The sequence below is a fragment of the Nothobranchius furzeri genome, chromosome 6 (assembly GCF_043380555.1).
Source record: "Nothobranchius furzeri strain GRZ-AD chromosome 6, NfurGRZ-RIMD1, whole genome shotgun sequence".
Taxonomy (NCBI): Eukaryota; Metazoa; Chordata; class Actinopteri; order Cyprinodontiformes; family Nothobranchiidae; genus Nothobranchius; species Nothobranchius furzeri.
This window is the reverse complement of record NC_091746.1, coordinates 64,000,903-64,072,991: the sequence shown is the minus strand read 5'-3', so window position 1 is coordinate 64,072,991 and position 72,089 is coordinate 64,000,903. Positions and strand designations below refer to the sequence as shown.

At 40.6% G+C, this 72,089-nt stretch overlaps 2 protein-coding genes across 4 annotated transcripts; both read left to right on the top strand.

The window, feature by feature from the left end:
• Window positions 1-27,283: 27,283 nt before the first annotated feature.
• Window positions 27,284-47,127, top strand: tbca (tubulin cofactor a). Its single transcript, XM_015943122.3, has 4 exons — window positions 27,284-27,444; window positions 35,527-35,632; window positions 43,572-43,658; window positions 46,509-47,127. Exons 1-4 carry the CDS (start codon window positions 27,392-27,394, stop codon window positions 46,590-46,592), a joined length of 330 nt encoding a protein of 109 aa, XP_015798608.1. The 5' UTR covers window positions 27,284-27,391; the 3' UTR covers window positions 46,593-47,127.
• Window positions 47,128-52,426: 5,299 nt separating this feature from the next.
• Window positions 52,427-56,569, top strand: otpa (orthopedia homeobox a). 3 transcript variants are annotated; one of them, XM_015943121.3, is made up of 3 exons: window positions 52,427-52,603; window positions 53,043-53,458; window positions 55,204-56,569. In XM_015943121.3, the coding sequence occupies exons 1-3, from the start codon at window positions 52,567-52,569 to the stop codon at window positions 55,723-55,725; spliced, it is 975 nt and encodes a 324-aa protein (XP_015798607.1). In that variant the 5' UTR covers window positions 52,427-52,566; the 3' UTR covers window positions 55,726-56,569. The 3 variants fall into 3 exon arrangements, with proteins under 3 accessions (XP_015798607.1, XP_015798605.1, XP_054600503.1); XM_015943119.3 differs by having other exon boundaries at window positions 52,427-52,642; XM_054744528.2 differs by lacking the exon at window positions 52,427-52,603 and adding an exon at window positions 52,838-52,958.
• Window positions 56,570-72,089: the final 15,520 nt, after the last annotated feature.

Below are 72,089 nucleotides of genomic sequence, written 5' to 3'. Positions count from 1 at the left end.
AAATGGGCCGGTGGGCAGAGAAAGTGTGTCATCAGCAGAAACGGACAGAGTGAGAGGACATGACTGATAGGCTGTGGGGGGGAAATTGATCGGCTCCACGTTTCCCAGTCAGACGGTCTGTCCTGCATCCATCCCTCCATCCCTCCATCCCTAACCCCCCCCTCCCCCCCCTCTCCCTTGTCTCTACACTCTGCAGGCCCTGGTGACTCAATAAGTCTCAGCATGCTCCACATCTCCAGCCTTGCTCGGCTGGCTTCAGGCCGGAGCAGATAAATAGGTGAGCATGTGTGTATGAGCACCAAAGCCACACACACACACCATTCATCAACCTACCAAAACTGTCCCTAGGTGATTACTTCTTCCAGGCTTCCCAAAACCAGAGGGAGGGGGACAGAAACAGGGGAGATGGTAAATGAAACTTTTGAGGGGTCAGTGGTTTTGCACTTTGGCTATTCATCTTCTCCCTCACCTCGCAGGGCTGCCGAACGACGGGAGTGCTGCTGGGTAATTACCTCTCAGTATGCTGCACTGCTTCATTATGTCCTGCAACTCCAATCTGCTGAAACATTTGTAATTTAGTCCAGGAAGCTTCGTGCGGACCACGCTGAGAGTACGATGGTTGTGTAGAGGCCTGGTGTGTGTTTGTGTGTGTGTGCGTGCGTGCGTGTGTGTGTGTGTGTGTGTGTTTCATTCATCAGCCACAGAGATCTGCCGTTCTTTACAACAAGAATTGCTTCCTTCTCCCTGAAACTTTAGGTTGGATCATCACTCAAGACCCTGGAACAAACATGGAGGCTGAGTGTCGTTTTGTTTTGGCATCATCTGTCGACGGAACCAAAAGAAACGAGCTGAAATACTGACAGCTCTTCTTCATGCTTGACTTAAGCAAAGTTCTGGAGTCTTCAAGTTCCTCGTCTCCCCTGTCACGACCCTCAGCGCCATCCTGAGAGCCAATCACGTCCCGGTTAGCTGCATCCAGAGCAGGAAGGAAACCTTCATCATGCAGACAGGCTGGTGACGAGCGCACTCCCAGTGTCGGCCCGGCCCGGCGAGACTGAGGCCCAGCCTCTCAGATGTGGACTCAGATGATAGGACGGATGGATGAGCAGGCCTTTGTTTTGACAGAGCCAATGGGACCGGGGTTACAGTCCCCCGCGTGAGTCGTGTTGTCCGATCTCCTCGAGGCTCCAACCCAGAGCTGTCAGTCAAATGGCTCTTCACATGACACATGCTTTATCTCTCACTTAATAAATCCGAGAAGTGCAAGTCTGCAAAAAACAAACAAAAAGAAATGCAATAGCGATCAATCACCAGCCTCTCTTTGTGTTTATGTAGATATTTAGATGTACTCGCCTCTGGATGAGGCTGACAGGCTGTAGTTTCCTTTCTACCAGTAAAATAATCAACAAAACCCACTGAGATTGGAGGAAAATGTGGAATAAACTCTTGGTAGAAGTGAATTCATCACAAAGGTAAACATCTTTATGCTCTTGTCTGGGAATGCTATAAAACATGACAAATGTTTTTGCTTCTTCTGGTGGGGAGATCAGTGCACATATAAAACAAGATGACTTCGGGACAGTAAGAAGTGGTCTATTATAATAAAGCAACAAAATGAATTTACAAAGAGAAACGTTTCAATCATACCTTCATATTCAAGTGTAGAAATAAGCATACGTATTTATTTTGGGTGCTTTTTAAGCTCAGTGTGCTACACTACATTTGACCAATAAAATGTGAATTTCTATATAAATATGGAAATCCAGTCTGATTGGTCTTTGAATGTTTAACCAGAAGAATTAGAATTCTTTGCTTATTCAGGGATTGTCACACACTTCGTATTAATTCAGACAGAGTCAAGTTTATAAAAAGTAATACATTTATTTTCTAAACAATTAAAAACGTGACAACTAGGAAACACTTTATGTGATGAATGAATCTAAGCGGATGGAATGTGAGGTGTGATGATGTGAACGTGATGTTATCAGAACCTTCGTATCTGGAGAAACTGGGCTCCTTATTGGAGACTCTCTTTTGGATCTGAGATCTCGGGGAGTCCGTGGACCCCACAGTACCGACGTCTGTAGAGAAACCGCAGTACGACCAGGTCAGTCCAGAGTCGTCTCCAGGTCACGACAAACAGGTGGACTTGTTTGCGTCTATGGAAGGACTCTTAAGGAGTCGGAGCTGGTTCAGCTTTATGCTGAAGGAACCGTTTACGGTCAGCTGTAGCGTGCAATAGGTTTGACAGCTTGTCACAGGATGCGATGGGAGCAGAGGCTTCCTCCGATGGCCAGTCAGAGTTCTGCTCAACTGAATCACTCAGGAAGTGATGCTGTTTAAATAATGGCCATATTTTGGTTTCTGATAAATCAGAACTTGCCCTGTAAAGGGGTTTTGCCAACAAACTCAGATACACACCTCCCTCAGATATGAAGATGCTGATTTTGTGGATAAGAAAATATCGATGTGCAGTGACGTTAATTCTAACTTGTGTCATGGAGATATGGTGAGTGTGTCTTGTCCAGTCAGTGCGCTGATTAAATATATGGGTCATATATTTCATTTCATCCTTATTAGTCTTTCATTGTAATAATAATATTCATTTCAACTTCAGTAATTTAAGCACAGATTAATCAAAACATTTCATTTAACTATATTGTCCATTTCATTATATGATTAGTTACTCATATTGTTCATCCGTCTTGTTCTGTGAATTAAACCCAGTCTTAGATAAGAGGGAGCTTGGGCAAACAACAGTATCTTTCTTGCAGATTAAAGGCACCAGTTAAGACTTATGTCTCCAAATGGCCAGATACTGAAGAGGTCAGAGCGTAGGTGGAAAACTGATTTCTGGAGGCTACACAAGCTATTTTTAAATACATTTGTTCTGCCTGATTTCCTGTTTGGGCTGAACATAATAATAGTCTCCTACCCTTGCTTCCTGCATTAGCCGGGGACACGCTCAGATTAGGAAAGCCAGTGACATTTGCACGTCAAAATGTTAAATTAACATTCATGGACTTGCCCATCTTCATCCACGATGGGGGTCAGGCTGAAGGCTGTTGTTGTTTTAGCGCCCAGGAAACAGCAGAGAATGTTTCAGCTAGTAGAAGCTAACTGTTAGCATTAGCAACTCCACCACACAGCAGAACTCCTTCAAGCTTGAGTTATTTGTAGAGATAAAAAAAACAGAGCAAACAGAGTTGATGGTAGAGTTGCTGTTAGCCAATTAGAGGCAAGAAGTCCAAATAACAGGAAATAAGACTCAGATCCTGCTCACCTCTGCTTTGGCTCACTTCTAGTTCCTGAAACAGGAGCGTGAGAGCTTTGTTTGTTTTATTCTAAAGACCTGCAAATGTGTTAAAAATGAGTGAACTTAGTGTTTAAAATCAAACAAATATTTTAAAGGAACTATGCCGTACACCAGTGAACCTCAACTGGCGGCCTGCCAGAACTTTCCGCCTGGCCCCCCAACCCTTTGGTCCTCAATGGCCCTCGATTTGGGTACTTATAAGTTTAACAGCAGAATTCATGTCCCAAAATAAATATGTTCTCCAAACACAACTGAAACTACAGCCTACTGGGTGTGCAGCACCAGGCTAAAGACCAAAGGTGACAGATCATCTGCTGCTATGTGGCCCCCAGACTCTGGAACTCTTTCCCCCTGAGATCAGTGGACTCAGTGGTCTCCTTTAAAAATCAACTGTTCAAGCTGGCGTTTGTGTGACTTTCATCACTACCCTCTCCTTATTCTGCTCTTTCTACTTTCTACACACATTCCTCTTGATCCACTGATTTACCTCTTTCCTATTCATTTTCTCTCTCCCCTTCCTTACATTATAATTTTTTAATCACAAATGTAATTTATTCCTCTCATTTGTAACATATTTGTAATCATTTTTGAATTTTTTTTTAAACTTTAATGTTTTTTTTGTGAAGCGCCTCGTGATTTTAATTTTGAGAGGCGCTATATAAAAGATCTTTCTTTCTTTCTTTCTTTCTTTCTTTCTTTCTTTCTTTCCAATCAAAACAGTTAAGACGAAAAACAAAGCCATTTTAATTATTACTAAATTAAGATACAATAATACTTGAACTTTATTCTAGAAGAGCATCTGACCCTCACAGTGTCTGCTGGAAAAGACTCCGGCCTTTCAACAAAGTTAGTTAAAGAGCAAGTCACCCCTACCAGAGTCTTACTCCACTCCAACTCCCTGTTTGAAAAATGCAACAAATGCAGTTGCCTAGCAGACTGAGAAGGCGGAGCTGCCAACAAATACACACACACAGGCTCACAATGACATTGTGACATCAGAATGTACCAGCTAACATCATAGTGTACCTCTTAGCCAATAGCGATGGCAGATTTTAAATCAAATGCAGTGCTGAGTTTTTACCTGAAGAGGGTGCAGCACTGACAGTTTTAGGCTGAATATTAAAATTTTCACTAAGATGCACTAAAGTGCCAAATTATTGACCACACGTGTCTACAGCACGATTAGACACTCATTTATATAGTTTATCAGCAAAAAAAGTAGATTTGGGGGTGACTTGCTCTTTAAAGACCCCAGCCATACACGAGCCAACGCTGGGAGTTTTTGATCCTGTTATTGTTAAGAAAAAAATGTTATTTTGTCTTAAAAACACCCCCAAATTAGATTTTGACCTCATGCATGCACTTTCCTGCCTCAGCTGCTTTTTCCCTTCAGCTCTGGTAAACTCTGACTTCAGCATGGGGGTGTTTCTGCATCACAATGGCCTGCTCCTCCCCACCTAGGTAGTCTTGAGTCTGGATCCTTTCACCAATGGACTGTAGACACTAACACCCAGTCTCTCCGTGTAGCTAGCAGGGAGTTTGATCTCCACAGTTGTGAAGAAAGTGATTTCTTTCCTGTCTTGTCTGCACTTTAAATAATGCCTAGAAACTAAAAATGGATTTTGTCTGCAAGAGGAACAGGATTGGTCTTCCTAAAGAAGAGTTTGATCGGCAGAAATGGTTGGATTTTATCTTCAGGACCTCTTATGGTAATTTTACCATCTGTTTGTTAAATCGCTTCAATATCAACAAGCTGCTGCAGGAAGTTTTATTTTGAAGCAAGTTTCACTCATTTAGTAGTTTTAACAAGCCACTCCTAAGCAATCCCTGTGCAGTCTCCAGTGATCTGACCTCCAGCTCTAACGAAGAGAAGCTCCTGGAGATCTGCATCGCTCTAGCTTATCATCTCAGCTGGTTCTGTTTACAAAAGCGAAACTTACAGCCCGTGTTTACTTTCATTTTCAATACAGCTGCATGCCCGATGTCAGCAGTAACTCCACATGTGATTATGACACCTTCCTCTGTTGTGCCAAGGTGTAATATGCATTCACAAGTCCGGCATTGCGGTAATATTACTACCAAATGGCGGCACAAATGCTGCAAAATTCCCACAATGCCATGCTGCCACGGTGGGTTCATAAGGCACATTGTTGCTGCATTATTACGCTGATTTGCCGGCATGGTGTGTCTTCTAAATAGGGCTTTAAATGCTCACCATCTTTTAAGAATTGAGCAGAATACTTTAACATTGTTTTAGGATTAATATTGCAGTATAAAACTGGGATTAAGCACAAAATGAATGTCTGAAGCTGGAAGGTTTTTACTTAATTCAATTCAGTTTATATATGTAAGCGCCAAATCACGACAAGAATCGTCCTCAGAATAAACATTTCAATACAGGTCAGTTCATGAAGCCAATCAGTAAAAAGTTTCCTATATAAGGAACCCAGCAGGTTGCATCGAGTCACTGACTAGTGTCAGAGTCTTTACAGCAATCCTCATACTAAGCAAGCATGTAGTGACAGCGGAGAGGAAAACTCCCTTTTAACAGGAAGAAACTTCCTGAGGATCCTGGCTCAGTATAAGCAGCTATCCTCCACGACTCACTGGGGATCGACAAGACAGAGCACACACACACACACACACACACACGCACGCACGTGCGCGCGCGCGCACACACACACACACACACATTTGGGCTGGAATAAGGATGCTTCTCTGATTCTGGTGCCACCTGTTTATCTTCCTCTTGACCCAGGACAACCAGAGAAGGACCCGTTGCTTCAGTAACTCACACTTTAATAATGGATGAGTGTTGGATGGATTAACAGACGAGGAGATTCTGGAGCTTCATGGATCCTGAAAAACAAACAGAAATGGATGTAATCACTGACATCTGGTCACCTTTATGTAAAATAGACGACACACACGACCATTAAACAGAGCATGATGGAGATGGAAGCATCACATAGCTTACATCCAGTATTACAAATAAACCTACTAATCCAAGTCTTTCAGGTCCTGCCTGATAAGCTCTGCTCTCCCTGAGGTTTTTCCACGAGGTACACGTTTTAAAGTCTTGGTTGAGTTCTTTCTCATCACCTGCATCCCCAAGTCACGTGAGAGCTCGCTCTAACTAAGCAGCTCCCAGCCAAGTCCCTATTAGAGACTGTTGGCCTCTAATCTGCTAATCAGAAAACTCATTTCTCCCTTATCCATGAACTCCCAGCAGACCACAAGGAACACACACACACACACACACACACACACACACACACACACACACACACACACACACACACACACACACACACACACACACGCGCACACATTGTTCCCTTGCATGTCTACACACACAGACAGAAACACACAAGTTTGGGGTGTTGCTGTAAGAGGAGGAGCCTTACAGTAGGAGGAGGACCCCCCACCCCCACACACACACCTCCTTAGCGGAGAGCAGAGAGTGTAGGGAGGGCAGGAGCAGCCAGCTGGGTTGTAGGAGTAATAAAGAAGGAGAATCAATAGGGCATGCAATGGAGCCAAGGTGCTGCCATTCATCACGCCGCCTCCCTGACTCCCATCATTCATCATGCTCAATGAGGCAGCAAATAGGAAAATGACTATTTGTATCAAACACATCTGCACTCATCCACCAAGGTATTTTATTCCCATTAACTCTCAGAGTAAAATACGCACAGGCTTGTTGTTTTTCTCCTGCCCCTCCTTCCACTCACGGTGTGTGTTGGAGTGTGTGTCGTCTTTGTGCTGCACGTGTCTCCCTGTTTGTAAAGAATGGTGGTGAGAAATTTCGGGGCCGAAGAGCATGTTTACAGTGGAGTTGGCTAGCTTTTTCCTTTTTTTTGAATGCCGCTCTATCCTTTCTCCTTTCTCTCAAGCGTTTTTATACGATTGCGCCACACCCTCAACTCCTCCTCTCCCCACCCAGGTCTTCCACCCACCATCCCATCATCCTTTATGAGCTGTCATTGGCAGGTTTTCATAGATGTCTCTATTCCTAAACACTAACCACACACACACACAAAAATCCCACATGCAAACACAGCGGGTCGATTGTATTTGCCTTTTGAGTTTACAGCCCGGTAATAAATCTGTCTGGTTGACTCCAAGTGTGGATTGTATTATTCCAGAGAGTCTTATTCATGCCTCTGCTCTATAAATTACCCGTGTCAGGTAAGATGGAAGTGCAGCTCAGCAGCTAAAGGCTGGATGGGATGCAAATGTTGGGGGCTATCATCATTATAGTGTAATACCCCATGAAATGGTGGGATCATTACGGTCTATGGCAGCATCATAATTGTCTATGAGCTTTATGAGGTTCTCGGTAATGGCGGAGCAGCACGATGAAGGGAAAGGGGTATCGTGACCGCGGACACTCCTCGTCAAGGCTCTGTGATCCAAGCAGCCAACCTTTACATTAAACTAGTGCTGTTTGTTTTGAAGCGGCTTCCCCTTGTGGGAACCCTGTCACAACATTACGGGCCCACTCTTTTAATTGTATCTGTCAAATTTTAATTAATGTGAGTGATCTCTGAAACCCAAAACATAAACAACCAGATTGCCATTAAGAAGAAAATATTGCAATTTGAATATTCAGGGGCTCATTTTCATTGCTATACAAACAGATTAACCCTGTAGGCAGAAATGAAGAACTGACTGATTATAAAATACAGTTAATTACACGTCGTCATGGCTCGTCATTTAGCTTTTCACTGAAATATAAACTTTTTTTGAGTGGTTTGTTAGTGTAAAGGTGTCATTTAGCTCCTGTATCTTGGTTAAAGTACAAATACTTATGAGTAAAAGTCAACTTAAAAACAAAATCTGACCAACTAGCCAAAACAAAATTGTGTTGTTTTATATAGCAGCTGGATTTAATTACGTAGAATCAGTCTATCTCCAAATCTATAACCATGTGCTACGTTTTAACATCCATCCATCCAGTTTCTATACCCGCTTATCCACACAGGGTTGCAGGGGAAGCTGGTGCCTATCTCAGGCGGGTACACCTTGTATAGGTTGCTAGTCCATCGCAGATGTTTTCACATCAAATGCTAACAAGATGTGTTGTTAAATGTGCATTGTGCTCATGTAACTTAGTCTGAAATGTTTAAAGCTCTCATTCGCTTGTTTTTCTTGTCAATAATTGCGGCTGTGCTCTCCAGTGGAATGAAGCCGGCACTCCTGTTTCAGGAAGTGGAAATTTGTCAGAGGAGTGTGTGTATGTGTGGTGGTGGTGGTGGTGGTGTGTGTGTGTGTGGGGGTGGGGGGTGGGGGGGGGACAAGATTTGGAGACTTACTCATTAATATTTATGATATGCAAACCTCTTGCCTTTGATTGGCTAAAAAAACTGCAACTCTTCCGTTGCCTCCGTTCGCGTAACTTTTTTTTTGATGTTTTGTCTCCAAAAATAACACAAGCTGGACCCTGCTGCTAATGCTAGCATTAGCTTCTACTAGCTAAGATGCACCCTGCTCCCTCCTTCCTGTGGGCGGTCACCAGCCAAGGTGGGCGGGGCCATGAAAACAATCGGCTAAAGCAGGTGAAAATCTTTGCGTTCAGCATCCCCGTCAAACCAACTGTGGAATTTCAGAGTTTCTCAGTGAGTGAGACCTTATTATAGCAACTCTATATTAAATAAACGGGTGAACAAATTTGGCTCACTATTTGGCAAGAATGAATGCATAAATAAACACTTAGTAGTGCTTTATAAAGTGCTATTCTTACCTATAAATTATTTATTACCCTCTTATAAGGGAAGCCTTTTTGTTTCAAACATTTCTTGGTTGAAAAAAATGATTATTACATCACGATTGTTTATCACAATTTGCTAAAACCCTTCACAGATGATCACAGATTAATATTTTTATTACAATGTTTGTAAAATGCTTTTGATTTTCCTTTAACTTGCAAACATTTTGTTGTTCATTAAAATAAAAGTATTTGTTCCAAGGTGATAAATGTTTTAGATGAAAATATTTTGAGGTATTTCTTTTTAAATGCTTTGATGTGATTGGACTTTTCTTCAAACATGATACTTTTGTTGACATATTTATGTGTTTGAAACTGAAATGTTTAATGTTTGAGCATCAGCATTTTTTTGGTTTTAACATAAAACACTTTGTTATTACTACATGCATGACCATTTTGTTTTGATTGAGATTTAGTAAAAATTCAATTTTTTTATTTGAACGTGATCATTTCTAAATTCTTATCTTTTATTTTGCAACAATATTCATCAGAGTTAGGAGTGTTGTGTCCAGATCTGTTTCCTCTCATCAGGTTGTGCTGTCCTGTAAAAATGTACAAAAATCACGCAAAGAGAAAGAAATATTTTTCATGGAGTAACAAGTCTTTTTTATGTTTTAATAATCAGGAATCTCCAGCTGTTTAATATCCTCCAGACATCTTGGTAACACTTTATTATCCCCTAATTTAAATGACTTAATGCATTACTAAGCATTAAAGGGGCATTATGGAAGTTTGACAGCCAAAACATGTATAGAAATAATAAATTTCTTCTTCATACATTCTCCTGCAATGTCCTGATCCTGTAGAATGAGCCCTGGCATTTTTACTGTGATTGCCTGTTTTTCTGTAAAATCACAGAAAAAGAGAGCTGCTCGGGTCGAGCGGGCTGCTTCATGCGCGTTCACGCTCAGGCGCAGCCCGTAGCATTTGCTATCCGTAGCTTTAGCAGTAGAGAGAGAGGCAGTGGCACTTTGTCGCTGTTCCTAACGCCTAGTGACAAAGCTAGCTACATTTCTGAGGACCCTTAGCTACTTTCTGTAGAACTTTCTTCTAGATATTTCCTGCAAATTAGCAACAAAATAGCCATTTTCGCTCCGAACCGTTCTTTGGACGTTGTTTCAGGTGTCATCAAGGATATAAATGTTACAGATACAAATGATGTCACTGGCGCTTCAGCTCACCAAGTAAGACGTGTAGAAGTCCTGGGTTCGATTCTGGATGTAAACATAGTTTATTTAGACTTTCTTTTTTACATTAATGGTATATTTCTTTTACAGTTAGAGGCCCAACTTTTTATTTGAGACTCGCCGAACAGTGTTGAATTCACAGATAAAAAAGATGTGGGTTCAACTTTAATTTTGGAACAATTTTTCAAGTGAGGGAAGGGAATGATCTGAGCATGCAGGAGGACTGACCCATCTTAAAACTTTGTCGGCTGTGCTGAAGAGAAAGGTACAGAACCTAATTATTTAATTAATTAGCTGCGCGTTCTCCTGGGGCACGCAAGGGACTGTCTCAGCTGTTATTTTCGTTAAGGAGTGTGCACGTACAGCATGCGCGCCTCATGCACGAGCCTACTATTGAAGCTGCCGTTACGCTTTTGGCCTGAGGGGGCAATCGCGAGCATAAAAATTCAAAGGTTCGAAAAGTCCCTTTAAAAAACTATTAAATAAAGTATTAACAACTGAGCAGACAATCTCTCTCTCCCTTTTTCCTAACCCTAAGGACGCTTAACATCGGGAACATTAAAAAGGGACCCTTTAATGCTTATTAATGCATTAATGACCGTTAAAGGGACCATTATTATAAGTTGTTATTGACATCTTTCCTCAGAATAATACAAGTTTTCGTCTTCCTCTTCGCTGTTAACCCTTTAATGCCTGAAATATGAAACAACAATAGTGAAAACAGGTTTTCTTAAACCGAACTATTTATGGTCTAGCATAGCATATACTTATTACATTGTGTAACTGAATAATAATAAAACGGTAATGAAGAAATATAATAGGCTCTTGCCACCTGTAGATCCTCCTCTAGAGGGCAGTAGACACATGTAGGAATGGATGAAGCGGGTTTCTGATGAAGGTCCTCATCCTAATATTCCATCTGGAAGCTTTAGGACCTGAAGTGCCTTTATGGGGTTGTGCGAAAACAAATTAAAACAGGTTAAAAGCTACTTTGGGCACCATTTAGAAAAACAAAACAAACAAAAAAACACAATTTTTTGGTCCTTTCTACAAACATCAAGCATCCACTAAAAAAGTTGTCAGCCAGTTCTATGAAGTTCAGTGATACATGCTGACCTACATAAAACAATATTTCATAAAAGAACAATAAAGATCCAGACAGCGAAATAAATCCAGAATTACACAGAACAGGAGAAAGCGATGCGAGACAAGATCCATGATAAATGTAACAGTAAGAGCCACAGAGCCGAAACGGATCAAGAAAATTAAGGTATCATAAACATCACGGAATCATCTGTTACATCTGTAAATAAGGAATAATAATAATAATAATGAAAATAATAATACATCCTACAACCATGAATAAAATCTCTTCCGAGCACATTTCAGCTTAAACATCAGAGCCTGTCTGATATTCTCGCTGGTCTTCATCAGCAGACGTGAAGTTCTGCGGGAGCCCTTCACCTCCCTCTTTTAAATCACCTCCATCTGGCCTCCCTGCCTGCGCCCCACTTCCACCGGACTCCTCCGGGAGCAACCAGCAGAGTCGCAGCCTGCAGGAGCAGGCCTTTGAAATTCATAAAATTCATAGGTTTTTTCACAAATGAATGAACACAATTTTCTACCAATTTCCTCATTATGCAAATATGCAAAATATCACATTTAGCCCAATTAGACCTCCACACAGTTCCAATTTTAACCGTTTAGGCTGTAATTGCAGAAACTATCAAATAATTACCGCCACTAATTGTGAATATTTGTGACAGATACAACAAATTCTCACACAAATTACATTCTAGTGGAGAAGCCGCTGAAAACCACTGCAACTTTTTTCTACTTCTCTTTCCCCCCCAAAGTCTAATTTTACTTACATAATAAAGCAAATTGAGAGCTTGTTATCAAATTTGAACAATTCAGAAGACTTAAACGTGGAATGATGAAGTAAATTGGTCAAAGATCCAGGCGGTGTTTTACGGATGCTCTCCACCGGTCGCTCTGTTTGTGGGGAAAATGTCTCCTGTTATTATTGTAGGTGTCCAAAAAGTCATTTAGATGGAGCTGGACGCTGATAAATGCTGATGGGCTCTCAACACCGCACCCTGCTCTCCTACAAAGACTCAGGTAATAGAAATATTGTTTTTTTTTACTGAAATTACCAATTTAATAACAATCTAATAAAACATTTGAAGACAAACCTGCTTTCTCTCTTTATTGTTCTTTTTTTTAAAATATAATCTTATAACAAACTGCATCCAGTGAAGGTCCTCTTTGGACATCTTTTCCACCCCCAGTGTTAGACCCAGGCATTTATAACTGTCTTACTGGGGGCCGGTTAGTGGATTATGGATGTCCCCCTCGGGCTGTGATGTTTAATCCGTGGAAACGGTTCTGCTGCTATGTAAACAAGCCCAGAGCAGAATGAAGGCAGTCACTAGAGCATGCCGAGGAAGCCCCATTTATCAGTGACCCTTCATAAAACACGGGTACAGGTTGGACGTGTGATGTCTTCATCCTACAGAGGACAAAAAGACCCAAAGACTGTTAAAGCAAACCTAAATAAAGAAATTATCAGCTTGTTGTTGAAGCTCCTGTGGAAAAGTTTAATTAGAATTTAAGTTTTTCCTTTTTAAGGTAATTGTATAGTTGGAATTATTCAAAATTACTCTCATTAAAGTTAGTTAGTCAACAATTACGGAGGAAATTGGATTATTTTCTTTAAGCGTCTTTGACCAAAAGGCCATTGTTTATGACACAAACCTAATCTTTAAAGTTTAATTTGTGATGATAGATTTCCTTCTTCAGAAAACTTTGAGTCGAATGAGTTCTGCTGCTGCATGGAAAGTGATGCTGCAGTTGGTGGTGTACGACATGGTCTAAAAAAATAATATGACACTTTTTCTAAACAGGAATAGAAACTTTCAGTGGTGCGTGACTTGAAGTTTGCACAAACTTAAAGTAATAAAAGGAAAATTACCGGGAGTTCAAGTTAGATTCAGAAAGGTTAACTTGTCACGGACAGGGACAGCAGTAGCTCAGGTTGCAGGTTCGATCCCGGCTCCGATCAGAGAATTCTGCTGTTGTGTCCTTGGGCCCACCTTGCCGGCTGGTGGTTGTCAGAGGGACCGGTGGCGCCAGTGCTTGGCAGCCTCACCTTTGTCAGTGCGCCTCAGGGCAGCTGTAGCTACACTGTAGCTCATTCCCACCAGCGTGTGAATGGGTGAATGACTGATTGTGTTGTGAAGCGCCTTGGGGGGGTTGTAGTACGCTAAGAAGGCACTATACAAATACAGGCCATTTACGTGCTCAGTTACACAAGCACAGTGAAATGCACCCTAAGAGCAACGCTTGATTAAGCTAACATAAAATAAAAGATGGAGAAGCAAAGGTATAACATGTAAGGAAGATAAAATCAAAAAGTAAAAATTTGGTATATTTGGTAGGACCAGAGGTGGAAAGAGTACTAAAATTTCCTACTTAATTACGAGTACCAATACTTTGGTAATTTTTTACTCAAGTACAAGTAAAAAGTACTTGCCTAAATTTTTACACAAGTAAAAGTAAAAAGTATCGTAAATAAAATGCACTCAAAGTAAAAGTTAATTAGTTACATTTTTGTCGGTGTAAAGATGGCTACCAGTGCAAAATCACAACACCAGCTCACAACACGCTCGTGTGTGCGCACACACACGGACACACACACAGTTTGAAGGAGGGATTTCTATCCAGTCAGTGAGAACAGGACGTGCACATTGACTGGATGAGGTTTTTCTAGGATGGTAAGTTTCAATTGTGGTTAAAATTATTCTTTATTTTGAGAAAGAAAAAATTTTTTTTAGATGCCATCAGTATGTGAGGTATCTCAATGTTCTCATGACAAAACTCTAACATGAGACTGTGCTCTAACCTGTCACATAACAAGCTAAATGAAAGTCAAACATTTAAAATGGACCGTATGACAGCTGCTAACGTTGGCCCTGCCCTACTTTACCTCCACATTACAGTTCCTTTATCCATGTCCATCCTAGAGCTCCTCTCTGACCTTCATGCTTATTTAGAGCAGCTGATTTTTAAAGTTAGCAGAGTTCATCCTTGGTTGTGGGTTCACTCACTCATTTAACCCTTCACCACTGAAATCAGTTTGTTCATTCCAATCCTCCTAAATAATCCTCCAGTCGTCCAACTGGAATCCTTTAGGGTCCCGTAACGTCCATCCTGTCAGAACAGGCCTTGGGAGCCCAGGTGTTACTAGAACTAATGGTGTCTCCTCACCAGCGTGAGCCTCCAAACTGTGAAGGTTGGTCTCCAAACATGAACTTTAAATTCATGCATTTATCTCCTCTTGTAACTCTTGAACATGTTTTAAAAGGCTTGTATCATGATAAGTTACACCTCCCAGACCAAAGATAGGTCCAATATCAGATAAAACATTATCATAAACACTGCAGAGACATCATTATTTAAGAAATATAAGTTATTTTCCTGAGCCATTACTTCAGCCAAGATATAGGATGCATGGATTTGATGAAACCATGCTGTCTCATGCAGTCATATATGTTAATTTCAGTCATTCAGATCAAGTTTGTATAGGAAACACACACACACACACACACACACACACACACACACACACACACACACACACACACACACACACACACACACACACACACACACACACACACAGCAGCAGCAGCATGTTAGAATCATGTGAATGACTAATTTAACTACATTGAACTGCTTTTGTAATAATTTAATCTCTTATTCTGGAGTAAAATAAAGAAACAAGCTAAATCATCACATATCTGTGGCATCAAGAAGCATCTTCTGAGTTCAAACACAGGGATGGAGCACAATGTTTACACCTGAACAGCATCAGGATGTTTGAACTCACAGAGGCCTGCAGGTCTTCTGTTTTATGAGCAAAGCGCTGAGAATCCGCTTGTTATGAGCGCTAAACATTATTTTGCCGCTGCCATGCGGAGCGGCAGGGAAACACATTTCAAACACGGGACCGAGTCCGGCTACCGAACCAAGCAGAATTCTGATGATGTCACACCGGTGCGCGAAGGTGTGGGTTCCAACCAGTGGCGTGTCCAGATCTTTTAAAATGGGGTGGCCCAGGTGACGCACAACTTTGTGCATGGGTGGCACCAAAGGTTATGCTTTTTTGTTTGACCCCCAAGCCTTTTGTGGACAATGAAAAGCCTATTTAAAGGTAAATTAATGTGGTGGCACCTGGGGTGGCCAATCAGATTCCAAGGGTGGCATGTGCTACCCCACGCCACTCCCTGTACATGCCCTTGGTTCCAACCCACAGGAGAGGAGGGAGAGAGGTAAACAGTGAGTGGATCACAGGGACTGAACTGATGTTTTGGAGCAGAAGTGTACACCCCCACACCCCCCCACGGTTTAGACGCGGCGCTCATGCAGGTGTCTCTTTCTGTTCCGACGCTGCTACACGCAATATTTTTAATTTATTAAGCCTATAATTTGTTTTTACTCGGTAATGGATATGATTTAAAATGTAGCGGATTACAATTATTTTTTTAAAACTTACTCAAGTAAAAATAAAAGTACAGTTTTTAAAAACGACTTCAAAAGTATGAATATACAAAAAAGCTACTCAATTACAGTAAAGTGAGTAAATGTAATTCGTTATTTTCCACCTCTGGGTAGGAACTAATGTGTGCTTATAAACACACACATACCCATGCACTCAAAAACATTATTGTAGGCCCCAGTTAACACCAGCTGAAACTTTCTGCATACAATTTAACTAAAAATGGCTTAACTAAAATAAAATGTAGAAATTGTGAAGCTAAACCGAGCCTTTTTAGTAAACCCTACTTAATCAAATTCCATTTAGGACTTTGTTGGCGTCTTTTGGGCAGAAGAAGAAAAAAATTAGGACCCTGTGCACCCCCCCCCCCCCCACACACACACACACACACACAATAGATAAATAAACAAATAAATAGGATTCTTGATGCGAATAATCACAAGCTATTTTTTATGTAATTAAAGGGAGGCTAGGCAGTTTAGGTTTGCTTTTACCACCCCCTTGTGTCCAATTGTAGAATCTCCTTGCTGTGCGTTCATCTTTTTAACACCTTAATCTAACGGCTGAAATGTCTCCCCAGCCTTCCTTGGTGTCTACTGGAGCGGTTTTTCACCAAATTAAACAAATCAGCTGTTTTCACAATCTAAAACAGGAAATGTGTTGGAAGCAGACTGCAGCACCGGGAATGTCAGCCCAAACTTTTCCCAACAGACCGGACCTTTATTCATTTAAAAAAAAAAGTTTTTTCAACTTTGACGTTGTAAGTCACATAATGCAATAGTGGATAGGCGGCATGTGGGTCATTTTATCGCAAACTGGCTGAAAAAAAATATGTATATATAAATCACAAAGTATCCCTTTGCCTAACATTAATAAAAAAAACTGTAATTTACTAAAATAGTTAAACGCGAGTCAAATAAATATGAACTTAAGAGCAGGTTACCTAAAAAGTAGACCTTTCATTGACTTTATGAAATAAACTTATGTGGAAAATTTACATGCAATTAAATAAATTCTACTTATTTGGCCAACCCTTTTTATCAATTTAATTGTACACAGATACTTGATTTTCTAACCGTATAAAATATGAGATGTTAGCGTAGCAAGAGAGGATCAGGTGCATAGAGATCTTTAAACATGATGAGTGGTAGACGAAATTCAAAATACAAAAATAGATCTGAAAATATTTTAAATAAACACCAAAACGAGACAACTCCTAGTTTGTAACACAAAAGCAGAAAACTTTCAAGTTTGTCTCAGAATTTAAGGTTGAAAATAGTAATTATGAAGAAATGTTTTATTTATTTATTTATTTTTACCGTGTCCTGTCTGGCTGTAAAGCAAACAGAATATATGTCTGAACGCTGGAGACAAGACACAGATTTACTCTCAGGTGGAGCATCAAAGCGTCTGCTTTTAATGTCACGCCTGATACTTAAAACTTTATTATTATTTTTTGAATGCTTTGTAATTCGGACCAGACACGGAGACAGAGGTGAAAGAGAAAGGAAGAGACAAAAGGAAGGAGGGGTTTCCACAAAAACAATCAATGATGAACAAGAATCTGCTTCTAGACCTGCAGAAGGAGAAAAAAAAAAAGAAAAGGGACACACAACAATACAACAGGAGCAAGCTATCACTGCGTCAACCTGATGAGGAAATATGAAATCAACATTGTTTAACTGAACAATCACACGATAATAAATCACAGTGCATTTAGTGTCAACCACAGCCTTAGGACATGTGTTGAACATGCCCTAGTCCATACTTATGAGAGCACCATGTGAGCACCTGTGTGTGTACACGCGCTTGTATATGTAAGGTTTCTCAACAGGAGCATCCAATAGAGAGTGTGAGGGGCCACAGATCTGCCCCCCCCCCCCCAAAAAAAAAAGATGTGTAGGAGATGGAGGGAGCTCCAAGTCTCAGAGATCCAGGAGCTGCCCCAGAGCGTGGGGACCCTAGGGTGACTCTGACCAGAAAAGCCCCAACCCCCCTCGAGAGGCGCAGAGGATTGCTCCGGGGGGCCACAACCAGCAGCCGGCTGAGTCCCGGGGGATATCAGCGGCAAGCCCACAGGCCCGCCCGCAGTCTCCCACCCCCAAGCCGGCCGAGCCCGGAACCAGTGACCCAGGACCCAGGGCCGACCAGCCCCGCCGGGGACCCAACAGAGCCCAGGGACCCAGATCCCACCAGGCAGCCACCGGGATTAATCAGGCAGATGCTAAAAATCTTAAACCCCCTGACCCGGGAGCCATGAACATTCAGGCAGAAGAAATGTTTTGATGCAGTTCTGAAGATGAAATGAAATCAGTAAGTCGCTCAGACCACCTCAGAACAAGGGTGAGAGCAGAGCCTGTCTAATTCCTGGAAACCTATGCTCACATACACAACCCAAAAGGTGTCCTTTAAGTAAAGAAGAAATAGAAAAGGATTTCTTGAATTAATTCAATTTTTGTTGCATATTTAATTATTGTGAAGAAACTTTGGGGTCAAAAACACAAAGAGTAAGAAATAAACTGTTGTTCTAAAAGCATCCTTGAGACTCACAACCACAGCTGTCAGCATGACTCAAGCTTTGTAATTAAAATGTTTTTGTCAATAAATTAATTTATATAAATGATGGACTGTTTCCACACCATGTGCCAAGTTAACCTTAGTATCAGTCCTTTAATTTGTTCCAGGAAGTAATCAGATTACCACCATAATGATCTGTTGATTACAGTCCAGTTTATTAACTTTAGAGCAATAACAATCTATTTTGTATTTTTCTAAGCAGAACTAAAAGTTTTATTTGACTTAATTTCAGACATTCAGATCAAGTTTGTGTGGGAAACACACACACACACACACACACACACACAGCAGCATGTTAGAATCATGTGAATGACTAATTTAATTACATTGAACTGCTTTAGTAATAATTTAATCTCTTATTCTGGAGTAAAATAAAGAAACAAGCAAAATCATCACATATTGGTGGCATCAAGAAGCAACTTCTGAGTTCACACAGACACACACACGTCTGTCTTTCTATCATAGTGAGGACCTTCCATTGACCTCCATTCATTTTTGTGATTCCACTGTGCCTAACCCATACACCAACCCTAACCTTATCCAATGCTGATCTATTCCTAACCTTAACTAAAACTTAATTCATACCATACCTCTCTAAAATCAACTGGTGAGCTTCTAAACAAAGTGAGGGCCAAAAAAATGTCCTTATATCAATGGTCCTCGATATGTAGTATGTACAAGAACACACACACACACATGAGTGTGGGACCCTCATGGAGAATGATTTTAGGAGTGAATTGAGATGAAGGGGGGGATATTAAGTCACTCTATAAAACATCCAGGACACAATGCCGGAGTGATTGATGGGGACAAAGTGGGAACAGCAGGACAGGTGGTGGGGAGGAGTATGGGGGTGGTGGTGTGTGTGTGTGTGTGTGTGTGTGTGTGTGTGTGTGTGTGTGTGTGTGTGTGTGTGTGTGTGTGTGTGTGTGTGTGTGTGTGTGTGTGCGCGCGCGTGTGTGTGTGTTGGGGGGGGGTCCTTGGAGGCAGCAGCAGCAGGGGGAACAAACAGGGATGGGGAGAGAAAACGGAGAAGAGATAAAAGAGAAAACAGATTTCGGGAGGGACCACCAGAGTTTGGAGTCTATTTGTATGAGTAATCAGATGTCTGTCTTCCACCTAACACACACACACACACACACACACACACACACACACACACACACACACACACACACACACGGCTCCGTCTCTCTCTGTCAGCCATGTTTACCTACTGATTTTCAACAAGACAGCCATTGACACTGGATGGATGGGGCTAATCCGACACAGGGAGGAACAGCTCTGCTGAGGTTACAGGTCTGAGATAGAGCACCCTGGACACACTCCCCTCACCTAATCTTCTGGCAAATATTTATCACTATCAATTTGGACTGACTCCATGACATTAAAATACCACATAAAGATAACCTCTTGCTGCAGAATCGATAGCGGGCTCCCCCTGCCCCCCCCCCCCCCCCCCCCCCCCCGGCTCCTGCTGGCCTTGTCTTCTTGTTTCACAGACCAAAGGATCATATGGAGAAGGTCACTAGCAGCAAGTCACACCTGTTACCAAACAGTTTATCTGTGCTGCATGTTAGCATTTTAACAGGACCTGTGTGTCTCTAATCAGCTCAGTGGCCCAGTGGTAGTGTCCGCCCTGGGATATCGGGGTTCAAGTCCCGGTTGGGTCATACCAAAGACTTTATAAAAATGGGACCCAATGTCTCCGTGCTTGGCACTCAACTTTATGGGTTGGATTGGGGGTTGAACCACCAAATTGTTCAAGTTAAAGTCCCATAGTCATCACACGCTGGTGAAATTCATCTCCGCATTTGATCCATCCCCATGGAGGGGAGCGGTGAGCTGCAGCTGTGGCTGCGCTCGGGGACTATTTGGTGGTTTAACCCCCCAACCCAACCGCTAAAAGCTGAGTGTCAAGCAGGCAGGCAGGTACTGGCTCCCATTTTTTTTTAAGTCTTTGGTATGACCTGACCGGGAATTGAACCCCAATCTCCCAGTCCCAGGGCAGACACTCACTCTGCCACTGAGTTGGCATGGCCATAATTGAAGTTCACTGCTCCCCACGGAGATGGATCAAATGCGAAGGACAATTTTTACCACACCACACCAGTTTGTGTGCCAACTATGGGACTTTAATCTTTCATCTTAATCAGACATCATCCCAAAATCAGCTTCAGACTCAACAAGCTGACTGACGATCTGGGGGAGAAAGAGAAACTAGATCATCTCATCATATAAACGAGACACAGGTTCATACTGATCTGAGTGCTATATGGTTCTTTGTCAGTTTATCATCTGTCCGTCCGTCCATCCATCCATTTGTCGGTCTGTCATCCATCATGAAGAAAAATCTGAATTTAATTTTATAATACTTTTTTAAAAATTTGGATTAGCTCTAAAAACATAAAAATAAAAAAAATGAATGAATAAATAAATAATAAATAAATATACAAACAAATAAATAAATGAATAAATGTTTGTTAAATGAAATTGTGTGGATGTCATTTTCCTGCTGCTGATGATTAGAGTGTAGTATTTCTTTCCCATGTCGCAATTCAGTTGATCAAATTATTTATTTTTGCTTGTGTGCCTTTGAGGAGCACACTCTGTTACTGAAGACAGAAAGAAAACGTGTAAAATCTCTACAAGGTGTTAAAAGTTGTTTTGTCTTTATTTGTTCCTGCAGATTTGTCTAACAGACAATAAACCCTAACTATAATATAATATAATATAATATAATATAATATAATATAAATTGAAATGCTTTATGAAAAGCAAGTGTTAAAAACATAAGTTTAAAATGTTTTGTCATGGAAAAGTGAAATAAAAACACTCAGGAAAACTTCTCACAAAGTTACTGTTATATTGTATGTATAAAAGATCATTTTGGGGTTTTTTTTGTAATAAAATAACTTTATAAGCAACTCATTTTTAAATTCCAGTTCTCATTAAAATTATGTGTTGTATCTTTCTAAAAAACTTGACTCCTTGTGTTTATTTGTCAACAACATGGCTTAAAAAAGACTTAAAAAAAGATAACGAATAATATATTTATTGTTACCCATAGAAATCTTTTTATCATCGAAGCCAATAACGTAGGTTGGAGTCTTTTGACTAAAATCTTTAACAGGTTATTTCTCCTTGATGATTTGCTGCTTACATCAGCTGCACACATCTGCATTATCATCTGAACTAGAGGGATTCATGAGCAGAAGCAGGGTAAGTCAATGCAGTCATTTTTCAACCTAAAGTCTGTTTGTCTTTGTTTTGTTTGGGCCCGAGGCACAACTAAAACATGTAATGTAGGTAAATAGATGTTTATAATTTATGTTAAGGCTGACTCCTTAAATGAGAGTTAGAACATTCTAAATGGTCATCAGAGTGAGAAATGAGGTTTTTCCTCCAACTTTATTATAATGCAGAGGAAATCACATAAAGCATCTGAGAGGGAGGATGGACAGAAGGTTGGGGGGTTCGCTGTGTGTGTGTGTGTGTGTGTGTGTGTGTGTGTGTGTGTGTGTGTGTGTGTGTGTGTGTGTGTGCGCGCGCGCGCGCGCGCTCTGCAGGCAGACCTGCACTATGAGAGCACCAGCTGATTTTCTCGCCTCCTGTCTCCTCTCGCTTCTCGCTAATTGACCGACAGCGTTCATGCACACATTTCTCTCTAATTTCACATTTGCTATTCCAGCAGTGACCAAGGCACGTCTCGAGGAATACATCCCGCCTTTCTCCGCTGCAGAGTCTGTCCAAAATGCGCCCCCACCCACCCCACCTCCACCCACCCAACCCTCGGCTATAAATGAGCTGTTGTGTTTGATAATCAAATCTCTTCGATTCAGTCTTGTTCTCGCGCTCGCACGTACACACTCTTTCTGCAGGAGAGCATTGCAGCAATGAACTGAAATATATAAAAACAAGCGTGTGCACGCGCCGCATTCCATATAGCGCGCGTGCACGCATGCAACAGAAAACTCCAAAGTCATCCAGTTTTCTCTAATCATTACAATTAGTGGTGAATTATGGCTGGACTCTGACAGACGTTCCTTGTAACTCTCTTTTATTTCCACCCCGCGCTAATCAGCGCCTCTCATTACAAACGCTGATTAAACTGCAAATTACCCAGCAGCGGCCCCGTCCGCGCAGACCAGAGCCTCGTTCAATATCAATTAGATCCAGCAGCCCGCGTCTGCGGTCTCGCGGCGCTTCCAAATGCTTGATAGTAGCATTTATTAGTTTGGAAAACTCGGAAAACACCAATAATCAACGGGCATGAAGCTGCAGGGAAGGAGCCCCGGGTTTTCCCACCACTCACATGCAATCACTGCAGCTGTGATGGCAGGAGGCTGCAGCAGCACTGCACGTAGATACCCGCACGTGCGTGAAGAAACACTTAAAAACCGTCTTAAACTAGCAAACGAATGATTAGTTGAAATGCAAATCGATTTAGATTTAATATAAAAAAAAGTTTTTCTTTAAACCCCATTTGGAGTGTTTTGCTTTTTCTACTCAATCATTGGGATAAGAGGAAATGCTCATAAAATCATAAACATATTTAGCTGAAGTGTTCAAATTGAATACTCGGTGTTATAGTTTCAACAGTTATTTGTTCAATGGTTAAAACTATGCAGTAAAAGTATTGTCTATTTTTCACTCTGTTATATTGCAACCATTAACTAAAATCTATTTAAATTGTTTTTTCCTCATTAATGTGCACACTGCACCCATATTGACAAAAAAAATACCACAGAATTTTAGAAATTTATACATATTTGTTAAAAAACTGATGCTCTCTTTGTGGTCCAACTTTTAGCTCAAGCCCTAAATGATAAATAAATTGTTATTTAGTCTCATATTCCTTAAATAACGTCAAGATATTCACTAACACTGGGAATAAATCCACATGCTGAATGAAAACAAAAACACTACTAAACAGTTGGCTGTAATTCTAAATCCCTCAAAACAAAACTAAACAAAAAATAAAAAAGGAAAAAGAAAAAATATGACATAAACCAGGCAGGGGGGCTGCCAGAGATTTGGGCCCCATGAAAAAAATATCAAGTTGGGCCCGCTGGGGGCTCATCCATAGCTGGAGCTGGGGTTCCACCCTCCCAGATTCGAAAGGAGAAAAAACTATAATATATATACTTTATATTAGTGTTTCAGTTTTGCTTAATTATTTAGGTCTACATGCATTCTTACTTATTTACATATTATTTTCACAAGCTGTCTCTCATTAAACAGTGAATTTCCTTCAACAGAATTAGCAAAAAGCAGGAAATGCACATTCTGAAAGGTGTTAATCTCCTTTTCTCTTTTACTCCCTTAAAATGCGTTTATTTATTCTAAAATTTTATTTGATGATAAAATTCAAATTTGGACATCTACTTAAATTTCCATGTTGTGTCAAAGCTTTACAAAACTACAATTTCAGATTACTTTCCTCTTGAAATCAAGTATTTCTGTATGACTGACAAAAATTAAGGATTCACTGCTCACAAGGTGACTTCTTTATTAAGTCTCCATGGCTTCATCATAGACACAAAATGAATAAGAACACAGTTCAAACCAGAGTCAGTTAGGGTTACATAAAATATTAAATTTGGATAACTTTGCATGAATACGTACATAAGTCTCTAGAAACCCATTTTTCTCAACAACAACAAAAACAGCTAAAATATAATAAAATACAGCAAGATTTATTATTTACAGTGATATAATTAATAATGCTCCTGAGTGACATACTTAGTGACAGACTAAATAACAATGCTTCAACCTGCCCAGCATCCAAAACAATCTGTACATTTTTACTGATTTATTTATATGTAAATATAATTATCATTATGTGGAAAAACAATGTGTTTATCACCCAAAATAGCCTTTTTATATTCCTTTGTAATAGTACTGATAGAGAAGAGAGCCTTAAGTGATTCACACAGACCCTCTTAAATGAGGCTGCTAGCTAACATGCTACATTGCTCACCTTCTTGAGGTTCATTGGGTTGTGAGGGGACACCTGCTGACATATCATCAGCTGCTGATTCTGGTAGGGACAAGGACGACAACCCATTTACCATAATTAGATGTAACATAGTTCCTCTCACTGTGGATATCAGAGCTAGCAAACAGGTTGAATTTAACCACTCACTAACTAAACCCACCTTTCTTTGAGAAAAACTGTGTCACATACTGACGCCCTCTCTTCTGCCTGTCCTCTTTCTCCTTTCTTTCTTTCCTTTTCTGTGACCCAGACTTTGTTTTTGCAGACATATTTACTGCAGCCTTGTTGCACTCTGCTGTCTGACCACTGCTTGAGCTTGCCTTGCCTGCTACGCCCCCTCGGCCAGGTGGACTGTACCATTTGATGCCGTTAGGAAGGGGGTGGGGGGTTAAATTAATTAGTCAAAATAAAGTAGGGACCTCTGAATAAATATACATTTCATAAAGACTAAAAGATTGTTTGTTTAATGTCTTAAATGAGAAAAAATACTGCAAAGTAAAGTACTTGTGATTTTTAAACTTTCTTTATTTTTTATTCAACTTTGAAACTTTTTTGGGCCCCTGACAGCTGTGGGCCCTTAGAATCTTCCTAATCTTTCACCGCTTTATGGTGCCCCTGAAACCAGGGGTCACTGACCTTTGTGAAGCTGAGACCTACTTCATGGGAACTGAGTCGATACAAAACTGACCTTTGAACTAGAATAGATCAGAGTGAAACCATAATTAACATAATTAATTGTTTTTAAAGAATATTATAATTTTTAAATCTCTATGAATGCTTTTGTGATTAAAGCGATGGCAGCAGAACTTTTTTTTTTTTGTTAACTTGTGCTATTTAGAGAAAAGGCCTGCGGGCACATTACATAGTTCCTGGGTCACCATAGTGACCCCTGATCTAAACAATTATAGCAACTGGAAACTGTGAAGGAGGTGAATTCAATATTTAATTGTACCTAAATAAATAATTTTTGTTTTATAAGTCAGTCTGGTTAAAATTGTGTTGCTCTTTCATTTTCTCTGTTCTCCCGTCTAGGGTGTCTCTCTTGCATTCATGACATCAGTAACACACAGAACAGGCCACCAGTACAACCCAGAGTAAATAATGAAATAAGTTGTATTTATGTAGCACTTATCACAGACATAGAATCACAAAGTGCTTCACATAGATCAAAACAAAATAAAACATAAAGTAATTAAATCATAATGATCTCAAAACTGAAATAGATTAACATCAGAAAAAACTAAAGTCATAAAATTATTACATTTCTTAAACAGATGAAAGATTACAAATTAAAGTTAAAAATAAGAAAACAAAAGATTTTTGTGAAAGCAGCTTTAAATAAAAGGGTCTTTAGCTGTTTTTTTAAAGCGTCCGACTGTCGAGGATAAAGGAAAATCATTTCAGAGTCGTGGTGCAACAGCCTGTAAGGAGTGATCACCTCAACTTGTATATGTGGTCTTTGGAACTTCTAGAAGGTTCTGGTGTGTGGACCTGAGGGTTCGGGTTGGAGCATAAGGCTTTAACAGTTCAGTAATATAAGGAGGAGCGTGACCATGTAGAGCAATGGAAGTAATAGTCAGGATTCTAAAATGAATTATAAAGTTAATGGGTAACCAGTGCAGAGACATCAGAATAGGAGTGATGTGTGCTCTTCTGATGAACAAGACATCCCTTTGCAAACTTACTCACACCTGGAGGCAATTTAGTCAGCAATGAACCTTTAGTGAAATCTAGGACTGGACCAGTGAAATCACTGACAAGGATTAGAGATGCACGAATCAGCACCTTGGATAGCGACACCACCCTTGTAGGTCCCTGGGTGTGCAGGAACACACAGAACAGGTCACTAGTTCCTCCAGAACATCAAAGTCCATTTGGATGATGAAGGCAGAATAATTTCATCATTTTGAGCGTCCTGCTGTAGTTCAGTATTGGTCATTTTGTTGCTGACTTTTATCTGGGCTACTGAGTCATTGTGAGCTAAAGTTTTGTGAGTTGTATTGTTGCTCAAAGAACAGTTTCAATTTTAAAAAGAAAAGTTGTTCCTTTAAGGTTTCAGTCTCTTCTAATGTGTTTCATACAGTCCAAAAAGGTAATGTGTAGTTTTTGTCACCCTCCCTGGTGAACTTGATGTTGTCCACTGAGACCATAATTCTTGTTAAAGCTTCCATTTTTTAGGCTTGGACTTTGAAACTTGTGTCTACAACTAGTTTAGAGCCCAGACCCCCCCCCCCCCACACACACACACACACACACACACACACACGCCCCACCACCACCACCACAAAAATGTTATTTGCCCTTTTTCTCTTTTACATGTAAAGAAGAATGAAAATCTATAACAACAAATGTAACTGAACTTCACTTCACAGAATGACGTCCATGCTTCACGGCTGGGATCCCGCAATGGACCTAAAAAGCTTTTTAGGATTATTGTTTTGAACAATAAAAAAATTTAAACAATCGACCAACAGAAGGTTAATATTTGTGAACTGTAGTTTTGTGATGGCATATTGTGGAAAAATAGTCTAGTTGCTTTGAGTTTTCTTCAAATTTCCTCCATGTTTTTACATGTGTATGCAATGTCTTTTGGTATTTGTTCTGTTTTTTCAAACATATTTACTTTTTAGCAACTGTTTAATCAAAAAATATTTAGACTGAAGCCGTTTGTGCTCCAAAACTACCTTTGCACAACACGGATCTGCTAACAGCTGTACTGACAATAGTGGCACAACCTTATTTTTAAACATGTTAAATATTTACCAATAAAAAGAAAACATGTTTTATAACGTTTTAAACAACCAGGTGGCTCAGATCACATCTCAGCGATCCTGCCAGGCAGAAAGACTCAATAAACTCCACAGATCGATTTATCTGTGAGCAGCTTGTCATCCCTGAAGTACACCTTCTCAGCCGCAGTTAGCTGAACTCGTTACAGTGAGAACCTTCCATTTACAGCTGAAAACACAATTCTGCGGCCATGGCAGACCCAAGACTAAGGCAAATCAAAATTAAAACAGGCGTCGTTAAAAGGTGAGGACTCGTTTTACTTTTTAAAATTCAAATGTATTTGAACAATGTGCTTACAACGGGAAACGTTATTCTAATGCTAACAAGCTAACTAGCTTAGCCGATAGAGCCGGTGCCTTGAAAGAGAACTTAGCCGGACGAAGCAGCGTGTTAGTCCCTTGTCTGCCTACCATTCACCGGTGTTGGAGCGCGGCCCTAGCTAAACGGTTAACGTAACCAGCCTTTGTTTTTTGTTTCCATTGACTGTTGTTGGTTTTACTGTGTCAAGCGAATGCATATAATCTCAACGACGCCCGACACTATTAGCATAAAATATCGGTTCGCTACTTGACCGTTGTTGGGTGAGTTAGCACATTGCTATTATGCATGCCTTCATGCAGCGATATCTGAATTTTCACTTTTAAATAAACAGATCTTCTCGAATGTGAAGACTTTAAAGTGCACACGAAAACGTGTCACGGGGCTTACAAGCAAATGCAGCACAGACGATCAGATCATGAAATGTGATCATTGCACTATCATTTATCACTCACTGTTTAATATTCGAATGTTAAGGCACTGCTGTTGGTGTTTTGTAAAGATAATAAACAGTAATATAACTAAAATACGATGGAAAACGAAGCAAGTATATCTTTTAAATACAAATATATTAAACATGGTAGGAAGCTTGTTTTAAGTCTTGTAGACTGAACTCTATTTAATATTCCCACGGGCTTTACTGTAAAAGGCTTTGAGTGCATAGTTTCCAGTAAGAGCTTGTTATTATCTGATATTTTCAGTCATCTCTCATGTTCACTTTGTCTCTGCAATGCCTGCCTGTCTTTTTCCATCCATCCATCCATTTTCATTCGCTTATCCAGAGTTGGGTCGCGGGGGCAGTAGCTTAAGGCGAGAGGCCCAGACTTCCCTCTCCCCAGCCACTTGGGCTAGCTCCTCCGGGGGAATCCCAAGGCGTTCCTTGGCCAGGTGGAAGTTCTTTCGGAAGAGGGAATTGAAGCTCCTTCTGACAGGAGACTCTGCCAGACGTTCCCAGCAGACCCTCGCAATACGTTTGGGCCTGCCTGGTCTGACCGGCATCCTCCCCCACCATCTGAGCCAACTCACCACCAGGTAGTGGTCAGTTGACAGCTCTGCCCCTCTCTTAACCCAAGTGTCCAAGACATGCGGCCGCAGGTCAGATAAAACAACAAGAAAGTCGATCATCGAGCTGCAGCCTAAGGTATCCTGGTGCCAAGAGCACATATGGACGCCTTTATGTCTGAGCATGGTGTTCATTGTGGACAATCCATGACTGGCACAGAAGTCCAGTAACAAAACACCACTCGAATTCAGATCGGGGGGCCGTTCCTCCCAACCACACCTCTCCAGGTCTCACTGTCGTTGCCCACGTGAGTGTTAAAGTCCCCCAGCAGAACGAGGGAGTCACCGGAAGGAGCGCTTTCCAGCACCCCCTCCAAGTTCTCCAAAAAGGGTGGGTAGTCTGAACTGTAGTTTGGTGCATAAGCACAGACCAGTCAGAACCCGCCCTCCCACACGTAGGCGGAGGGAGGCTACCCTCTCATTCACTGGGGTAAACCCCAACGTACAGGCACCAAGATGGGGGGCAACTAGTATGCCCACCCCTTCTCGGTGCCTCTCAGTGGGAGCAACTCCAGAGTGGTAGAAAGTCCAACCCCTCCCAGGAAACTGGTTCAAGAGCCAGAGCCATGCTTTGAGGTGAGTCTGACTATATATGGGGCAGCAGTAGCTCAACAGGTTGAGAGGGTTGTCCAGTAATCGGAAGATTGCAGGTTCGATCCCGGCTCTGGACAGAGAATTCTGCTGTTGTGTCCTTGGGCAAGACACTTAACCCACCTTGCCTGCTGGTGGTGGTCGGAGGGTCCGGTGGCGCCTGTGCTCGGCAGCCTCGCCTCTGTAAGTGCGCCCCAGGGCAGCTGTGGCCACATCATAGCTCATCCCCACCAGTGTGTGAATGTGTGTGTGAATGGATGAATGATGCACTGTAGTGTAAAGCGCTTTGGAGTCCTTACTCTGAGAGGCGCTATACAAGTGCGGGTCATTTATCATATATCTAGTCGGAACCTCTCAACCTCACACACCAACTCAGGCTCCTTCCCCACCAGAGAGGTGACATTCCATGTGCCAAGACATTCCTGTCTCCCAAGAGCCAGCTTCTCTAGCTGAGGATCAGACCGCCAAGGTCTCCGCCCTCGACTACCACCCGTCACACACTGCACCCGACCCCTTTAGCCCCTCCCATGAGTGGTGAGCCCATGGGAAGGGGGACCCACGTTTCCTCTTCGGGCTGTGCCCGGCCGGGTTCCGGTGGTGAAAGCCCAGCCACCAGGAGCTCACCAATGTGCCCCACCTCCAGGCCTGGCTCCAGAGGGGGGCCCCGGTGACCCACGTCCGGGCGAGGGAACACGGTTTCCATTTAATTCATCATAAGAGGTCTTCGGGCTGCTCTGATCCCTCCCCTTCTTTTCTCCATTTCATTGAAAATCCCACCATTATGGTGTTAGACTTACAAAAAGCCAAATTAAAAGTATTTATAACAAAGTTTGCTGTAAATATAGATAGATAGATCAGACCATACCTAACACAACATGCCACCCAGCTCCTGGTGCAATCTACTGTCATCTCCCGCCTCGATTACTGCAATGCCCTTCTAACTGGTCTTCCAGGCAGTCCAGTACAGTTCTTCAAATGGTCCAGAACGCAGTGGCGTGTCTGGTCTTCAATCAGCCAAAAAGATCACACGTCGCCCCTCTGTTCATTGAGCTCCACTGGCTACCGCTAGCAGCACGCATCAAATTCAAATTGCTAACACTAGCATACAAAGTCAGTGATGGTACGGCTCCCATCTACCTGAATCCTCTTGCAAAGGCTTACGTCTCGGCCCGGCCGCTCCGGTCATCACAGGATCGTCGGCTAGCAGTGCCTACACCACGCTCAGGACAATCCAGACTCTTCTCATGCATCATTCCACAAATGTGGAATGACCTTCCAAGCACTACCAGAACTGCGGCTTCCTTTTCAATTTTCAAGAAACTCCTGAAGACCCTGCTCTTCAGAGAGCATCTTAACTAGCACCTTGCCTGCACCCATCCCCCCCTCTACTCTCCACTCCTTGTTCCCTCCTCTCCATGACTGATGTCAATGTTGTTGTTTGTTATTGTTGTTGTTAGCCTCAAGGGCAATATGCCGATTATCACTTGTAAGTCGCTTTGGACAAAAGTGTCTGCTAAATACATAAATACAAATACAAAACCAGCTACAAACTTAGAATTTACAGCCATTGATTATTTTAGCAATTGTGTACTCTAATAATCCATCTTGTAAAGACGGATTGTGTTTGCAGAACTTTGCACAGAATATTATTATGATCAGAACTGCATCAGATCTTTGTGCAAAATTGTTGATCCCACATTGTTGTAATCAAGACTTTGCTGAAGCGTTTTTGCTTGTCTTATGTTTGCCAAGGCCCTAATTGTTTGACCTTTTTTGTCTTTTTCTTTGAGATTTTCCCCTATTTTCTTCTTTCCTCTGTCGCACAGATCATAGCATTAGCATGATGTCCAACAGTAATACCTGTCCCCATGAAACATGATCACAGAGCAATATGCTGGGATGTGGTTTATGAAGAGTATCAAGCCTGAAAATTAAGCTGTAGGGATTTATTTTTGTCATTGAAATATTCAAATAGACCCTAAATAAATATGTATATTATACCACCTAAATCTCCCATGTTAGCCTAAGTGCTCCTCTTCACTGTTTGACTAGCTATCCTGATGCCATCAGTCCTGTCCCAATAAAACAGGTATTATTTTTGTTTTTAGCAAGTGTCTATTTAAGGGCTCCACAAACTGTTGATGCCTTTAAACAGGCATCAACCTTTTTAGAAAAGCCTTTAGCTAAATGTATTTTATAACCGCTATTTTTAATATCTCCTTTTTTTTAGTTGTGTGTTCTGTAGCACTTTGAGATTCCTGAAATATGAAGTGCATTAAAAGTTATTATAAATATTATTATTGTTATTATTATTATTATTATGAGATTCCTGAAATATAAAGTGCATTAAAAGTTATTATAAATATTATTATTATTATTATTATTATTATGGCTGCAACTAACGACTGTTTTAATAGTCGACTAGTCACAGACTATTGAAATGATTAGTCGACTAATCGGATAATTATTAAATTTTTCTTAAATTTAGCATGAGAATGCTTTAATTTTGTGAAAAATGATAATAAACACAAAAAGAGGGATACTTCAATGGAAAATGCATATTTTATTGAACTTTGCTGCTGATAGGCCAATTCATACTAAAAGTAAATAAAAACGCTGTCTAACACCAATTAGGCACAGTGCTCAGTCAGTATAGACATAAATGTATAAATAAAATGAAAAATCTTTTGTCAGGCACAGTCAGGCATAACATTAAATCACTTTTTTAAGAGCGAAATTATGTTTAAAAAATGTACAACGTACATCCAAAATAAAACGTATTGGCTTTCGTGTTATTTAAATCTTACCAAGGTGAGTCAGACTTGTTTCATTCAACTGTCCGACGTGCTTTCTCGTTAAGTGTTCATGCATCAGCGACGTGCTGCCGTGATACGCGACGACTGCTTTGCTAATAATGCAGGTCAACTTTTTATTCGCCGAATCCAGGCTAGAATGCTCCCAAACTGTAGATATCTTGGTACGCGTGGCTGCTGTGTTGGACGCTGCCATTTCTGTTACTTGGCGCTCATTAGAGAAGCTATTGTGCATGTGCGACTCTCGGCAGAGATTGTAATGAAATGAGATGCCTCACTCGGTCGGAAAAAACACGTCTGGCGACAACGTCAACAATGATATTCATTGTCGACTGTTTCTATTGTCGATATTTGTCGACAACGTCGACGAATCGTTGCGGCCCTAATTATTATCTATTTGCAATATTGAGTTTATTTGTTACCCGCCTCCGGATAAGCGGAAGATGGATGAATGGATGGATGGAGTTTGTTAGCTTGTATGAAGCTGTAAGAGTATTTAGCATCATGGCAGACTTTGGGTTGTGTCACGTTACCGATTGTGTTTTGGTGTGGTCAGATTACCAACAGACGTCCTTAAGGGTAATGATGAAGTTTGGTTATGTCACAGCGTGTGCGGATGGAGACAATCATATTGTCTCTTTCTACCGTACCATTGGGTCTGAGGTTGAGTAAACTCTTTCAGGGTAAGACAGGAGATATTACATTTTAGTCCCTGTAGACCAAAAGTACTGCCATAACGTGAACCTTTAATCAGGGTGTTGGGTTTAAAGGCGCTGGCTGTCATTTCTCTTGTGTGCTCTCCTTTCCCCGTTCCCTCCACCCTTCCAGGTTTACAGGAGAACTCGCCGGCTCTTTTAGCCAGGCCTATTTCCAGTGGCTTTTGCACATTCCAGTCAGTGCCTCCCTGCCCTAGCGAGGCGGATGCCCTTAATAAAATGACAACAGTAATTTGCCTTTGTCATTCTGGTCCCAGCACAGACTACACCGTGTCTCAAAAATACAGTGCTGGAGAAGGCGGCCGAATATGTGTGTATCGGCTGGCTCTAATTCCCTTTTTTTCTATTTTCCAGAGAGCTGCCTTTTCCATTAAGCCTGAGGTGGCAGGTCTATTTAAAACCAGCCACGACCCCACCCCTCATTCACACAGCACTCCTAGAAATAAGAAATTAACATCAGGACTGGAAGGGGAGGAATGGGCATTTTGTTATTAGACTGTCCTTCAGTTTTATTCAAATGATTCCAACCTCCCTTCCTCCATCTTTTTCTCCTCTGTGTGCCACCTTCCTCCGCTCCAAACAGGCGACATCACTCATTCTGCGTCTAGCTGGAGAGTGGAAGACAGGAGGTGGTATTGCATATGGTGCCTGTTTAAAAGCTTCTTGATGGAACCGTGTTACAATGAGCAGTAATTGATGTAAAATATGACAGAGTGCTGTTGGCTTCCTGGGCTATGCGAGGAGCAGTGTGAGACGGAGGGAAGGGTCTCCGGTAATATGACTGACTAATGAAGGATTACTCACTTACACACAGCTGATTTTATGAAAAATGAAATTTGTGTTGTCATTTTGTTGAGCGGCCACAGCCGGAAAAAGACAATTAGGTGGAAATCATTATCAATAGCAATATTTTCAAACTCTATTATGCCAATCAGGGTCTGAATCTGTTTAATAGATTTAGCTCCATTTGGCCAGTAATTGATAAATAATCAAAATTTATCTATGTACTCGAGCCATTTTCACTACCAATCAATGAGAAGTGGCCCATTTACCACCTGACTTGGTCCAAATTAGGGATTGAATTGATGATCAATTAATCTCTAAAAAGAAGTAAGTGTGTGTGTGTGTGTGTGTGTGTGTGTGTGTGTGTGTGTGTGTGTGTGTGTGTGTGTGTGTGTGAATGGATAAAAAAGAACGATGATGTGTTAACAGAATTTTGTGTACAAGTACACACTGTACACAATACCGCTGATGACGAGCAGATAATGAATTTAATCTATTTTTACTTCACTTCATGTAAGTATTTGGCATTTGTGTTGCTAGTAATAAGGTAATTGAGGATTTTATGACCAGTTCTTTGTTAAATATGCAACTGGTGATAATTTAAACAAACTAAATGTTTTTATTTAAAAGTGAATAGCATTCATTACAGTACATTCCCCCAGTCCTTTTTCTGTCTTTGTGAATGGAGCTGCTACAGAAAACAGGATATCTAAATAGTCAGTTTGCTTACAAATGTGTTTTGTTTTGTTTTAGCCCAAGCTATTGGTCATTTTTCTTTTGAAACAAATGTTTTTTCTCTCAATGTCTTAAAATTTGTTAGCTCTCCAAAGTGTTTTTTCTTGATCCTATTGGCACAAATCTAATCCCATACAAAGCTTTTAACACTTTCAGCTGTTGCTTTCAAATTGGTTTCATTTTACTTTAATGGTGAAAGTTTAATCAAGAATTTAAATGTAACTTGTGCAGTTGTGTCTTGTATAATGTTTCTTTCACATCCAAGTATGAAGATGAGTCAAATGTCAGCCTTTTTCTTAAGGTTATGCTTCACTTAGCAGCAGCTTATGAGGAAGGTTGGTGTGTTTGGTGGTTGTTATTTAGGTGTGTGTCTTTGAGACCGGGAAGATTATCTCACTCTTTCTTCAACCAGTGGAATCATAGTGTGTAAAGCCTGGTTTATGCTTCTCCGTCTGCGTCAGTGCGGAGACACGCAACGCCATTATCCGTCCTTGCGTAGGGCACGCAAGTACATACGGAGTCGAGCTCTCTTTTTTAAACATCCGTCGAACGAGACGGATTACGCAAGCTTGTGATTGGTCAGGACGCCGCTGTTGTTTACAGCGCCGCCATTGCAAAGAGAGCCGAGTTTAACTAGCTGCAGACACGGAGAAGCTTGAAGAATACCTCGCGAAAAAACTCTAAAAATATGAACATTTAGTTCTCCCGTGACTGGAGGAGTGAAAAGATGTGCAGCAAGCGTTTTATTTGTGGACGGAAATGACAGGAAACGTGGGTTTAGAGGTGGGGAGCACATGAAGCGGTGGGAGAATGAGAGACAAATACGTCCGTGTTAAAAGTCTCTTATATACAAAAAACACAATATAAACACACTATCTTGGACCGATACATGACAGGATACCACAGAACAGCGCTACGCCCTCTGCTGTCCTGCCGGGCAATTGCTTTGCAACACTCTCCAGGAAACGGAGAAGTGAAAGAGCAAAACGCTTCCGTCAGTCCGTGCGTGTCTGTCCCTTGCGGAGCTGACGGAGAAGCATAAACCAGGCTTAATCCGTCTCGTTCGATGGATGTTTAAAAAAGAGAGCTCGACTCCGTACGTACTTGCGTGCCCTACGCAAGGACGGATAATGGCGTTGCATGTCTCCGCACTGACGCAGACGGAGAAGCATAAATCAGGCTTAAGAAGACTGATGGTCTTGTGTAGTAATAGGTGACCACCACACAGCTAGCCTGTTGTGGCTCAGTTGGATCTTTACAGAAACAACACTGTCATTGCCTTTAATCATGTTGTTTCCTTCCCTCAGGCTGGCCAAGGAGGAGTTTCTCTACATGGATGAAGCAAAGAAGCAGGAAGAGAAGGTTGAGCGCCTGAAAGCAGAGGCAGGAGATGAATATGTGATTAAGAAACAGGTATTCAGTCTTTTGTTAAAGTCCCATAGTCATCATCTACAGTGTTGGGAGTAACGCCGTTTAAATATAACGTCGTTACTAACGGTGTTCTTTTTTAGGTAACGGAATAATCTAATTACTTTTCCCACTGTTGCAACGCCGTTACCGTTACTGGGGACGGAAGGTTGTGCGTTACTATGTGCTTGTCGAACGTTGAGCAACAGTGTGAGGCTTTCTGACCGCCACACTTCAGCTGCAGCCAGGGAGAGAGAGGTGTCGGTAACGCGCTTACAAACACGATGATGATTGGCTGGGTGGGCGGAGACCCTCAGTGTTCTCACTGTCTCAGTCGCTGCCTGCTGTAGACCCAACAGAGCAGTGATGGGAATAACGCCGTTTAAAATAACCACGTTAATAAAAAATATTTCTTTCTGTAACGAGCAAACTAATTAATTACGTCTTCTTTTACCAAAACGTCGTTTCTGTTGCTGCAGCAACGAATCTACTGCCGTGACCTTCTTGGCGTGACAGCGGGACGTCCCGAAGGTCCGCTCACCTGTTCACCGCTCAGACGTCCTGATCTTCTACCTTCCTAGATCATCCAGCTGTAACCTGTTTCTGATCATGTCTTTAGTCCCGCTGCAACACTGATGCATCAGTCTCAGACGTCATGGAGCTCAGGTGTTATTAGAACTACCTGTGTGTGTGTTTACCACCCAGCTTCAGATCTTCTGTGGTTGGGTCTGACCCAAGTTAGTACATATAAGTCCTCCATCAGGCTCGTGCCTCTTCTAGTGTCATTTTAAATGATTTTATTTATTTATTTAACCATTACTAGATTACCAGCAACAGAAATGCTGCTAAAAACACACAATTATGTGAAGCTGGAAAAATTAAAATGCTGTGCAAAATTACATTTATTTCTGTAATTTAACTAGACTGAGAGACCATTTAAAGGCTCGGGAACCTTTACAGGTGTTTCTATTTGCAATTTAAAATTTTAGCTGATTGGGGTCTTGTTAAATATCACACAGTGACTTTTATTAGTCTAGATAAGTGTAATGCTCCTGTTAGTAGTTCCTCCTGTTAAGTGCTTATTTATTTAAATTATTCAGGTTTATAAAAAACATTTGGACATACATTTTATTATGTTCCAGTCACTAGTCATTTATATTTCACTATTTTAGTGATTCTTGCATGCTTTAATGAAAAAAAGTAACTAAGTAGTTATTTTTCTTGGTAATTAGTTACTTTTATAATCTTCTAACTTAGTTAGTAACTGAGTTACTTTTTTGACAAAGTAATCAGTAACTATAACTGATTACTTTTTTAAAGTAACGTTCCCAACACTGATCTTCTCATACTGGTGAAATTCGTCTCCATCCCCGTGGGGAGCATTGAGCTGCAGCTGTGGCTGGGCTCGAGAACTATTTGGTGGTTTAACCCCCCAATCTAACCCCTTAAAGCTGAGTGTCAAGAATCTCGTAGGCGTGGCGCTGGAATTTCAGCCATGGCGCAGCGCCATGCCTGAGTCTGTGTAGGTGGAACACTGCAGGCCATTTACCAGTTTACCATTTAGCTTGAATCAGAGAAAAATATGGATTTTAATGCTGGCTATGACACAGGGGAAACTTTAAATGTTTATAATTATACATATGGTGGACCACAACCATACAGTTATGAGCCTGCTGCATGCCAAGCTGGGGTGTCGGGAGGTTCTGTGGAGCGAGGAGGTGTCTCGGTGAATGAACGATGCTAGCTAGCTAGCTTAAACTCGTGTGCTAACATCACAATATTGTACACCTTACTGTCATGTACCAGACAATTAAAACATAGTATTGGTCATTAAATATGATATTGATCCTTGACAATAATAAACTATAATTGAGCGTTTCTCAGTGGTTTCATGCTTGCTAATATCCGTTCACGTAACGTAGCTCTTTATGGAGTCCTCCTGTTCAGGGCAGGCTGCTCTGACCTGGCTCCGACCCATAAACCAGCTTCCCCGGCCTGCTAGGGATTTTTAAAAGCTCAGCATCCTCTTCTGGAGCCCAGCGTGGACCTCCTTGACCTGGTTCAAAGGCTGACCTGGGCTCTAGAAGCCTGCAAGTATTTATCAAAACTTTGCCGTGAGGCTCTGGAGGATAGGAGGCATGTTGAACTCCCTTCACATCACTGGGATTGTAATCCTCCAGTCTGAAGTGCGCACCAGAAACGGCCGTGTTTTCAGCTGCACAAAACGCACCAGGAACGGGAAATGGTGCCATTCATTCTCTTATTTGGAAACCCGTGGACCCGATGTCCGGACCCGCTGGAGTTTCTACATCCTCCACACACACATTTTTTTAAGAAAAATGAATGCAGTCCAAAACTAATGAGCACACACTGGCTCGATAACACGACCTCTGTACCCAAAAATTACCTACTGGCCACACTGAGCTTCAGGTAGGACTAGCTTATAGCTCCCCCTAATTACATCATAGGTTAAGATTTTAAAATAGCATTTTTAGAAGCTTTGCTGAAAAAGGCCACTGTTTACTCAAAATAAGGGGCCGTTGTGTATTTTTGTAAAACAAAATACCCACTATAAGGGCTTCAACTAGTATTTTAGTCTATAAAATTTAACCAGCAATTTGCTGTTTAGTTGAACATTTTTTAGAGCCTTTATTATGCAGGTATTATTCAGAAACATAAATTTACATTTAATTTCTGCAGCAGCTCCGGACTACCTGGGGATGTGCCTGACTTTAAATTTGGTTTCTTAAGGAGGTATGTTGGCCGATGCAGGTGTATGAAAATGTCAAATATTGGCCAACCAATATATTAGTCTACCTTCTTAGTTCTGTCCTTTCTAACCCAAGGTTGTAGTTGTCAAACAGTTTTTTCATTGTTTTCCTAAATGCTTCTTTTTTCACTTTTGAGCTGCTCATTTTGTTATAAATTGAACAACAGTACATGGTGAAATGATGTGCCTGTTTTTCTGTCTACTGATTTATTTTTCTTTAAGTAACTTTGGCAAAATTTTGGTTTTAATACTGTGAAATTGGGCTGGGCGATATGGATCAAAATATATATATCTATCTTTTTTGCTGAATTCCGATATACGATATATATCGATATTTTTCCTCCTGTAAATTATTTACAAGTTAACTCACTTCAAGCTGTCTTGAGAAATTATGAACATAAATCAGTAGATTAAATGCATGAAAATGTATTGATTGTTGTCAAACTTTAACCTTAGTGCCTATTCTCTACCAGTCTGAGCTTTAGTAACACAAGTACAGCTGTCTGCTAACACACACACACACACACACACACACACACAGTTCAGAGCTAGAGGTGTATCAAATGTTCCACAGGACCTTTTTAATTATATATTGATAATTAATGTAAAATTATTTAAATATCATCTAGAGGTGGCCATATCGTTTATTTCTTGTCCAGAGAAACAAAAATCTATCATGTTAAGCTAAATTTATGATGATGTAATTGCATCTTCTGAGGATCACATGGGTCATGCACCGTGGAGTTGTTAGTTATCAGGGCAAACATGGCTGCAGTCTAACAGTATTGGCTCATATCAGCAATTATACTGTTATGACTCAGAGTCTCTGGTTGCTCTTTTATAAGTATTATTTTCAGGCTACTGTTGCCGTAACCCACGCCTTACAAACTCTTAACTTTTTCAACAGAATCGCTCGTAACGGAGTATTTACTAGCATAGCAAACCAGAGCGGAAAAAAAACGGAACCAGAACAACATTTCTCACCCGTTGAGCTTGCCTTCAAAATAAAATGTTTACTCTATAGTTTACGATTCAAACCCTTACAATACGTTTGAGGTAATTTGGCCACTCCGGCAATTCGTAGATGTTTCCTGATTACACAGGGGAGGGAGGGGTTTGGCTCATCTCTCCGGCTCCTCACAAGCAGGATGGAAAACAGAACTCAGTTGGCGTTGAACGTCCCCAAATAATTAAAAAACCAGAACGCCAAATGCAAAGTTTAGAGCTGCACATTTATCCAGAGGCTCTCAGATATGAGCAAACTTGTGAGAATGAGAATGCATGTAATAGCTGCTTAGAGACGGAGCAACATGTCGCTAGCATAGCGGCTAATTGCTAGCATAGCAGTTTGACCAGTTATATTGATATAAAGATATTAAGTCATCTTGTATCTTGTTTACAAATTATATCGATATTTTTTAAAATATCAATATATCGTCCAGCCCTACTGTGAAGTTCATGTGATTAAGATCCAGCGGTTGGTGAAAGTTCTGTGTTGCACTGGTGACATTTTACAATGTAAATAAGGCAGAAAAACTCTAGATAACAGCCATGAACCGTATCGACTGATATCTAATCTTAATCACATGTACCTTTAACTTTTCCTCAGTTGTACCTTTTTTGTTTGTCTTAATGAAGACATCATTTATTTTTGTTTGTCTTAATGAAAACTTTGTGCTGCTCAGTTTCTTTTTCATAAAAAGTAAATTGTTGGTGGCCATAAAAATGTTCCATAAACTTGTAAGGACAATTATCAAAATGCTTGTGCACAAATAATTCTGTCATGCACGCAAAGAGAAATTCACAAAACACCAAGTTACCGGTATGGACAGTATTACAGTGTTACACACAGAAACTCTGTTGTACCTGCCTAACTTCAACCTTGTGCTCGTGGCAGAAGTGTTTTGCTTATGTTATAACATCTTTCATTTAGCGAAAAGGAATGCCGTGTGCTGTGGGTCTCAAATATATCCAACCATCAACATGTAGAAGAACTAGACAGAAAAGTGTAATGCAGATGGGAAACCAAAGGGAACTTGAACACCCCCTATTGACTTTAAAGTCCTACCCTCTCCATGTTAAACAAATAAGACTGAAAACTTTCATCTCTGATCCTTTTTTCCATGTATTGATTCAGACTTTTTCTTGGTGATTCATGTGAAAATATAAACTTTTCTATGACATTTGGTTGAAGCTATTCTTATTTGATGTTACAGTTAGTAGCACTGATGCTTTGCAGCAAAAAGGTTGCAGGTTCTGGTTTTTTATGTTACCCCGTGCATGTGGGAGTTTTCTTTCACAAGTCAAAAACATGCATGTTAGATTAAAACATTGGATAAAAGGTAAATCTGCTAAATAAACAAACACATATCACGAATATCTGGTTCCTATAATACATCAACTCATACTAATACATAGGGATGTGAATCTCAGAGCAACTCACGATTTGATTCGATTCCGATTCTCGGGGTGCCGATTCGATTCAGAATCGATTCACAATCAGTATTAACAGAGTGTCAGTTCCAGGATGAACTACTTTGTTGTGCAAGTTAGTTAAAGCTACTAGAAATTTTTTATTTTACTTAAAACTGGTCATGCTAAAAAAAAAATGCTAATTTACAATGTAAACTAAAGTGATTCTAAAACTGTAAACAAAGCAATCTTTTGACCAAAAGGCAACATTTATTTTTGCTTTCCTTTGAAAAATATAACAAATCATTAGTTACCTAACAGTAGCTTTGAAAGTAATACGGTCAAATCTGTGGAAACAAGTTTAACATTTGAGTCCTCAACCTGTTTAAAAAAAGTGCCTCAGATTTCTTACAAAGGAAAATGTTTTCTCTAATTTATCAATAACTTCAAATAAACACGAGTAATCCTGAGTACTCACTTATCAACTTAGAAAATAAATATGAGAATATCTCAAATTTCTGAGTATGGAAAAATAAATTACATTCTAGTCCCCACTTATCAGCAGATTAGAAAATAAATCATCCCAATTTATGGGACCACAAAAGTAAACGGAGTACTGACTCTCCTAACAAAGACCAAAAAAGCATACAAAAGTGTGTCTCAAACCTGTAACATGCCAAACATTTGAGTTCCAGGAATCGATTCTGAACCTTTGTGATTCCATTCTGAATCTTTATAAATAAGAATCCCGATTCAGACTTGAATCAATTTTTTTCAGCACCTCTACTAATACACCCATCTAATGGGCTCGACACATGGCAGGCGACATCGCCTCTCCTCCATTCATTTTCAATGAGACATGCGGGGCAAAGCGATAATCTCGGGTCTCCCTCCTGCTAAGCAACATGCGAAAAACATGCATGTGAAATTATGCGCTCATGCATGTGTCGTGCACAGGCGAGCCGAGCCAGCGGTGCGATCCCAGAAAGTAGAAATTTTCAACTTTTCATCGCCGTTGCTCGGACAATGACCAACCAGCGGAGGCTTTATTGACTGACCAGTGAGCGGACAGGATGCTTCTCAGTATCTTCAGGCAAACATGAAGGAAAGGTAAATAATTGCTGTGTTGGATTTCCCAGAGCTTTACAGCATTTCCACAAAAGAATGTAGAGATCGTCACAAAAAGGCAGCAGCATGGGAAAATGCTGGTGAGTTGGTTGTTGGTGTGGTCTCATGTTCACCATTTCTTTTTCTGTTTGTTATTTGGGATGAACCCATTCATGTAGTCTTCTTTTATATAATAAAGTCAGAAGCAAGACTTCACTTAACTCTAAGAAAACCCTGTGAGACTTCATATCTCCCACTTTTTAAACTGAGCTGCTTTAATGACCTAAAATTCCCTCTAATCTTACAGCCAATCAAAACAATGCAAGACTTGCTATTTGCTCTGGAACAGAGCACGTTGCTGGCTTTTGCCGCTGGCCGCTGCCGCTCGTCGCCTCGCGTATGTCGAGCCCATTAGCATCACGGTTATGGTGAATGAGATTCAGCTGCTGTTGGAGACAAAATAAATATGGCTCTTCCTTTTAGTAACTGAAATTGAAGTAGTTGTCATTTTGCACAGAAAATGTTTAAAATCTAAGCACGATAGGAGAAATGTGATGTTAATGACTTAAAATGTTTTCTTTTTTCTGAGAGTGGGGCACAACACACACACACACACACACACACACACATTACTGCTTCATGTTCATTTTAATAAGGTCACAGGCCTATGATTGGTCCACAAGTACAAGTTCAAACTGCAGCAGATGAAATTCCGTTTGAGTTTTGTTTGTTCATTCAGAGTGGTGTTGGAGTCTGAGCAGCAGGCTCTGTTGGTGTTAAACGGGTGGATTAGGAGGCCAGATGGATTATGGTTGAAGATGGGAGGGTTTGAGGCAGGATGGCTCAGAGTTTTATGTTTTAATGAAATCAATACGCTGTAAGTGTTGTCTTCATCCCCTCCTGATGGGATTATTCCACCACTCTGGGAGGGCACCGTGACTTTCCCCTCCACTGGTCTGGCTCAACTTCACACATCTAGGTGGCAGTGAGTCACCTCAGCTAGTTGTCTACTGCGTTGGTTGCTCAGATTCATTTACACATAATCACCATGGCAGAAGGTTATTTGTGCACACTGTCGTTTGAGTGACTGTGTCCATGTTTGAGGATTGCTGTGGGAGCGTCTGTCAGGAGCGGGTGTGTCTGACAACGTTAGCCAGCCCTTTTCTGCTCTTTAGAGTGCAGGCTAGAGGGAATTCCACATTATCTGTTGCTGTGCAAGTTCGCCGGGCAGTAACAGTCTCACTACAGGAGCAGTAATACCTCTTTACGCCTGATCACCGCGCCCTCGCCTCAAGGTTTCTTCATTCATCCAGGTATACCGGCACATCGAGGTGCTCCCCCGCTACCCAACTCCCAGCCCGATCAATAACTCAATAGCATTTTTCATACTGCTGGCCTGTTGGGGGAGATGTTATCCACAGCTGAGCATATGTGGGACACCCTGCATGTTACTACAATAAACCAGGCTTTAGCTGAATCTAGCAGATAAGTATTCTTGCACCAAGTGGTTAAGACCAATCTTCTAAACTAAACTAAAAAAAGACCAGAAAACAAAACAATAATAGCTGTTAATGACGTACAGAGCCTGAGGCACTTGCGGGGGTGTTTGTAAACAAAGATGGTGCCGATACTGACGGTATCTTTGTCTGATTTCAGATGGAGGTGTTGCAGGAGTCCAGAATGATGATCCCAGACTGTCATCGCCGTCTGGCCATGGCACACGCCGACCTCCTCCAGTTACTAGTAAGTAACACTTGTGTTACACATACATGTCTGCTCACACTGCAGGACCAGACCTGAATAATAACACTGGATATTAGTAAAGCTTGTAGCGATAAAGGGTCTACGCTGATGGAGCCAACATGTTGATCCAATCAGAAATGAGGAAAATTGAAGAGTAGTTGTTGCTATAAATGAGTTTCAGTCTAATTTGAAGACCAAGCATTTTTATTGTTTTTCTCAGACTGAGTTTGAATAAAGACGTCATAAAAACTAAAGATGCTTCAGTTACAGTTTTCCAGGGTGGACTTGTTAATTCTGACTAAAAATTACTGACGATTTTATTTCTTAATTTAATTTGTTCATAAAAGATTTACTGTGAAAAAGTATTCCCCCCCCCCCCCCCCCCCCCCCAAAAAAAACAGCCCAAAAGTACAGAATAATCTCTCCCAGGGAATGTTCAAGATTCAAGATGGTTTACTGTCATTGCACACGTGTACAACAAAACTGATATTCAAATTCAATTCAAAAATACTTTATTGATCCCAGAGGAAAATTGATTGCTGTAGTAGCTCAGAATAACAATAATAATCAAGTCATCAAAGAGTTGTTGTATATTACAAATGGCTGTTGGCAGGAAGGATCTCCAGTAGCGGTCAGTGTTGCAGTGAAACTGAAGAAGCCTCTGACTGAAGAAACTCTTCTGTTGTCAGACAGTCTTGTGAAGAGAATGCTCAGGTTGTCCATCATTTTCTTGATTCTCTGGAGAATCCTTCTTTGCATTATCTCCTCCTATACAAAGAAAAGGATCAAAGCTTTTGTAATTTGGGGTTGTGTTAATAAAAAATGATGTTAAGCAAACTCAGTAACTCCTTATGAACCAGATTGTAGCCTTGATTTATTTAATTATCATTGTTTGTCAACTCACACGTCGAAGCATGGGAATACACCAGAACACACATGAAGTTTAAATAGTCAAGTCCTTCCCACACTAGTTGCAGCTTAATGATCATGATTATTAAATGAATACATCCTTATTCTTCTCCTTGTGGAGCACATGTCTGAATGTGAGGTGTAGTTAATTGTGTTACATGTGTGTAAAATGAGCAGCAGACACACTTTCTGAAGAAATGACTGTTTCCTCTGAGCAGCTCCTCCCGCTCGTTTCCTTCCACATCTAAACATTTTCTACAGTTTTTTCCAGAAATAACAAACTTTAGATCTTTATACAGTAAAATATCTTCCCAGCCGACGTCTGCTAATACAAATGGACTCATGAGCTGTGGTGTGTTCCTGCGTTGAGGGAAAAATACAAAACTTTTCCTGAGTTCTGGATCTAGTATTCACCAGTCAAGTAAAAAATGTCCCTTTAAAAACCAAAACCCAATGCTTGTTTCAATATTCAACATTTAGTTTATTTTTGTTTATTGTTTGGATCCCCATTAGCAGTAACTGTTTTTTTTTGTTGGACTCTGAACCAGGAAATGGCTGCAGGCAAGAAACTCCGGAGCAACCAGTGACTCCGCCCCCTAGCCAATCAGCAGCCAGAGTCACAATATTAGCTCGACTCAGCCTTGCCGACTACCTCGACGGAGCAGGGACAAAAAATTGGGGAGAAGGGAAAATACCGAACCGTGGTCGGGCCGAGCGACACCGGTCCGAGTGACTGAGTAGTGCTCCTGGAAAACTAGCTTCAAACTTGGGGGAAAAGTTGAGGGAAAATACCAAACCGTGCCTTTGGAAAACGTGGTCGGGCCGAGCTTCACTAATTCCAGTTACTGTGAGTTGTGCCCTTGGAAAAGCTTAAATGTGCCCGATCTCACAAACCTGTGACCGACACACCGCTGCCAGCTCAAGCATCGGGCTCCTACCACCCAGACACCACCTCGCCGCCGCTCACTGCTACAGGCATCACTTTTAAACCAGGGGAAACCCTGATGTGTAAATTAGTTGACACAACAGACCCTGGGTCATTCAGGAGCTCCGCAAAATAACAAAGCGGCTTTGGTGATCACATGATCGTGTATTAAGAACTCACAAAGTGGCCGATCGTTCATCCAGAGTTCTGATTTAGGGGGATCAGAAAGAAACTAGTAGCTGGAAATGCTCATCCCCCATGGAACACAGAATAAGTCACCAACCAACTCCGTGTCAGTTGGACCATCAGATGGACTCTCACGTGGCCTGAATGCCTGCAGCCGACACAGATGATTGTGGCTGAGAGGTTAAAGCTTTGTGATGATGGGTTCAACGTGGGGAAAATGTGGGTTTGTTCGTAAAGCTTCACGGGAATCACAAATCTGAAATAGCCAGTTAAAAATAAAAAAGAAGCTTCTTTTGACCCTTTTAACACCCAACGTTTGAGTCTGAAACAGGACTTAAACACATTGCACTAATTATCTATTTATGGGTCCAGCTATTCCACTGGCCAGCACGCCCACTCCCTCAGGACTTCAGCTGATATGCTGAGAAGCAAACGCGAGCATGGCGAGTGCCGGGGTCATCTCAATTAATGCAGAGCAGCAGCCAGGCTGCTGGAGGTGTGAGTCACCAGCGTGAGAGCTGGATGGTAGGCAGAGGGAGCTAACCTGGAATTAAAGACGTGTCCCGTCTCCTAGAACTCATCCTCCCCGAGACAGACATGCACACGCTCATCACAGTTCATTAGCAGCGCTGTCACTACGGCGACCGCCACAGGAGCTCAGACACACTCCGTTAAAGGACGCCTCCCACTCACCATGTCCCTCTGCTGCACCGCATTAACGTCCACAGCTCTCTTGGGCACATTTCTGTGCGTTTGTCGTCAAAAATCCAGATTTGTGTTTCAAGTGCAGTAGATGGAAGTTGAAACCAAACTTGTTTGTGTTTTTCCAGGAGGAAATGGAAAAGGATCTGGGTGAATCGGAGGAGTACAAAGAAGCTAGGAACACGTTGGACTCTGTGAAGCTTGAAGGATGATTTCTGGTCTCGCTGGGAGAGATCCTCGTGTTTAAAGTCCATTCCTTCAGTCGGGCCTCCTTTGGAACCACAGAGGCGAAGCCCAAAGTCTCTGCTCTGAAATCCTTATATCTACTGTTTACTAACGTGCCACCATGTTTGCTCACTCTTCCCTCTTCTGTCTGTAAAATCCCATCAGAACGGACGGATCGGTCTTATTGCAGCGGAGGACCGGAGGGCTTTATTTCCCCTAGAGCCACACGGTTCAGCACACGGAGATTAAATCTCGAGCAAAATGTTTAAAAAAAAAACTCACCTCTGTTTGATTTTGATGACTTAATTATAGTTCGGAAATATTTCTGCTTTTCTTCCTCTTCTACAGCTTTTGTCAGCTTCACCGTTTTTTTCTTGCAATGTTTTACGACAAGATTTATAATTGTTTTCACTGTTCATTGAATATGTTTGTGAATAAAAATGGCAGAAGTTTGTGAGAAATAATAAATGCAATGTTTTAAGCCAACATCTTAAATTAAAAAGCTGAAGGGAACAAATTCTAGCAATTTTCATTGGGGATGTTTTGTTTCTGATCACCCATTTGGATGGATTTCACCGCGTGAGTGCTGCTCGGTTATGAAAAAGTCATGATTCTTTTGTTCAATATTATAAAAGAATTTGAAACGATTACTCCTTTAGTTCAGGAACAGTTTGCATTTACTCATTCAGACAAAAGCACAAAGGAAAGCTGCTGTGCTGCTGGTCGGATTGAAAGTTTTCCCACCCTTCAGGTTTCAGGTTTTACCTTAAAAATGTTTCACATTGTAAAGTCGTGACACATTTACTGCTATCTCTCGCATGAATGAATGCCTTGTCAGTCGTTTCTGTGGAATAAATGCGCTCCAGATGTTGGGGCGGGGACTGAGAAACGATGGGATTAAAGGCAAATGTCTCCCCTCTGATTGGCTAGCAGCAAAGCGAGTCTTCGGCAGCCTCTGTTGTAAAACATTTTCTTTGGTTAAAAAAAAGTGTTGATGTTTTATCCCCACAAATATCTCAAGCCTGAATGTTATGTTCTAGAGTTACTAATGCTAACTGTTAGCTTCTACACGCTGAGACGTGCTCTGCTCTCTCGTGGCTAAAAAGGCACCGCCTTCCACGGTCCCAGGCCAAGGTGTGTGGGGTCGTAAGTGCTTATTGTCCATGTGACGTAGAAGAGATTGGGTTTTTCTCACCTGGTCATTTTTCTGTCTTCTACGTCGGGACGGACACACGCAACGCCGTTATCCATCGATGCAAGAGCGCTTAACAGGCTTGCGGAGGAAGACTGAGACATGCCCCAATTTTAAGTATCCGTCGAAAGAGACTGAGGCCGCAAGCTTGTGATTGGTTAGGATGCTGCTTCCTGTTTTTATTCATCCACAGCTCCGTCTTTGCCACTTCAAAAAGTAAAGAAATGTTCAGCTGCACACATGGAACAGGTTGACGAATGCATCGCAGAAAATATGAAACGTTTATTCACCCGTGACTGAATTGAGTACAAAGATATGGAGCAAGCGTTTTGTTCGTAGATGGAAACGATGAGAAACGTGGGTTTAGAGGTGCTGATCGCATGAAGAGGTGGAGGGGAATGAGGGACAAATTTGTGTTAAAAAGTCTGAAATACATTAAAACAATATAAAGAGTGTAAGTACGCTGTTGTGGACCAGATACCTCAGAAGAGCGCCACGCCCTCTGCTGTCCTGGTGGGGAAATGTTTTGCAACAATCCCTAGCTGACCGAGTTGTCTGAAAGCAACCTCCCAAGGCGCTTCACAACACGATCATTCACCCATTGACATGCTGGTGATGATTGAATATGGAGTCATAATGGCACCAGATCTCGGGCTCTGCACCTACTGATGACATCACACTACATGACTGGACGTTGGCACTTTGATGTAGAATATTTGGGTAATTTTGGGGAAGCAGAAATCTCATGAAACTGCGTTTTAAAACAGCAAGTATATAGTTTAAATTATGAGTGGCGATTTAATAATTATATGCCAAAATTGCTCTTAGAGCTGTTTTGTTGGTAAACTGAAGTAAAGTTTACTGGTTAGCTGGGCCACAGTGATGTTGCCATAGGGTGATGTCATCGGCAGGCCAGGTCCATGTAGCTTTTTGGGGCTTCGTTCTCCACCATTGTGTTTTGCTGTTGTTCTGCCATCTCAGAATACAAGGAGAATTAAAGGATTTTAATAAGGTGTGTGTGTGTGTGTGTGTGTGTGTGTTTTCACAGTTTTCTGATCATTTGGAGCCAAAATCCAGGTTGAATTTTGATTAACTGGATTGTGTCTGATGTCTACAGGCAAGAGCACATCGGGAACCCCTGTCAGTCAGTCAGGAGGCGCGTGCAGCCTGAACGAGTGTCACTGCATTAGCTCCATCTATTATTCAAATGGCCTGAAAAAACCGACACCTTGCATTAAGGCTGAGAGAGTCCTTCCTAAATAGTCATAGTAATAAATGAACTCAATTGGCAGACAAATTAAGGCTACATTTGACTTGATCCTTATTTTACAGATTTCGATAATTATCGGGATCACCCCAAAGTCTCATTACCACCCTAATGAGGCGCTGCTGCTCCGTGACATCCACCCCGCTCCATCTCGTTAAGGAAATCGCTCTTCAATGCTGATTATTTTATTTGGAGCTATAATTATATTTCTTTCGGATAAATCACGGCCTAATCGAGTCCACGCAGAGGGCAGCAGTGCTAATTGAGGCATGAGATGCGGCTGCGGGCCGCTCCACCTGCGCTCTGTGTGACCGGAGGACCCGCACGGACCCCGCACCGCAAAGAAACGCGTTACTCCGGCCCTGAAGAGAAAAAAAAAGAAAACATTCAGGTTTATTCAGAATTTGGCAGATAGAATGTTTATATTTATAAAGATCTAATGGTGAAAGAAAATCATTCAAGATGTAGTGATGTGGTACTAAGAAAATGTGGTTTATCCTCATCGGCCCACTAAAATGGTCCAGTTTGATTCATCATTATTATTGTGTATTCCAGCTGAGTCACACATATAAGCCTGCGTTTTATCATTTTGCTGCAGTCTGGAAAATAAATGGATGAATGAACAAATTTCCAAAATTAGGAAAGCAGAACGCTGGATTAAATATAATAAACCTAATATTGGTATACACCACTAATAAATACATTTAATTTAATCTCGTTTTTCAAAAGGCTGATTTCAAAAGCATCTTTTAACTGGAATAAATACAAAGCCATCAAGAAAAATCACAAGAGGTGATATAAAATATCAATATAATTAATTCACTATGGAATTTTGGTTCAAGCTCTAAAATATGCAAAATAATTTTATTATGTTTTTCTTTATTTAACCAACTGGATTGGAAAATGTGATCAATTGTTATTTAAACTTAGTCACAGCAATCAGCATACTCTTGCGATTAATATCAGAATAAAATTATTATTAATAACTGAGTGATATGAGTTCAGTTTCCTTTTGGAATAAGTTGTTTTAATTGACCTGAAGTAAAACTACTCGAGGTGAACCTGCAGTTTTTAGTGTGAAAGTGGAATTTACTACAGGTTCACGAGAGCCTGTTAAAAATCAAAAATGATCTGATTAAAAGTTTGAGGAATAGTCCAGTCCCACTTCTCCACAACACTGCAATCAAACTGGGGCCTAAAAACTCATGTTTTTGTTTTTTTGGAATATTATTTGACTCAAAAAGTGTGACAAAGATCCTGTATACCTTAAAATGTGCACCTTCCGGAGCAGAGCTGCAGTCGCACCTCCTCCTCGCCACAGTAACTTATTCCTCCTTATCCCCGCTGTCACCAAATCAGCTACAAGAATCTCATTTGTTGAACTGGGAGCTTGTGCAGATGGAAGATCGATTGGTTTTCTCCTCAGAAATCTCTAATTGAGTGAATGCAGACTGAGGGGCAGCCGGCTCGGTTCGGATGGCCTGCTGCGGTGGGCAACCAGGAGGCCGTGGGTTCGAGCCCCGCCAGGAACCCAGTAATCACGCACGGCATCTGGGTCCGGCAGCATGATCATTTACAGTTCATAAAGTCACAAAAAAAGTGTTTTAGCAATTAAAATTTTAAGTTAAGAGATATTTTTGCTAGAAGGAATAATAAAAAAACTGTATTTTTAAACGTTTATATCCAAACCACCTTAAAAACTGCTCATCATGCATTTAAGAAACCAATGAAATTATAATAATGTTTAATTATATAATTTGCTGGTTTTATTTTGCTTAATTGCAGCTAAAAGTTTCATATTGTTATATTTGCACTTATTAAATTACAGAAAACCCACCAAAATGGTTATAATTGGAGTTTTTGTGCTGTTTAATGCTGACTCGAACCCTCCTGACATCTCCTGATCTCTTGTCTTGTTCGGGTTAAATATGACCTGCAGCCACCGCTGGAGTCTCCCAGGCAGCAGCTATAAAAGCACGGTGCCATTGAGAAGCCGTAAAACCGAGGCTCCCAGTCCATCATCCCTCAGTGCGATGATTTGAGATGATTATCGGTGCGCGTGGACCGGTAAACACCGCAAATCACGGTGGGAAAACAAAACCTGGTTATGATTACCGCAAACAGCCAATAAAATGTTGCGCAAGAGTCCCGCTGTTTAAACAGCGTTAAACGCGTTCTCAAAAACTATTCAAGATCACTGTCACTAAAACTCCTCAAAAGGAAAAAAGAAATCATTCCAGTTCCGCATTTTGCTCCTTTTAGAGGAAAGAAAAGAAAATCTTCCGCTCATCCAGGCGCGTCTCAGAATCCCACATCTCATCTCCTCATCCCTCCATCCCTCCCGGTCTGTGGTTCGCGCCGCCAGATTCAGACAAATAAAAGCAAACGGAGCCCGCTCGGTCGGTCGGTGGGATGGAGGACGGAGCCCCGCGCGGGTCACGCTCGGACGCCTCCTTTGTGGCTTTTTCAGGCTCATAATAAATAAACAAACATGCTCCGCGCGCGCAGACATCTGTCTGGAACATGTCGGATTGTTTTGGTGTTTGAATCTGGAGCAGACTGCTGTGTGTGTGTGTGTGTGTGTGTGTGTGTGTGTGTGCGTGTGTGTGTGTGTGTGTGTGTGTGTGTGAGTGTGTGTGTGTGTGTGTGTGTGTGTGTGTGTGTGTGTGTGTGTGTGTGTGTGTGTGTGTGTGTGTGTGTGTGTGTGTGGACATAAACACGCTGATAAATCTGCCTAATGCGGATTCATGCAGAAACTCAAACTATTTTATTATAATTATACATAATTTAATTCAGATGAACCAGGATGCAGAGAAGTAGTTTCTCACCAAGTCTGTGCGGATTTTCAGCTCAGAGACTTTTTCTCATCAACTCAATTTGGAGAATTTATTTGACAAGCAGCTCATTTAAATACGTTCATATTAGCGCTAGATTATTGCGCCTTTTGCGCGTAATATAAAAGTTAAACCCTAAAGTTGGCCGTTTTTTAACTTCATGAGGAAATTATAGAAACAACACAATCTTATTTTCGACTCAGATTTTCCGCCTTCAATTCCGTCCGCAGCGCAAAAACAAGCGCAATTAACCAAAAGTCGCGGCGCTCCGACCTTCCGCTAACGGGTCGAAGCTCGCGCGCTGAGATATTAAATCAGGTTATTTTATTGGATGTAATTTGGAGGAGAAATCAAAGCCAATTACAGGAATGAGGAGGAATGAACTTGTGGGGTGTGAGAGGATGGAGGGGGTGGGGGTCTCGCGCTGACACACCTCAGGCTTCAGCTCTGATTGGTCCTCGTTTGGAGGAGCTCACGGGTTCATTCCGCCGTTAAGCGCCTCCCCGTTCCTCTAAACTACATTATAATGCAACGAACCTCCCTTTTAACCACAAACCGAATTTGCTTTCATTTAGGCCATATATTTTTCTTAAATAGGTTAAAGTCAGAGATTTTTTTTCCGCTCTCTTTTTTAGTGGGAAAAGCATTTCGCCCTGGAGCGGTGCGCAATGCTTTCTCACGCCGACCTCCTGGATGCTCGCCTCGGTGAGTTATCATCACCAAACTCCGGTCTCCAACTCTACTGTAAGCTGGAGGAACTTCTAATTTTATATTTCAGCTGAGAAAATTGTCAATTTGCTTCTTAGATTGCCTTAATGTGACCGAACAGAGCTAAACTCGACTAATTCATTGGAAAAGTAATTATTGTTATTATTATATTACTGCGTAATTTGATTTAACAGTTTTCTGAGCCATCCGTGAGATCGGATTAAATGAGGAGTATTTAAGGAGCAGATTGCAGTGCATGTTGTGTTGGATGATGTGTTGCATGCGTTTGATCTGCTTTGGAGTTAGATTCTAAAATAATGCTGCAGAACTTCACTATTCCACATTTCTGCCTGTAATGTATCAGCTCTAATCCCAATCTTTGCTCCTCTTGAAGGTGTTTCTGTGCGCAAATCTCACCTGTGCTTGTTCTGTGCAGGGATGAAAGATGCCGCAGCGGAGCTTCTGGGCCACAGGGAGGCTTTAAAGTGCAGGCTTGGCGGTGGCGGACCTGACCCGGGTCATTCCGGGGAGCTCGGCCCGGGTCCGGACGGCGTGGAGGGAGCCACGATGCTTCCCGGAGATGAGATTGGTGGCGGCACAGGAACGAACCCTGTGCAGGTGAACAGCAAGGATCAGGAGAAGCAGCAACAGCAGCAGCAGAACAACAACAGCAGCAGCAACCAGAATCAGTCCGGAGGGCAGCAGACCCAGAAACAAAAACGGCACCGGACACGCTTTACCCCGGCGCAGCTCAACGAGCTGGAGAGGAGCTTCGCCAAAACGCACTACCCAGATATCTTCATGCGGGAAGAGCTGGCTCTGAGGATCGGCCTGACGGAGTCCAGAGTGCAGGTGGGCCGACTGGAAGGTTCTGTTCACGGCTGAGACCGGTTCGGTTTACCTGGAGATAATAAATCAGCTCAGAGGGATAGAAATGCGCAATTTAGTTCCCAAATCACCCAAAGACCTTAAGACATTTAATTATATATAAACGATGTCTCGGTTGGTCTATAAACATCTAACAAAAACCAGAAAAAATCAAATAAATTGATTAGACATAACTTAAAAATTTACAAGAAAACAAATATAGAATTATTTCGGCTTATTTTCGCACGAAACACGAAAAAATAGGAACATTTAGAGCTGAATTCCAAAAATAGTAAATTATTCTCCATGAAGATCTAAAATATTGATACGATAAACTATTTTTTTCTGCAAAAACGTGAATGCAAGAGGCTCTAAAAATGATGACTATAATTTCATAACATCCACTAAGATAAGTTACCTGGTTGGTCATTGAAGCCGGGATTTGGTGCGTGTTTGTGTTTGCACTGTAAAAAATATAAACGTTCATCTGGATTTTAAATTAGGAGAGTTTATTATTATTATTATCATAGTAATTATCATAGTGAGTATCATAGTAATTAGTTTAGTTGATTATGTTATTAATATTATTATTATTGTTATTATTACCATTCTTATTATTGCTGTTGATGATGATATAATTATTATCGTTATAATTATTAAACTAATTTCAAAAAATTTAGAAAATATAATAAAAAAATTACTATATGGAAATCTGAGTCCAAAAATAAAGATGTAAATATATTCATTATAATTAATTTTTGTCTAAAATTTCATACAATAATTACGCCTCCTATCATAACGAATCAAAAACAGATCGCGGGTCGTTTGATCTCTGAACAAGAAGCATCCTTTTAGCAGCTTTGAGTTTATTTATAAATTCTGTTTTTATGGCTCTTCATCTTAAACCCAGATGAGTTTCAGCTGCTCACATGAAATAATAACAGATAATAATAATTATTATTACCTTTATTACGGCTCCGTTCACTCCTCACAGCATTTGCATAAAATCAGAATTAGTGAAATGACGCAGATCCGGTTTGATGATGAGTCTGAAGATAAGCAGCTTTCAGAGCGATGGCCCTGTCAGCGCCGCGCACGCGCTCACGCAGCGCCGGCTCTCTGCTCCTCATCGGAATGAGAGATTGCGTTTTCGTTCCCTCTGAAGTGTAATGCATTTCAGGCCGGATTTCACGGCTGCATGGCTTCGTGGGGACCGGGAACGGGAGTGAGATCGTCCCGTTCTTATTACGGAGCTCCGCTTCCTCAAGCAAATCCTCACATTAATCACAGACACCGATTACCGGAAGAGCCCCGGAGCCCATGCAAGGACTCAGACGCAGAAACACTATCGATCTCTGCGGAGCGTTATGTGACAAAATAGTTACACTGGAGGAAAGATTATTGTGATTTTTCTCTGGCAAAATAAATAAAATAGCTGAAATAATTTTTGTCAACATTTTACATCTGATCATTTACCAGGATGTGATTACATAATCAGTACATTTCCGGCATAAAATACATTTTAACCCGTTTTGGGAACTAAAATGTTTTATTTAGCAATATTAATAATATAAATAAAGTCATAGTAGTTCTGTTGGTTTAATTCTTTAATAAAGAGAACATTTATCACTGTTTGTATCTAAATTCATTGCTTTCCTTCCGTTGTCATGATGACGATCACGTGACCTACGACCCCATCCTCCTGACTCATCCCGCCTCTCTGCCTGCAGGTTTGGTTCCAGAACCGACGCGCCAAGTGGAAGAAGCGCAAGAAGACCACCAATGTCTTCAGAGCTCCGGGGACCCTCCTGCCGACGCACCACGGCCTGCCTCAGTTCCCCTCCGCCGCGGCCGCTGCCGCGGCCATGGGCGACAGCCTCTGCTCCTTCCACGCTAACGACACCCGCTGGGCTACGGCGGGGATGCCCGGTGTGTCCCAGCTGCAGCTTCCGCCCGCTCTGGGCCGCCAGCAGGCCATGGCGCAGTCCCTGTCTCAGTGCAGCCTCGGCGCAGGACCACCGCCCAACTCCATGGGTCTGTCCAACATGTCCTCGAACGGCTCCGGGCTGCAGTCGCACCTCTACCAGCCCACTTTCCCCGGGATGGTACCCGCGTCCCTGTCCGGCCCCACCAACGTGACGGGCTCGCCTCAGTTGTGTAGCTCCCCGGACAGTGACGTCTGGAGAGGGACAAGCATCGCGTCTCTGCGCCGCAAAGCGCTGGAGCACACAGTATCCATGAGCTTCACCTAGTGCCGCTCCAGCAGAGTTTCTTTGCATTCAGTTCTTCTCACGCATTCAGTTCATCTCAAACGGAAAAATGATAATAAAAGTAAATGAAAGCCACCCAGGATTCATGATCACATCTCCAGCTGCGCTCCAGCGGCTCCCCTGACGCTCTTGGCTCGCGCAGGACTGGTTCTGATCACCACTTTCGCTTATGAATGTTTGTTTATTTAATAGTCTCTTTAAATGAACTTATTGGTTTGTTCAATATTTATTTATTTATTTATTTATTTATTTATTTATTTATTTATTTATTTACATGCAGACTGCCTTTACAGCTGCAAGGCGTTCACTTGGACACTGGTGTTTTATTTTCTCCCCAAGACAAAATCTGCGGATTCAAACCATTTTGTCCTGTTCCTCCTGCTGCTCCTAAACCTCCTCCACCGGGCCAAAGGGCTCCACTATGGAAGTGCCAAAACCAGATCCTTGTGGGTTTAAAAGGATAGAACTGGAATACAGAGAAGGAAAACCGACCCAGGACTCAAGACAAAAGGAAACAAACTTGACTGCATGTGCTGTCAAAAGCAAAAGATGAATAAAAATACAAACATGAATAAAAATGGAGGAAACAGTATAAAGTCAGACCTGGAAACAGACTCAACTATAATCTGTTCTATAGGATGTTTTGTGTAGTGGAAGCTCTCTTCTTCCCATTTGGTCAGTTTGTGAAAACTTATGTTAAAAATAAATGCTGTCTGTGCTTATGATCAGAAATGCCTTTCTAAAGTGTGTGAACCATTTTGTTTCATGGACATGTTTATATACTTCAGTGTAAATGAGGAAATAAACATCATTTTCAATTACGCCACATCATGGATCAACCCTCCTTTGTTCAAACAGTGAAAACTTCTACTGTGGATGTTTTTTAAATATTTAATCTGTAACATCACGTAATTAACCCTACAAATCTATTAATTTGGTATCAATTAAAATAACAGATGATGCATGAAAACAAAAGCACGTCGTGTCCCAATATTATCCAGATAAAACCTTAGTGTTTACCAAAATGATCAGAGACTAATGGCACAAACATCCTAAACACATCTTTAAAATGTCAGAAAAAACATGCTAATGTTCTTTTTATGCAGATATTATTCTCCAGTAGACATACAGTAACTTCTCTTTATCATTGTTCACAACAAAAACAAACAAACAGGAATGGGATCATTTTGTTCTGAAACAGCTCTATTAACACACCAGGAGTTGGCTTTGGTGGAATGGTTCACTTGTATGTTTGCACCATTCCACCAAGAGAGTCATTTGGCAAATAAAACCTGATTCTGAGTTAAAATTTCAGTATCATCTATTTATGTGAGAACAAGTTGATTTATTACACTCTTAAGAACATATCGTGAGCTGGTAGCTACGTGTACAATGTTTTTGTTTATCTTGCCACTGGTTTTATTGGATAAATAAAACATTTGAATAAGATTTCTACGAAAAGTCAAAACAGAACATTCGGCCACACTTGTGGAGTAAATTTATTATATTTTCACCATTAAATCTTTTTACAGTGTAATGTTTATCTAATGTGTGATTTCTACGTGTACTTTCAAAGTCCAAACTCACATTTCCATGCTGCTAATAAATCAGGATAAGTCTAATTCTCTTGACATTTTAAAGCTACAACCTCTAGTTTATAACACACCAAAACACAATTAACATTAGTTTGTGACACAATCTCACCTTAGAGGTCTTATTTTGATATTCTCAGTTCATTTCAGTCCGAAGAAGCGAATCACAACAAGAGTCGTCTCAGGCACTTTACAAAGTAAACATTCCAATTGAACCAGTTCATTTTTCCAATAAGGAATCCAGCAAATTGAACTGAATCACTGACTAGTGTTAGAGTCTTTCCTCATACTAAGCAAGCATGCAGCAACAGTGGAGAGGAAAACTCCCATTTAACAGGAAGAAACCTCTAACAGAACCTGGATCCATATGAGCAGCCACCTGCTTTTAAAACATTTTCCCTTGTGTGTGTGTGTGTGTGTGTGCATGTGTGTGTGTGTGTGTGTGTGTGTGTGTGTGTGTGTGTGTGTGTGTGTCTGCTTTGAATAATAAAAAAAAACCTCAGTGTGAGCCTCCATCAAATATGTAATTTGACTTTACATCTGTCTGATTGCAGTCTCGCTGTAGTTTGTTGTGACCCATGACTCAAAAATAAAACTCTGGAGTCGTCTGACACAAACATTAATAAACAGAGAGAATTAGAACCCTTGAACATGTTTTCATTTAAAATAGACGTTTGATTTTGATCAGAATCAACAAGATTTTATTTTTCATAAATATTCATCATGAAACTAAACAAGCGGTCAAACACAATCTACTGTAGACGTGAAAGCGCTCTGGCTCGGAGCAGGAACTCCAGGAACCTGCCTAATTTGTTGATGTATTAAAGGAAATTGCATCCGTTTGTGCTGTAGATGAGAATATCACAAATGTCTCTGGGCTTTTAAGCTGTAATTGGGTTTCTGGTCGTATTTTATGCAACCTCATATTCACAGCCCAGGCTTGTTTTGTGATTTTTAACAGTAACACTTTGAAACAGTTTAAAATTGTCTTTAAGTTAAATTGTTATAAATGTCAGGACTAAAAGTTTTAAATTTCAGTCTTTTGGGACTTTTGTTCCCCTTCGATGACGACGCACAGATTTGCAGGAAACTCTTCTCTCCTCCAGCTTTAAACCTCACCTACTAACCAACTCTGCTCTGTGACACCATTGCCACAGAGAAGCATTCACACTTCAAAATCTCCACTCTGTTGTTTCATTCTTTGATATTAAGGTGTCCCTAATCTGGTCTCTAAAGGTCCTTTTCCACCTGGAGCTACTCGGCGTGGCTCCACTCGGTTCAGCCCAGTTTCAAGGGGTTTCCATTGGTAACAGGTTTCCAACCCCCCCCCCCTCTTAGTACCTGTTTTGATGTGTGAGCTGAGCTGGGCTAAAATCACAATGTCCATCTTTGGGTCACTGATTGGGGTGGAGTCTCTAGCTGCTCCAGAGTTTTCCATCTCGCTTCCTGCAATCTTTTCTAGCGTCCTTCTTTTCGGAGTCTGACATGAAGCCACGACCAAGCAGGATGTTCAACATTGCTACCATGCCCTCCATTGTTGCGTTGCATTGCGTTTTTGTGTCGCCAACACATCGCCTCTGTCAGTGCGCCCCAGGGCAGCTGTGGCTACATCGTAGCTCATCCCCACCAGTGTGTGAATGTGTGTGTGAATGGATGAATGATACACTGTAGTGTAAAGCGCTTTGGAGTCCTTACTCTGAGAGGCACTATACAAGTGCGGGTCATTTAACATTTGACTTGTGCTACTTTTTGAACTCTAAGGGCCGCCTTGCTAGGATGAGCAGACCCACTCAAGTGTTAGTGGAAAACCACCCAAACCGTGTTGAGCTGCTGTTTGTTCTAGTGGAAAGGGGTCAAAAGTGTTGTTTTTAAAGATTGACTCGTTGATACAATAACGCCATTAATGCTGATGAACGCTTTACTTTAGAAAACAAAACAGTTCTGACCACGGCTTCCTATTAAGCAACATCTGTTTTATGATTGAGCTCTTTAAAATTAAAATAGGTTGTAGATTATTTTCGAGAGCTACATCTGTCATAGTGTGTGTCGTAATAAAGTAAAATGACAACAGTGAATGAAACAGGAGTGTGTTGGTCAATAAAGATTTATACAGAAACAGATTGTGAACATGCATCAAAGGAATGAGAAGTTGGTTTGTATCTTTGTATAAATGGTATAGGGAGCCACCGTTCTCTGACTTGACAGAAGAACGATGCGTTTCTGATCATTTTGACTAAACATTCATGACTGTGTGTTGTTGTCTGGACCTGATATGGATGCTGGTGAAGGTTCTCCATCATCCAGGTCATGGTAATCCAAAAGGGTTCGATTGAAGGCAGCAGTTGCCTTACCTGGTATAACACAAAGAATGAACACAAAATCTAAAAGAGTTTATGTTGTTTAATTTAAACATAAGTAATATCTGATAATAACTTTGGAGTAAACAAACATGGAGGAGGAGGAGAGTGCACCGCGCCTCCGTCATCTCCCTTTCTGATTGGCTACATGTCCCATTTAACAGGCAGCCCACTCGTTTGTCCTTAAGAATCTGACCAAGACAGTCCAACATGTTACATATTCACATTTTACAACAAGACTAAAACAAAATATTATTTGTAAAAAAAATACTTTTGCTTCCACCAGATTGAAGAAAATATTTTTACAATCAATAAAGCAGCTTTTTGAGGAGAAAAACAAAACATTTTTTATTAAAATAATAAAAAAGAAAGAGCTTTTATAAACTTATAAATATGTGTATGGATATGAAACCATTGTTGTTAAAGGGTCTCGGGAACTCACTCCCCCCAGACATCAGGAGCATCAACAGTTTTACCCTTTTCAAAACCAAACTCAAAACATATATCTGTCTATGACCTCTGATTTTATTGAACTGTTTCTCTCTGTTTTTTCTTCTTTGCGTTTTATTGTGGTTTTATTGCTGTTTTAATGTATTTTCTATCAAGTGACCTTGGGTCTTCTGAAAGGCACTTTTAAATAAAATGTATTATTATTATTATTATTATTATTATTATTATTATTATTATTATTAATAAATTGACATGTTTAATGTTAAAATGTTGGTGACACAGCATTTCAACATTTAATATTGCAGTTAAGTATGTAGAATAGTAAATGTGGGAAATCAGTATTTTATTATTTCATCATGGATCAAAGAGAGAACAACACATATGCTGACCAATGTGAAGAGCAAATCTATGCCAATGGATAAGACTATCTTTAGAACCATTACAGTTAATGGGCGCATCCTTAAGATTGTCCAAAGTCAAAATTGGCAGGACTATCCTGCCATGGGAACCAATACTTTAAAGGTGTGGTTGATTGAACAAGCTTTTTTTTTAATGATTGTACCTGGGATCCTTCAGAAGGGGTGGAGACACTTTTCCTATTGGATGTCACCTCTGTTACACTGTCTCCCAAGAAAAATTGCTAAGATATAGACACTGATTCCAACTACTTAGACTTGTTCAAGGTTTAGGGTACCATGTGCACCACTGACGGAGCTTGTTCTTGTATGGTCCTCTTCCCAGAGGCCCCTTGAATGAGCCTAACTGATTATTTTAAAATGAGCTGACAGTTAAGCTGTAAATGCTGCAACCCATCCCGCACTGTTTGACCATTTTTCAAAGTCCACTGTTCTTTTTTTCAACACAATATATCTACAGTAGTATAAATGGATGTCTTGTGAGTCAATCTCTGTGGGGGAAAAAAAAGCTCTGGCCCTCCTGTTTCAGGAACTAAAAGTGAGCCAGGGCAGATGAGAGCAGAAGACAGCAGGATTTGAAGTCTTAGTTCCTCAGATTTGTACACCTCTGTACTCTGATTGGCTAACAGAAACACAACTCTACCACTGACTCTGTTTGCTCTGCAATGTTGATGATTTATCTCCACCAGCAAGCCTGGAGGAGTTCTGCCATGTTGTGAAGCTGCTAACGCTAATGGATAGCTTCCACTGGCCAAGGCGTTTTTGTTTTTTCCCTGGCGATAAACCAACAACAGCCTTCCCTGTCGTGAGTCCATAAATGTAACTTTCAGTGTTACGTATAATTGACTGGCTTTTCTAATCTAAGCGTTTCCCCGTCTATTTTCTATCAGCGGCTACAGCAGGAAGAAGAGGTAGAGGACTATTTTCACGTTCAGCCTGCATATTTCAAAAATGATAAGTAAAAAGCTTTTTTCAGTGAACTTGGTCTGAATATTCCCTTAGGAACATACAAAATGGTTCATATTCACACAGATTGTTGTCCAGAGATACTTACCCTATGGTGGTGTTTAAATCGCACTAAAAAGGCTCTGCAGAGTGGCGCCCATCTTCAAAGAGAGACCTTGATGTAGAGGTAAAAACAATCATTTAAAATTTTTGACTGATTTGAAATAATTCTAATTCAGCTTTAAGTAAAATCAAGTCATGTCTAACAGCACAACATCAGTCAGCTTCATACTGAGGAAACATGCTGACGCCGTTCAGATTTCATTATGATTCCATCACAGACCAGAAGCGATCTGGAGGCATGGGATGAAGATTTTTGTAGTCTGGCGGCAGATGTGAAATAATATTATATAAATGTAATAATTTGTTTCACTATCAGCCAGGTTAATTAGTTTGTGGAAATGGGTAACCTGTTTTTCATTGGGTAATTTGTCACACACTGGTGAGGTAGCCAATCAGTGACCCTGCTGTTGGTGGGATCATTTCTCCCAGAATGCTGTGCAGCGAGTGTGTCGCAGAAAATGTGAATGTGAGCCGATGTTTACCTCCTACTTGTTCTACACAAACACATGAAATCAGTCAATAAACCACCCAAGGGTGAATATGGCGCTCTCCATCCTGGGATATGAATGAGAGCTCATTAATTTTCCTGTATATGAAGCCGTGTGTGTCTATATGTGTGTGTGTGTGTGTGTTATGTGTGTGTGTGTGTTATGTGTGTGTATGTATGTGTGTGTGTGCATGGGTTTGCATGTTTTTGCATAAAAAGAAAATGTTAGAATGAAATCATCCACATTTGTATGAATTTAAAGGAGTTTAACAGTGAAATAATCACAAAATGTTGGAAGGAATCCCTATATTACTGAACTGTTGAAGCCTTACGCTCCAACCCGAGCCTTCAGGTCCACCCACCAGAACCTTCTAGAAGATCCAAAGACCAGATACAAAAGTCGAGGTGATGGCTCCTTCCAGACTGTTGCACCCCGACTGGAATGATCTTCCTTTATCCTTACGCAGCATTGACAGTCTGGACACTTTTAAAAAACAGCTAAAGACACTTTTATTTAAAGCTGCTTTTAACTAAACCTTTTATTTTCTTATTTTTAACTCAAATTTTTAATCTTTCATCTGTTTATGAAATTTTATAATTTTATGACTTTATTTTTTCTGATGTGAATCTATTCTGATTTTAGATCATTGTGATTTTATGACTTTATGTATTTTTGTTTTGATAACTTTTCAGGCTCCTCTCTTGTGGAACCAGCTCCCAGCTTTAGTCTGTGAGGCAGACACCTTGTCTACTTTTAAGAATAGGCTTAAAACATTTTTATTTGACAGGGCCTATGGTTAAAATCTGATGTTAGCTTAGATCTGGACAAGTGGGGGAGTAGAGGGAGGTGGAGTGTACAGTCGGTAAAGACGGCTCTCCCTTGCCCCGCCTCCAACATGCCTCCATCTAAAAGGCTATCCAGAGTTATCTCTGTAGTTATGCTGCTATAGGCTTAGACTGCTGGAGGATACACTGACCACTTTTCACACTCTACTACTTTCTTCTACAATCTGCTCTTTAACTGTATTATTTTCTGCTATTTCAGCTGTTAACTTTATTTTTCTCTGTTTTTCTCCCCAGAAGAAGCTACAATGATGTTCTGCTGAGCTGTGGTGGCCTCATGGAGGAGGCCATCGACTAGCACACTGTTGCTAACCACTTAAACATTCTCTCTCTCCTGATAATAACTTTTTGCTTTCCTTGACGTTGGATGTGCTACTACTAGTGTACCCGTTTAACAATAGATCCACTAGGATAAATACAATAAAGTTTATCTCTCACTAAATAGAATATTTACTAAGCAATCACAATGTAACCATAGACACATTGCTTGGTGTGCGTGTGTGTGTGTGTGTGTGTGTGTGTGTGTGTGTGTGTGTGTGTGTGTGTGTGCGTGCGTGTGTGTGCGTGCGTGCGTGTGTGTCTGCTCTGTCTTCTCGATCCCCAGTGAGTCGTGGTGGATGGCTGCTTATACTGAGCCAGGATCCTCTGGAGGTTTATTCCTGGTAAAAGGGAGTTTTCCTCTCCACAGTCGCTACTTGCTTGCTTAGTATGAGGATTGCTGTATAGTCACTGACACTAGTCTGTGACCTGATGCAATTTGCTGGGTTCCTTATATAAGAAACTTTTTACTGATTGGCTTAATGAACTGACCTGTATTGGAATGTTTACTATGTGAAGTGCCTTGAGACGACTCTTGTCGTGATTTGGCGCTATACAAATAAAATTGAATTGAATCTGTGTGAAGCACTTTGCGGTTCCATGTCTGTGATAAGTGCTGTATAAACAAAATGTACTTACTTACTATAACAGAAAGCTAGCAGCAAGGCAGCAAACAGCCACACTTCCTGTAATGTCAAAGAAATGTTACAGTAATAAGTGTAGTAAATTCTCCCTGCCATAAAACACCCAAGGGTGCTAACACCAGATATGTATTTATCTACTCATCAACTTACTCATCTTTGCTTGTCAGCTAGAATCTTCTGGCTTTGATTTGTGACTGGCAACAGTCATGAAACTCACCGAACAGATGTGATATAGTAATATTTATGTTTATAAAATGGACTGAAGTAACCACTGCTGACCACATATGTCATTCTTACAAATTGCACCTTTAAACCCCCAATGTTGAATAAGAAATTCTGCAGAGATCCAGATTTGTGTAAATATGGTTCAAATGAACGATAATAGTTTAATTTTAGCAAATAAACTTCCTTGCTTTAACAAAATCTAACAATGATCAATATAACTCTGATCACTGTGGGAAAGTTAAAGTCTGGCTGTTTTTATATTTCAGCCTGAAGTCAGGAGACTCCTAATTATTTCTCAATCAACTAAAGAGAGAAATCCAAGGGGGACCTGTAAGTTCACACTGAAAAGCAGCAAGCGCCCCTTAGTGGGTGGTTCCAGTAGGCCCACGTGGTAAATCTTGCCGCCTTTCATGTAAATGAACAGTACCAAGATCATAATGAAAATATTTATACTTTTGTTTCAAATTATTTTTCTTAAAAAAAAACAACAAAAAAACAACTCAGTTTTATGTCGGTGACTGGCTAGTCTGACCTGCCAGACTCGTCCTCTTTGTAATTCTGCACAGAGAAAGAGTCTGGTTACGCACAGGCAGAGAGGCACATGAGGGGCGGGACTAGCCAGCTCAAAAATAACCAATCAGAAAAAAGACAGGAATGCCGACTGTACCACGCAATGCTGTAGTTTTATAGCTGTAGTAAAAAATGGCGTCTGGCAACAAACATCTTTTTTTTTTTTTTTAGAAGAGAGGCTTTTAGCGCTTCTACTTGTTTTAAAGACGTGTCTAAGTCATTTTGAACAGAGGAAAGAGCCGCAGCGAACTCCGCTTCAGTTGCCATGTTTATGACAAACTCGGCGTTGTGGTGTGTGACGTACGCTGCTCAGCGCTGATTGGCTCGGTTAGAATTCTCACAGGGTGGGGTTATTTGAATAGGAGAGTTCCCAGACCCTCTCTCTGTGCAGAATTAGCAGGCCCGGCTAGTGACTGGCAGGGTCACAGGAGCACCCTCTGGACAGGACACCAATCAGTCAGAACCACAACCTGCCAGCTAACAAAGATAAAACAGGCAACATGTCTCCTGCTGCTTCCTTTGAGAAACAATGAAGTCAAAACATCTCGTTCACCGGTAGATTTTTGGAAGCAGAGTCTGAGCGCAGGATTTAGTTCATGTCTTTTGTCCATCTGGGAGCGTCTGCTGCTGGTCTGGAATAGACCAACCCCTACCAATGCCCAGCCCGCCCCGGTGCAACCCGTAATGGCAGCCAAACATAATAATGTGTTATTAATATTATTAATGTGAACAATAAACATGAAAATAATTATATATATATATATATATACCAAAACATTTTTCGGTTCTTTTTAAAACACAGGAAAGGTTTTTCTTTGCCTTGCTAACGTTTCGTTTGCCAACTGCAAAACATCCTCAGAGCTGACGCTGATGGTGGCGTCACTTCCTACTCCGATTATCTGCGGGCAGCAGAGGACGTTGTCGCCCTCTACTGCCCGCTCTCCCCTCTCTGATGATGAAGTCCCATGCACGATCCAATAATAAACTCCACTGCCTCTGTTCATGGTCTCACATCCACGTCTCCTTATCTCTATGGCTTCCTTTATCCATCTTTTGTATTTCTGTTGCTCTGTGTTTACGATCCTTGTGTTGTCCCAGTCCATTATATGGTTTTCTCTTATGCAGTGATCTGTTACGGCTGACTTCTTTATTGTGCTTTGTGCTTCTTCTTTTGCTGCTCTTGTGTGTTTTCGAGTTGTTTCTTTCTCGCACTCCTTTCTATGATCTATTGTTCGTGTGTTGAGTTGGCGTCCGGTTTCTCCTATGTATGTTTTATTGCAGAGTTTGCATGGGATTTCGTAAACGACTCCACATTTATGTCCAGCTTGTCTTTTGGGTGCACTAGTCTGTTTCTAACTGTTGTGTATGGGTTTGTTGGTGTGTTTATGTTGTGTTTTTTCATTTTTTCTGTTATGCCTTTGATGTATGGTAGGGTTATCACTGGTTTTGGTTTCTTGTCTTTCTGGGTTTCTGGTTCTTTGCTTTGGTTGTTCTTTTCTTTCTGTTGTTGTTTGTTGTTTTCCTTTGTTTATTGCCCATGTCGGGTATCCGCAGGTCTTTAAAGCATGTTTTCTGTGTTTGTCCTCTTGTTTACGGACTCTTTCTTCTGTTACCATGTTTGCTCTGTGATATAATGTTCTGATTGCTGACATTTTGTGTATGGTGGGGTGTTCTGATATATATATATATATATATATATATATATATATATATATATATATATATATATATATATATATAGACATATATATATATATGACTATATATATATGTATATATATATATATATATATATATATATATATATATATATATGTATATATATATATACATATATATACATATATATATATAGTCATATATATAATATACATATATACATATATATAGTCATATATATGTCTATATATACATATATATAGTCATATATATAATATATATATATACACATATATATATATGATATATATATGATATATATCATATATATATAATATAATCATATATATATATATATATATATATATATATATATATATATATATATATGTATATATATATATATATATATATATATATATATATATATATATATATATATATATATATATATATATATATATATATTTGAGCTGAGGTGCATTTTTTATTGTGCGTTGGGAGAGCGGTACTATGTGGTGTAAAGTGTTTGGTTTACAGTTAGTCCTAGAATCATCGGCTGACAAAGCAGCTCTCTAAAATCGCAATTAGGCCACACTTATCGTCCCTATTAGAAAGAATGTAAAAACGAGAGTGTTTTAAGAGGCACATTGATGATTTCACATTCATGTTATGAGTCTAAATTCATGGGAATTTTAATTTCATTTGACAGACAGAGACTAGCAGTGCCTTGCTGATTGCTATTCCAGATGGCGGCAAGAAAATTCCATTTGAAGGTTTTATTAATTTTCGTTAAAATGGCAAGCTTCGCCGATGCTGTCTTTGCTTTCCCGCTGATGAGGCTGACTGACACCTCGCTGCTCCCTCCATTTGTCATTGTTTGAAAAGGTCTTAATTGTATTACATGCAAATGAAGAGATTTGATTTTTGCCCATTATCTATTCATAAGAGAAAATGAACAGAACATTAGTGGGTCACTAAATGAGGGAGGGAGGTAAATAGACTGGGATGAGACAGCGTTGATCAGTTAGACAACAGAGGGCGTAAGAGAAGTTGCCACGGTGATGTTTAACATTTAGTGTTGTGTAAAAATAATCCCTCCACCTTTCTATGGAGGCCTTGTCAGGATGAGTGTATGGAATCCTGTAGGTCAGAGATGCAGAGCATCATTAACCTATGATGACTGAAACACACCAATTACAGTCATGCTCATGTGGCAAATCAAAGTGACAGAAGCTCGAATAACGACCTCCATCCTGGTCAGCCTCAGATCATCATTAAATGCCACCCATATTCTCATAAAATGCACATTCTGTTTTAAACGTGGAGTGGGCGTTCTGAGAGAAAACATTCAAGCAAGTTCAGCTTAGCAATATAACAACGTAAAGGTCCAACCCCCTTTCCTTTGGCTCCCCCCTATAGTCACAGAATCTGATGGTTGCAGAAAATAGTATGGCAGCAGATGTAACAGATACAGACACTGTCGAAAACCATAAACTGCTGGAAGTAGTCTACCAAAATAAAAGCAGGGTGAAGAAATCTACTATCGAAGGTCTCAGCCTGAGATCACGTACCTGTCCTGCACACTGGTAAATGATTCATGGTTAAAAGGACTCTGACACATTAAACAGAGGATCTCTTCACCCTGCTTTTAATTTGGTAGCCTATTTTTTATTGCACAGCAGTCCAATTCAGTTTACGTGTTGGATGATTATTTTGTTTAAATAGCAACGCTAATACCGGTACTTAGATTTTAAACTTTCAGTTCCACCTTATGTGTTGATTTAATCGTAACTTTTTTTTCCAATTATTAATTGATTTTCATGGTCCACTCCTGCCACACTTTATATATATATATATATATATATATATATATATATATATATATATATATATATGTATATATATATATATATATATATATATATATATATATATATATATATATATATACATACTACCTCATAATTGTGACTTAGTATCTTATTATCATGAGATATTATCACATAATAATTTTTTATAGTGGTGGGAATGGGCTTCTGTAGGTTTCTGTTACAAAAGTTTTTATGGGCTTCATGCTGACAAACTTAAAATGGCGGCTTATCACAGTAGAATACAACTACAATATTCTTCAGTATTACAGTTTTGTCCTTTTTTATCTCAAATTTGTCATTTTTTTCCCCACAATGAAAGAAAAAGCTGAAAACCACTTTCAGACGTGAGCGTTACTCTTTTCTTCTTTAGAGGCCAAAAGCAGGACACGGTGAGATCCTGATGAAGAGGGACGGTGAGGTGTGTTGGTCAGGAATCAGATATGTTTCCTCCACATGGAGCCTGTTAGTGTTGGCCCATTGTTAAAATACAGCCTAATTTCTCTCCCATCATCATAACCATTTGTTTTCCTTTAAGGCTGGAGATGTGAGAGCACACAGATGTTGACCTGGTTGTGTTTTAATGCTGGGATTGTTGCATCATCACCATGCCTTAACATCAGAACCTGTTCTACGTATCAAGTCCTTTTTCTTTCAAATGATGGTTTTCTTCAATATTTGACATAAATTAGCTCTAAATTATTTGCTCAAAACCTGATTTTTAGTGCAGTTCTCTACACGCTGAGCCAATGTGAATACAGTGCATCTTTGTTAAGGTTTGACCATCGTATTCAAAAAGACTTGAGGCTGTAATTTTTGCCAAAGGTCCTTCAACAAATTATTGTGCAAAGACTGAGAAACAGATTTCTCTCCTTTTTTATTTTTAGCTAATTTGCAAAAATCTAAAAATATATTTTTCTTATTGTCATGAAGGTGTGTTGTGTGAAGAATTCTGACAAAAAAGTATTCCATGTTCAGTAAGACTGTAGCATATCAACATAGGGATGCATATTGGTAAAAATCTGGTGATATGATACTTATCACGATATGTTGCGATACATTCTGCCAGACGTTATTAACATTTTTTAGACTGAATTTACTGTAGGAAAATTCAATAAGCAGTCCAAATTGACACTTAACATGTTTAACAGGAGGTGTCTGAACCATAATAGTGAGATTTACTTTCCAGTGGTGGAAACAAAACCCATTGCACACTGCTACTAACTAGTGGTCAGCATTGATTTGCATAAAAAAAAAAAAGAAAATACACAAATGTTTGCATGTAAATTTTTCCAAAAATTTGATATGCAGCTTTTGAATATCGATACAATGTTGCAGGAAAAATTACCACGACATATCGTTGATGGGGCTTGTTTTACCGTTGTCTTTCAAATGATCTCCGCATGCTAGTGGACAATGAACAATGTGAAGTACTCACCGCAACTGATGTCGGTAAATGAGGCAGTCCGCTGTTGAAGAAGGCGATAATACGTCCTTTTTCTAAAGAAAGAACTTAAATACATCTATCTGCTCCTGGTTCTAATAAGTCCAAACTGCCCAAAATTGATGTAAAAGCCATTTCAAATGAGCTGTCTTCATCTTGTTCCACTCTTTTGCATCATCCCACCTGCCAGATGAATAGAGGGCCCTGATTAGCCCATAAAGCAGACAGAGACCTGTGATTGGCCAGCCAGAATGCTGCTAGGGGTTGTAGAGGTTCCAATGGAGCATTCCTAGACCAAACTTTGCAAGGCAAGAATTTGGTCTAGTTCACTAGGCTGGGTCAGAGGGGCTAATGGTGCAAAATGGCAGCCTTCCCTCTGTCAGACCGCCACAGGGTGGCTGTGGCTACATATTAGCTAACCATCACCGGTAGCGTGTTGAGTAAGTAATAGAAGCACATTGAGTGCCTAGAATAGCACTATAAATCCAATCCATCAACATTATCATTAAAAGTTTATCTACTAATCAACTGACTGTGTGTGACTCATCTTTGCTTTCTATCTAGAATCTTTTATTGTTGATTCATAACTGGCAACAACCACGACACTCACCAAAGGCAGGCTGGGGCTGTATTACTGAAAGCAGACTCATTTGTCTTGATTTCTGGCCTGCAGTACCCACTTTTGACCACAGTTTGTATTTAATTATGCATCTGTCATCAAAACATTATTTTGAATGCACTTTTTAGCTTTTGGATCATATTTGGTGGAGTGTTGACAGTTTTGTTTAATTCATTGCTGCCACTAGATGCACCAGTCACAATAACGTTTTGTTTACGTTGGAATATTTCTTGTTTTTAGACTCACAACATTGTCAGAAGAAAAATAAAAACTCAAAAAGGAAAAGCTAAGTATCTGCCTGTTGACTGTGGTGCATCTGTGAAAAAACATGCTGCTTTTCGTGTTTTTATTTGTGTTATAAGAAAATATAATCTATGGTTTATATTGATGTAAGTAGAGTGAAAACGTATCAACCAGCCTGACCGATGGTTTATAGTAACTCATGCCAACAAAACTACTGATATCAAACTTTGTGGTTTGCCGATCCCAAATCAATATGCTAATGCTAGCCTTTAGCTCCAGCTGTTGTAAAACATCAAAGAGCAACCAGCCTGAAGACACTTGGCCTTGTTGACTTAGGCTTTGAATCACATTCCCTCACATTTTACAGAATAATTATAGTAAACAGGGAGATTAATGATCCATCCATCTATCAGGTAATACAAACAGAGCCGCATCCATCCCCACAACTAAAATCCATTCACTCCACCTCAACCGATCCCTCTTGCTAACCCTCCTCCCTTCTCTTGCTGCCCTTGAGCTTTTCTATTACCACATGGAAAGCACCTTGCAGCCCCTGACAAGCGCAGCGGATCGACACTAAATCAGAAATCAGTGCCAGCCGCGGATCTGAGCCACCATGAAGGTCACAGGGCCTACACTGCATGTTGTCTCAATTGGGGGAGCACACACAGCTTGGATGATATGTGACTGTCTCTCTACCTCTATTTCTATGTGTGTGTGTGTGTAAACAGGAGACACACTGTGAGTAAAAACTGTATAGTGATCCTGATGGCGAGAGTTACATATTGATGCAGAAGAAGATAAGAAATAAGAAGAATCAAGATAAAAGCTGAGCTGTAACAGGAAACATGAAGAAAAGTTTAGTTTAAAAAAATACGACTTTTGAAGACAAAAGTTAAGTAAAAAAGCTTAAAAAGTATTAATTATCTCTGTGGAAAAGATTTGAGCTTCCTTTGGATGAAAGGATGGTGACACACTGCCATCTAGTGGTAGGAAGAAGAATAACAATTCAGTGAGGAAACACCTGCTCAATGAGTTTCATTACAACAGTAATGTTCTTCTGTCTCTAGGTGAAACATTTGATTTATTTTACATTTATCTTCAACACATTTATGGATGAGCTTAATATCTACTTAATTATATTTTCATAAAATTATATTTTTAGCTATGGTGGGCCAGGCTCCCCTTAAATGTTATAGTAGTGATAATTCATAATCATATTTGCACAATGAAGTAAAATTAAAAGTACAATGCAGTAAAACTGATAGAAGTACAAGTGTTAATCGAGTAAATGTAACTGATTTGTACTCGCTTGGCAGTAACAGAACTACAGAGATAAACTGGTGTTTTAAATAACTTTGTTTTCAGTTCAGTAAAAGCTGCGCACGTCTCCTCCCGCCCTCTCATATGGCCTCTAGAAACACATCGCTGTTTAAATGTGTTCCGGATTGGATATTTAAAATAGCAGAATGAAGAAAAACAAGTAAAACCAAACAAAACGGCAGTGAAGTAAATGTTGTCACTATCCCACTTCCCAGTT

Bases quoted from the DNA above. Each gene is read 5' to 3' on its own strand.
- tbca (XM_015943122.3), top strand. From the start codon at position 27,392: ATGGCAGACCCAAGACTAAGGCAAATCAAAATTAAAACAGGCGTCGTT. The intron at 27,445-35,526 runs GTGAGGACTCGT...TCCTTCCCTCAG, and splicing joins AAAACAGGCGTCGTTAAAAG to GCTGGCCAAGGAGGAGTTTC. The intron at 43,659-46,508 runs GTAAGTAACACT...GTGTTTTTCCAG, and splicing joins CCGACCTCCTCCAGTTACTA to GAGGAAATGGAAAAGGATCT.
- otpa (XM_015943119.3), top strand. From the start codon at position 52,567: ATGCTTTCTCACGCCGACCTCCTGGATGCTCGCCTCGGTGAGTTATCA. The intron at 52,643-53,042 runs GTAAGCTGGAGG...TGTTCTGTGCAG, and splicing joins CTCCGGTCTCCAACTCTACT to GGATGAAAGATGCCGCAGCG. The intron at 53,459-55,203 runs GTGGGCCGACTG...CTCTGCCTGCAG, and splicing joins TGACGGAGTCCAGAGTGCAG to GTTTGGTTCCAGAACCGACG.